Source organism: Theropithecus gelada, chromosome 17 (genome assembly GCF_003255815.1).
Source record: "Theropithecus gelada isolate Dixy chromosome 17, Tgel_1.0, whole genome shotgun sequence".
NCBI lineage: Eukaryota > Metazoa > Chordata > Mammalia > Primates > Cercopithecidae > Theropithecus > Theropithecus gelada.
The window spans coordinates 73,379,952-73,452,040 of NC_037685.1; the positions used below are offsets into that span (position 1 = coordinate 73,379,952).

Sequence of the window (72,089 nt, forward strand, 5' to 3'; positions counted from 1 at the left end):
CCTGGGCTAGGAGGCATTTGGGGGTCTTAAAAGTCCTACCACTTTTCAGCCTAGATTTTTACCCCAGTGTTTAATGACTTTCTGTGCCATATGTAGGTATGTATTAAAAATATTCATGTTTCATATGCATGAGTATTATCTCCTTTAAAGATCTAACCACATAAGGATATTTTTGTTGAATTTCAAGTGAGCTAATGAATAAGGATGCTCTGATCGACATTTTGAATTAATGTTTCATTTTTCAAGCAAAGCAGCTAAGGAACAGGACAGACAGACCCAGGAATAACTTGTTCTAGGATCTGTTTTATCTTGTCATAAAGTTAGGACAATATTCCAAAGGCTGACCTTGTCCTTTAGATATATAATCCAGGGGAAGTCATCTAATATCTGTTTTAAAGCAGTAAGCATGTATGCTATTGGCTCACATGAAGAGGAAGTCTATCTCACTTTTTGCAAAAGACATTTTTTAAAAGTTGTGTATAAATTTTATATGGCAAATTAAACTATTTGTTATTTACTTATGCTAAATGCTTTTGAAATGCTTGATAACATTCATGCTTCTTTGAACTTGTAATGTCTGTAACATAAGCTTTTCATAACAAACCTTGCACTTCTAATTTAACTATAAACCAGTCATTTAAAATCAGGAGAGCAATGATATTTAAAGAAACTCTTTTATCTTATCAAGTAGTTACATTTAGGCATAATTACTTGTTTTTGAACTTCAGACAATTATATATTACATTCTCTTAAAGAATGTACATCTGTTTTTTACATATTAGAAGTACTATAATTCAGTAGTTAGCTATGACTATGATTTAAGTCAGAAGAATCATATTTGAGTATAACATGTAATAGCACTCAGATTGATTTTGCTGTTCAAAATCAAATTGGAGTCGCACTTCTGAATTATCATTTGTACTATATTTACTATATCATTTGTACTATATATATGTACTATATTACTAGTATAGTTAGGATTCTATGATTTTAGAATTGAGCATTTAATGAGTGCCACTGTGTATTAAAATATCACTAGGTATCATTTTAACAGCGGTTAAGATGTGTCTCTATCCTTATAAAGACACTTGCTACAAAAGAATTAGGTAAGTGCTGTGAAATTAAATCATTTAAACTTAAAGCAGTTGGAACTTTACATTATTCTGTGCCTTGAGAAGAACATGGCTCTGCAGCCTGAGTCACATGGTATGCAGCTGCAACATCTGCTCTTTATTTTTCTGTAAATAATTAGTAAGATCAAAAGGCACCAGATATAAGACCCTCTCAGATCACTCCTCCTCACAGAGTAATAAAGTCATCTTCCTTGGAATGTAGCAATCTACAACCAAATTGTTGCAACACACTGTTCTCCTGTGGAAAATGTGATAATCCTGCTAAAATTTCTCTCTCTGAGCCTACGTAAGTGAAACCTTAACTTCTCCACTTTGGAATGCTGACCCCATTCATCTGGAACTGCTGTTCCCAGGTTGTCATCCTCAAGCTTTATGCTCAAATAAACTCTATACTGAATCATATTTTCTGAATCTCATTAAGCTTGACAGTATGTATGTTATAAACTATGTAGTATACTGCGATATAATATACATGCATTCAAACCAAAGGCTTGAAAGAGGTATTTCACCTCTTGAACTTAAAAAGCACCTTTACATATTTAAATGGCTGATGAAACTATAAGTTCCACATTTTCCCCTTTCAGAATGTTTTATTAGTACACTGATTTATTAAGTATTAATAAATTTGGCCAGATGCAGTTTCTCCCGCCTATAATCCCAGCTCTTTGGGAGGCTTGAGCCCAGGAGTTCAAGGCCAGCCTGGGCAACATAGCAAGACTCTGTTTCTACAAAAAATTTAAAAAAATAGCCAGATGCTGTGGCGCACACCTGTAGTCCTAGCTACTCTGGAGGTAAGTGGGGAGGATCACTTGAGCCTAGGAGCTCAAGACTACACTGAGCTATGATCACTGCACTACAGTTTGGGTGACAGAGACTCTGCTTCCAAATGCAAACACAAAATAATAGTAAGTTAAATAATACATGTAAAGCAACCACCAGATAACTGGTCTGCTCCATTGTTTTTTCTTGTATTTTCTAATGTTCTATATAACGTGTGTATTAATTCATAATCATAAAAAACAAAATCCCAAAACTGAACAATGTAGAAAAGAAGGACTTGATATCTCACTTTTACAAGTGAGCCACCAGCTGGGACCATCACTCAGGCAGGAAATATCACTCAGGCAGGAATTCAGCAAGTGGGCCAAAGGGAGACTCAAGTTTTCAAACAGGAAGCGACATGGAATCTGCTCTTGGCTGTCAGAGGCTGCTACTGTAAAGCTCCAAAGCTCTGGGGGAAAGATGAAGCCTGCCTTTGTAGTCAGAAGGTCACCAAGGGTATTAAGCTGAGAGGCTAGCTTTGTGTTATTAGGCTTAGTTTTGTTGAAAGGTAGGACCAGACCGAACTAGCTAATTTTAGTCTGAACTATTCCATTTAGTGCCCCATGTGATCTAGAACAAATCATTCAACCTTGCTGGGTCACAATTCTTTCATGTGCCTATAACCCAAATGTCTTGTTTCTATTACAGTATGTCTAAAAATGAAAGAAATATTTCCATTAACTTACAAAATTACAGTGGAGGAGACACCATCAATTTGCTGGAAATTAGCCCACTAAAATGTCCGTAGGAGACACATGAGTGGTTCCCAGACACCCTCTTGGGTGCCCTTGGACACAGGCTGTGTTTCCCGACTTGTCACCCTGCTGCCCTGACTCCTTTGTACACCACTGGTCTCTCCTCTCCCCACCCTGTTTCTGTGAGGAGCATTAGCAGGGGACACCTGTTTTCCCCCTGCTGCACCATCCCAAGCATGGGACATGCCTTGACATTCATTTCCCTTAATATAGCACAGATTTGGCTTATAACATTTATCAAGATTTTACTGAGGACTCCTGGCAATACAAATTAAAGAGAACAAAGAATAGTCTGGTAAGACAGCCTCCTTCCTCCCTTCCCTTTTTTTGAGTAGTTATTGAGTACCTACTATGTGCCTTAGGAACTCCTAAGCAAAAACAGAAACAGCCCTTGCTCATGGATCCTACAGTTTAGTGGAGGGAGACAGACATTAACCAGGTAACCACACAAATACAAATTGTTATAAGTTGATAAATGCATTGAAGAAAAAGCAGGGAGTCCCACATAAAGGGGAATTTACTTAGTCTGGGGAGTTAGGACAAAAGTTTCTGAGGAAGTGACAGTAGAGTTGAAAGCTGAAGGATTCTTGGACATTCAGACGTTAACAGGGATGGACGGAGAAAGAATACGGGATCCTGAAGAAACAGCCTGTGGAAGGTGATCAGGCAGGCAGGGTCTGGTCCTTTTTTGAGGAACTGAAAAGGGGACAGTCTGAAAGGGAGAATGATATGACAGCAAAGGAGAAAAGCAGATTATGAGGAAAACCATGAGAAGCCACTGAAGGGTTGTAAGCAGGGGAGTGGCATGGTCAGACGCAGAAGAAATGGCGGCCCTCTGGAGACAGAGTGCGCATACTTCAACCAGCAGGCAAAAAAGACAAATCCTGGAAGCAAAGAAACGGTGTTAGGAGGAGAAATATGGACTCTGTAAATGGGATAAATAGAATGTCTTTTATTTTTTAGAGTATTAAAAAGAATCAGCAACATCCACACAAAATTTGTATAGGAATATTCAAAGCAGTATTATTCATAATAGCCAAAAAGTAGAAACAACTGAAATATCTGTCAACTGGTAAGCTGGCCAATAAACTGTGCTGTATACATAGAGTGGAATTGTTATTCAGCAATAAAAGTAAATGAAGTACTGATACATGCTTCAACATGGATGATCCTTTGACACATGCTAAATGAACGAAGTGAGACACAAGAGACCGTGTATTGTATGACTCCATTTATATGAACTGTCCAGGTACATGTGCACAACGTGCAGGTTTGTTACATAGGTATACATGTGCCATGTTGGTTTGCTGCACCCATCAACTTGTCATTTACATGAGGTATTCCTCCTAATGCTATCCCTCCCCCAGTCCCCCAACCCCTAACAGGCCCCGGTGTGTGATGTTCCCCGCCCTGTGTCCATGCATTCTCGTTGTTCAACGCCCACCTATGAGTGAGAACACGCGGTGTTTGGTTTTCTGTCCTTGTGATAGTTTGCTTAGAATGCTAGTTTCCCAGAATACGCAAGTTGTTAGAGACATAAAGTTGACTGGCTGCTACCGAGTACGTGAGTTTCTTTTAGGGAGGAACAAAACTTCTAAAATTAGATTTTGATGATAGTTGCACAACTGTAAATCTACCAGAAGCACTGAATTGTATGGTAAATGGATTACATCTCAGTAAAACTGTTAAAAAAAAAAAAAACAAAAGAAACCCACAGTTTTAAAAAGAATACAGGAACTGGGGACCCAGCAGAACTGGATCTCAATCCTAATTTTTTTCTCACTTTGTATTAATTGTACTGCAAATAACTGTAGCTAGCACAAGAGACCACAATGACTGTCTCGCTAGGGGAAGTTGGGAGGATTTATTTCTGGCTCTGTTAATACATGTTCGATGGGGAGAGTTGGGCCCAGAGTTCATCTAAATTAGCAGTACCAAGCAGCTGTTTCAGTTAATCATTATGAGGGCTGTAAACACTCAAAAAGTACTCCATTAGCATTTTAAAAGAATGATCCTACTTTGTTAAAATAGTACTTTTTCTCTTTTTGGCGTTTTTCCTTTTAAAAAGTAGCCCTATGTATCTTGAAATCTTGCTTTCGTTAAAACTAAGGTGTTAGCTTAACTTTAGGATACTGCCTCAGACCTTTTAGAAAATTTATTTGCTAGTTAGTTCTTAAACTCTGATTAGGAACATATGAATCATTATTTATTTAATGCTACACAGGTTCAAAATAGCTTAAGAGAAATGGAATTCGAGGTTGAGCAGGTGGCAGTGTTTCCGTTTTCACACTCTGAGAAGGCCAAGGTTTCTTAGGGAAGCATTCCTGGTATCCGTATCAACCAGTTCAGAGTTCCTCAGCTGGTGTACGTGTGTGTCTAATTTCATTTGGGTTGAGCCGCTGACTCTGTTAGGTTTTCATAAAAAATCATTTCATTTCCCTTTCCAGCTCCGTCCTACTGGTGTGTGCATGTTAAAGTGTAATTCAGGCTTAACCACTTTAGGTGTAGGCTAGTTAAATTGCTTTGTTTTATGTATGAGGAAGCTGAGACTCAGTGGTGATAAGGAACCTTGATTTGGTTGTATCCCTAATAACAGAGCTTCGTGTTGGAACTCGTCTCCTGATTCATTTCTTTTGGTGAAACATCCTCTTCATTTCCGAGCTTTCAACTTCTATCTTTTCAAATCTTACACTAAAGAATAAGTATCTGCATAGAATTTCATTTTCTGTTCTCTTCTTAGAACTGACTTTAAGAATAGACAGAAGAGGTGGTTGTCAGTGTAGCGTAATGGAGGGAAAAAAATTAAAGATGGGCCCTTCCTTTTCAGCCATTTGTTTTCCCCCAGGTTACAAAAGAAAATTCTCCATTTTATTTTTCCTAGTAATTAGGAGCAATCCACGTGTTTCAACAAAGGCAGAAACAGCATCAGGACTCTGACCTAATGAAGTTTAGAAATGTTAAGATCATTGGAAATTAAATTTCATGACTGTCTCCCACCTGGCCTATAAATCTCCTAATCTTTGCTTCTGCTTTGGCCTCTTTAAGACTCATTATTTTCAAGGAAGAGACTTTTTTTTTTTTTTTTAAAGTAAACTCTGGGTGTCTCTCCCCTATTAAAAACTTTCTAATACCTTCTATTGCATTTAGAATAAACTTTCAATTCCTTTCTTGGCTAACAAAGCCTTACAGGATCTGATCCATGCTAGTTTCTGACTCAGCAAGAGCATCTCCATCTTGGACAAGCACCACCATTTTAAGTTCCCCTTGATTAAAAACTGCCTAAATCCAGCCCCAGAAACATCAGCCTAATGGCTAATGTCAGCATGACCATAAACCACAAATGACACCTCTGATGAGAAATATTCCAACCCTGAGATAAACCCCCCTCTGATCAGAAATATGCCTCCCTTCCAACCAGAGACATTAAACCCCCAGCAATAAAACCCTCCTCCACCCAGAAACATTCCAAGCCTGCAATATGCTCTCCCTCCCTCAACCGCTAAATACCTTTAGTCTGTAAGAGAGAACACTACTGACTGAAATTGGCCAGAAGACCCTCTCAGGTTTATTCTCCAAAATAAACCTGTCTCTGTTAAGCTGCCTTTTCTGTTTCTTTCTTTAACTCTTACAGTTTCCATCTCCAGGCTCAATAAAGTTTACTTTCTCATTTATTCTTCCCTCAAATGCACTAGAACAGGTCCTTACTTAGGGCCTTTGAATTAGTGTTATCCTTTTCCTGGAATGCTGTACGCTCTGATTTTTGCATGTCTGTTATTCAAATCGCTGCTAAAACGTCTCCTCAAAAGGGCAGACCCTTTACTAGCCACTCAATCACCATCATGTCACTTACTGTAACTTCTTTACATACAGCTTAAAACCAACATATATTTTGTTTTCTTTTCATCCTCAGATAAGTTCCCTAGAATCTACACTACTTATCTTCATTATTGTTCAATGGACAATGATGTTCAATGGACAAAGCCTGGAGTAGTGTTTGTTGAATGAAGAAATGAACAAATGAATTGCACCCTTTCTTCCCTGACCCTCTTCTCTCAACAGGGCAAAACTTAACTCATAATGAGGATACACTCAAAAATGTCTTTCTTATTGCCAGGTGTTTCCACTCTTGAGGAACAGATGCCCTTAAGGAGACAGGGCAATACTGGCCCTTCGGATTTTAGGTGAAAATAATCAGCACAACAGCTTTTCATCTCTGGTTAGGATTCCCAGTGACCAAAGCTTTAGTTTCCGATTTCCATACCATGTAAAGACATCAGGGTGAGCACTAGGGCCCTGAGAACCCTGGGTGCTACTTCTTGGCTGGGATAGGGCCGGTTGCCCTGTGCGCTGTGAGTGGTCCTCCCTGGAGATGCTGGGAAAAGGGGTGGAGTCATCAGAAAGGATGAGCCTTCCTTGGGCCTTCGGATCTGGTGGGGCTGCCACTTTGGGAAGGGCCCGGGGCTTCGGAAGAAAGCAAAACTAGCCTTGTGGCGAAGAAGGAGCCCAGCTGGCCCCAGGCTGTAAGACTAAGGGGTCGACGGAAAAGAGGCAGAGCCTGAAACCAAATCTGCGGAGCAAGCCAAGGCCTGGGGACTCGCCAGAGGAAAGGGTTAAGCCGTTTCCAAGGCAACGGACCAGGAAGCACGCAAGACGTCCGCCGCAGGTTCGTAGGTCGCCCTCGAATTTAAAGCTCCCAAGGCTGAGCGGGTCCCGGCCAATGGAGAGGCCCCCTTTAAATCATGTGATCAGCGGGGCTGCTCCGCTAGCTGCTCCGGAGCACGTGGGAAGGCTTTTTTTCCTGTTCCTTCTTTACCTTTTTAAACGCCCACTCACTTTTGCGCGGGCTCGGCCGCGGAGTTCTTCTCGCGAGAGGCGCGCTGCCCTCTCGCGAGAGTGAGTGGGAGGCGTGGAGAGTAGGCGGTGTTGCGGGCCGGAGCTGCGGCGGCGGCGGCGGCGGCGGAAGCCGAGGGGTGGGCAGGGCGGGGGCGGGACGCGGGGCTGGGAGGGGGGAGGGCTGGGGGCCGACGCGGGAGGGGGCCAGCCTGCTCGCCCGGCTCGCTCACGGGTCGTTGCGGCCGGTGACATGTCCATGAGCTGCGGAGGCTGCGGCCCCCAGGTGAGCCGGGCTCCGACGCGTTCGCCGCGGAGGCTGCGGTTAGATGGGGTGGCGGCAGGTATGCGGCCGGCATGGATGGAGCGGCCCGGCTCCGGCGCCCCAGCGCCTCCGCCGGCCCGTGGTCCCTCTTCTGTCTTCGGGGCCGCCCGAGAGCTGCGCCTTCGCATGGCGGAGGGAGGAGGGCGGGAGGAGAGCGGCCGAGGGAGGAAACCCAAGGCACCGGGCCCAGAGTAGAGGGAGGTGCTCGGTCTCGAGACGGGTCTTCCTGGGGTCCCGAGTGTGGCGGTGGAGCTGCCGCCGCTTTTAATGACAGGCTGTTTAAATCCACGGGGTGATCTTTAGAGACGGTCCCCCGGGTACGTGGTGTGCGCACAGGAACATTTGCAGCAGAAGGAGGACGTTGCACTTTGTCCGCGAACAGCATCCTTCACTGTCAGAACCCCGGAGCCCTGGAAGCAGGCGCTGCTCAGATCTTATGACAGAAACGGAAGGCGTCAAGGGGCTCTTCGTAGTATTGATATTTGCATTTGCTGTCAAATACCCTCCTAGGTTGTTAATGGCTTAAGGCTGGCCATAAAGTACTCCGAATGGATTGAGTATACTGCTATTAATCCAGGCATCTAAGCTGCTTTATAAAAAATATGTAGATGTAACCGAAGTATTAAAAAAAAAGTAAATGACAATGACAGTAAAAGCTAACATTTTTTCTCTTCCCCATATTACCAGCTTTCATTTTTTTCTCTGCTTTCTCTGTCTTCTAAAACCGTATAAAGTTGGTTGTGGTTTAGCTTTAGATGTTAAGGAGTTTCATGGTGAGAAAGACTGCTGAGACACACATCTAATAGCTTTAGTACAAACTGGAGTTAATTCCTGTTCTCTTTTCAGCTTTTCAATCGCTTGCAAAATGCTCGTTTTGCTTAGCTGCTTCCCACTGTTTTAGAAATGTCATGTTGATTGTGATTTCGTTATGTCTGAAAATACTCAAAATATGGAGTGCTAAGAAAAAATGGGGTATCAGTAATGCAAAGATAATTTTTTTTAACGTCATGATTTTAGGATGGCAGCCCAGTGCCTGACATGATTGGTGTCAGTTAAAATAGTGCAACTGAATGATTTTTTTTAAACGTTTACTTTTTCAAATGGTACCCTGATTATTCATTTTTTTGTTGTTGTTGTTCCTCCTGACAAAACTGACCCGGGGTGAATAGTGAATGTCACTATTAATTGTAGCTGTAATAGTAATTTATGAAAGGTCAAAGAACGTAAGGGAATCAGGGAAGAAGTGGGTTCCCAAGCTGAACTAGTGACTAGTGTATCTGTCGACGAGATTGATACGGGTCTAGCAGTGGACTCCTAGGCCAGTGATATTTTGCAGTTGTTGAGGATATGGGAAGTTGCCTAAGACATGGAACCATAGTGAGAAAGTCTCTAGCCTTCTCTAGCCCCCTGAACTCCAGGGATAAGTCTAGAAGCTGAAGAAGTCCTCTTTTGCCTTTAGAGGCCGGAAAAAATATGGTACTTTTAATTTTTTTTATTTTTTAATTTTAGGAACTTACTGTCTGGAAAAGGAACTCAAACCAATTTGGACAACATATTAAAGACCGTTTTAAGAGAAATTGTCAGTTATAAATAGGTAGAGGAATTCTCTCTATACTTGACAAAAATGTAACGTAGAAAATATCTCTTTGTGAATGGGCAGAGGAGACCAGTGTTGATTAGAAAAAAATTTCTTCTTACTCCATCTTAGCAAACTAATTTTCAGAAATAGAAAAATAAATTTTTTGGCTGGTCTTCATAACCTTTTGGCAAGGGTTTCAAACTTGTAGGGTGTGTGGTGTTTGGTTTTTCAAAAGTAATTGAAGTAACTTTGGATAGGGTAACTGATTTTTTTTTTTTTTCCTGTCTTGTCTGCATTTTATTAATCAACTACCTGGAAGGATTGAAGAGTGAAAACTGGTCAAGAGAAGATCTAGGTTAAGCCTGGGTGTGAGTTAAGGGTCAATAAGCTGGTAATATGGGTAAGAGAAAGAAAAATGCTTTATCAGTTTAAAAACAGACTGGAAAGATTCAAATGTCTTGATTCTCCCAGTCATCCTTACATATAAAAGTTTATTTAAAATTACTTCTGGGCCAGGCCTGGTGCCTTACGCTTGTAATCTCAGGACTTTATTTAGGAGGCTGAGGCGGGTGGATCACTTGACACCAGGAGTTCGAGACCAGCCTGGCCAACATGGAGAAACCCTGTCTTTGCTAAAAAATACAAAAATTAGCCACGTGTGATGGCACACACCTGTAATGCCAGCTACTCGAGAGGATGAGGCACAAGAATCGCTTGAGCCTGGGAGATGGAGATTGCAGTGAGCCAAGATCTTGCCACTGCACTCCACCCTGGGCGACTGAGCAAGACTCTGCCTCAAAAAACAAACAACAAAAAATTACTGGAGTAAAGGCATTTGAAATTTGTAGATTAGAGACTGGACATGGTAAGAGGAGAAAAGTTATCATTTTTAGAATAGTCTAAGAATGTTTTTTGGGAAAGAAAATAAATGGGGTAGAGGCGTGGAGCAGAGAGGATGTTACTTGAGTGAAAATGAGGTATATTGTAAAGAGTTTGGGTTTGGGAGTCATGTCTGTTAATTAAATGAGCCTCATTTTCTTCATACCCACCTCAAAAAGTTAGTGCGAAGCACATAGTACTTGCTTACTCAGTGTTTTTTTTTTTTTTTTTTTTTTACCTCCTATAATGGTTTGAGGATTCTTTGATTGCAAGGATCAAAAAGCCAATTTAATTAGCCTACTTTAAAAAAAGCATTTGTCATACAGTGCTACTGAAGTCCATTGCATGATTCCAATCCAGCCTTCTGGAAATTGGGAAGTCTTCAGGCAGTCATTCTTCCAGTTTTTCTCTGGAGGCACATGGTGTTACGTCTCTCCTACTCACCGCAGATCTATTCCAGTTTCTTTCAGATTGGCCTTCTCTTTAAAGCTCTTGGTTTCCGCTTCCCCAAAACTTTGGTTTGCATGAGACTTTGGTTTGCCATGATGCTAACACCAGACTCACTAACTGTGCAACATGGTTCTCAACAAACATCTCCAAGTTTCAGTTCTGTTTCTAGAGAGAGAATCCAATTGGTCAGGTTTCTGCTTCTAGTGCAGGTGGCTGGGGAGTGGGGAAAGATGAGAATGGGAAAAATGGATGAGGAAGAGACTTAGATTTGTCTCACAGTTCATAGGGCTGGACATTTGAAACTGGCCATGCCAACATCTTTAACAAAAGGAGAGGGGACAGGGAGGAAGTGATGGATACCTCAGGTGTGCTTTAACATCCTGCAATTTGAGTTCTTCCTCTAGCACTGCACTGGACTTGCTCTCAGCTTGGTAATGTTCTAACCAGATCTAATCAGTAGTCTCTTTACAGGACAGATTCTCCTAGGTGTGGGAGTTCAGGCAAATTACTTAAATGCTTGACTCAGTTTCTCTATGTGTAGAATGGGCATAATAGCACCTTCTGTGGTGAGAATTATGAATTCATGTATGTAGATCAATTAAACAGTGTCTGGCATATGGCAGGCACAGTGCAAGGGTACAGTATTAGTATTTGGCGAGAGCACACCGTGTGGCAGGTACTGTGATAGGGGCTTCTGGTCATGTTCAGAGAGGAAAGAATTTCTGCCCTCAAGAGGTTTGGAAGTCTGATGCTGACCACTCATGCTTAAAACCATTTCCTGACTTCAGTGACACTAAATTCTTCGAAATCTCTATCTCACATACCTTTCTGACTGCCATTTATTTGTGGTTCGTTTTATCCCTCTCTGGAACCCTTTATCATGGTTGTCTCCATAGATGCTCTCTTGAATTTCTGTTCTTTCCCAGTCTCTGAGATCAGCTTTCAAGTTCTCTGTATGTGGATTATTCTTAGAGTAACATCTCCAGCTCTGACTCCAAGTAAATCTCTTAATTTTTGGTGGTTTTTTGTGTAGTATTATTTATATAATTTATATGTTTTGAGACATGGTCTTGCTCTGTCACTTACATAATTTATATATTTTGAGACATGGTCTTGCTCTGTCACCCAGGCTAGAGTGCAGTGGCACAGTCTTGGCTCACTGCAACCTGCCCCTCCCAGGGCTCAAGCGATTCTCCCATCTCAACTGCCTGAGTAGCTGGAACCACAGGTGTGTGCCACCACACCTGGCTAATTTTTATATCTTTTGTAGAGAGGGAGTTTCACCATGTTGGCCAGGCTAGTCTCAAACTCCTGGGCTTAAGCTATCCACTTGCCTTGGCCTCCCAATGTGCTGGGATTACAGGTGTGAGCCCACTGTACCCAGCCTCTTGGATATTATTATGTTGATATAAAATACTGTCTTCCAGTAACCTTCTAATTTGCAAAGCCTTCTAATTTACCTTCTAATTTGCAAAGAAAAAATTTTTCAGTTCCCCAGGCTTGAAACCTTAAAGTTACTTTTCACATTCTTTTTTTATGCTCTAATATACCCTGTTAATAGGTTCTGTGTAGGCCTTTGGGTGCTTCCTATGACTGGCCCATCTGCAAAGTAGGACTGTTCACTTATTTCAGCCACTGGCAGCTTAGGATAGATCCTTATATTTGTAAGAGCTACTTAAATGCCTTTTCAGCAATATACTCTTAGAGTCATGGTGTCATAGATGTCACTGATAAAAAGAAATGTGTTCCTGGGTTAAAATTCTGAACATATTTTCTGTTAGAAATAATCTTGTGGATAGGGCTACGTACAAGATTAAGAACGTTACTTCATTTTCTAGGGAGCATATTCATGTTGAAAGCACAATCTCAAGATTTTAGTTTTTTGTCGTTACATTTTTTTTGTAGGTATTCAGTTACATAGCATTTTAATTATAGCATATCATCCTTATAATATTGCCATACATACAAAGTTTTATTGTAAATCAGTTGAAAATATTTTTGAAAGTCAAATATATTACACCTACACACTCAATAGCGAAACTAAGATAATCAATTGAGGGCATGTATCCTCTACAGTGATTTCTTAGAACTATTCAAATCTAGGTCTAATGAGTTTTTTGTTATGAAAATGTTAACTGTTGTTATCCTCCTGCATTCATCTGATTATTCTAATTAACTTCTAACAATGGACCATTGCATGTTGTTTTTAAAAGTTGTGTTTATTGTTGCTGAATAGGTAGTTTTGAAGTCAATAGCCATTCACACTTAGTACTTTGTCAACTAGACCCATGTTATTCCTTTCAATACCAGTGGCTAGTTGGGCTCAAACATACCTTAGAAGTAGATCTCAATCTGGAATGCAGTTGAAAAATCCGTAATTTTTCTCTGTGACTGTTTGAGAAAACAAAAGTGACAGAACAAATATCCTTGGATTAATTTTGCAAAAAGTCGTTAGGTAAGTGACCCTAACTATTTTCTATTTGGTGATGTTGCTTTTGCCACCAAATGCCTGTCTGCATTCACGTCGTTGATGAAATTTCTATTCACCTTACAGCTTGTTCACTTCAGTAAATGTATGGTTGCTTATTATGAGTAAGGCCTTTGGGGAATGCAGAGATGAGTAAGGCACGGCGATGGAATGAAATTCACTGTCGTATCCCAATCACTGTTACTTAGACGCTTGGTGAATACATGTGTTGAATGTTGTTAGTACTTACAGTCCAAAGCAGGGCGTAGACATGTAGACATTTAACTGTTACATAAAGCACTGTAGTCTAAAGTGCTAAAATAGAGCAAGTGGTGATTTTGCCCCCCAAGGAAATGTTTGGTAATATTTGGAGCCAGTTTTGTTACTGCAAGTGAGTGAGTGCTACTGGTATCTAGTGGGTAGAGGCCAACAAAGCTGCTACCTACCACGCATACACAGCCTCCTACAACAAAGACTGACCCAAAATGTTGATGATGCTGAGGTTGAGAAACCCTGTAGCAGTAAGAACAACATGTATATTGTGAATGCAGGAATGAAGTTGATTGAGGATCAAAAAGGAAAAAGGCAGAAACTATAAAGAAGCAAATATCTTAATAGATATTAATTGACATACTAAAATCACTTTATATAATTGACTGTTGTTTTGAAAAACAAAATAGTATCTGGTAGCTGTAGTATTTTTAGATTTTGTAAGTCTAATAACAGGTCTGTGCCCAAGAAAGGAACTTAGCTTCCTTATTTGGAAAGAGGGGGATAACATCCCTTTTATTCTGCTGTTCACCTGTTAGGTATGATTCTGTTTTATTTTTCTAGTGTATGTGTTAGGGTTTACAAGATAACTTATTACAGTTTTTCTTCAAATAATATCACTTCATGTTTAATGTTAGAAATCTGACAGTGTTTTTTCATCTCCATCTCCCCCGCCACATTTTTTATCCTATTTTGTCATACATTTTATCAATATGTCTGTTTTAAACCCTCTAATTCATTGTTACTCTTTTTAGTTTAAGCAGTTATATTTTAACTGTTTAAAAGGGATTGAAAAATGAAGAATGACTTCTATTAACCTCATATTTACCATTTCAGATGTTCTTTATTCCTTTGTGTAAGATTCAGATTTCCATCTGGTACTGTTTTTCTTTGCCTGAAAAATTTCTTTCCACAGTTACTCTAGTGGTGGTCAACTGGTGGTGAATTTTCACGGCCCTTATTCATCTGAATAAATTTATTTTGCCTTAATTTTTGAAATATATTTTCATTGAAGTATATCTGGGTTGATGCTTTTTTTTTTCCTTCTTAGTCCTTTGAAGATAGTGCTCCATTGTCTTGTTTTCTGGTTCATATAAATGTGAAGTCTGTTGTCCTTGGTTCCTCTGTATATAATGTGTACTTTTTTTCTGGTCAATTAATATTTTTTCTTTATCGCTGGTTTTCAGCCATTTGGTTGTGATTTGCCTTGGCTTTCTTTATGTTTATTCTTAGGGTTTGTTGAGCTTCCTTGGTACTGTCAGTTTATGGTTTTCTTCAAATTTGGGAACCTCTCTGCTATTTTGTCTTCAAATATTTTTTTTCTGCACCTGCTTCCCCAACTTGCACTCTCGCTCACTCTCTCTCTCTCTCTCTGTGTGGAACTCCAGTTGTTCACCTTTTATGGTGCTTAAAAGGTCACACTGTCACACTCTAGGTTTGTTTTTAAGTTTCTTCTCTCCATGTTTCATTTTGGATAGTTTCTATTACATTGTCTACAAGTTCACTGAGCTTTTCTTCTTTAGTTTAATCTGTTAATTGTATCCAGTATGGTTTTTGCTTTCAGTATGGTATATTTAATTTTCATCTCTAAAAGTTCAATTTTGGTATCTTTTGTATCTTCTTCTCTCCTTATCATGATGATGTTTTCCTCTCACTTCTTGAGTATATGGAACATCTTTGTACTATAGTTTTACAATCCTTTTCTGTTCCTGCTATCATCGCTGTCATTTCTACGTCTTCATTTATTGACTTTTTTTCCCTCCTGGTTATGGTTCATATTTTTCTCTTCCTTTGCATGCTTGGTAATTTTTATTGTATACGAGCCATTGAGTTTATACTGTTGCTTGCTTAATTTATTATATTACTTAAGTGTGTTGGATTTAGTTGGGGTGCACAGTTATTTGGAATCTGTTGGATTGTTTCAAGGCTTGCTTTTAGAATTTATTAGTGTGGGTCCAGAATAGTTTTTAGTGTAGTGCTGAATTATTGCCTCTACTAAGGCTACCTCTGCTAAGGCTACCCCTTCTTCTGAGGAGTCTATCATTGCCTGATACATTACAAGGTTTTTCTATTCTGGTGGAATATATTATGGTTTCTCTCTAGGGCTCTCACTCACTTTTAGCTCTCCCTCCAGCATAATACCCTGTAAATTCTAGCCATGTTGGTCTCCCCAAACTGATCTCTGTTTAAAACTCGGCGAAACCACCGGACTGCTTGGCTTTCCTGTCCCTGTGTTGCGACCGGGAAGTAGCTGGCAGCCAGGGTTTCCCTTCTCTCAGGGGTCACAGTCCTGTGTTGCCTGTTGTCTGATGTTTAAAACCAATGTTTCATATATATTCTATCCTGTTTTCTTGTAGTTATATTCAACAGAATGTTAATTTTTAGCACTTGGCCATTTGGCATTTGGTCAAAATGTGTATTTGGAGCACTTACTCTAAATATGATCTCAGATACTATAGAGTAGAAATTAGTGGAAACACAAATGTGTTTTCACAAACTCATTAAATGTAGACATATTCATTTAAATATTTAAAGGCACACTTTGCTCTTTATTCTATTTTATGTTTTTCAGCCTACATCATGCTTTGAACTTCGTTCTTTAAATTATGTTACTTTTTATTTATTAGTTCAGCAGATGTTTGAATGCCTACTATGTAAAAATACAAATACATAAAACACTTTTGTCCTCAGGGAACTTACAACAGGAGGGAAGTATGCAATCAGAGGCACCAGAGGATTAAACTGTAAACCACTTAGGCAGCACTAAGGAGATGGCTACTATTTGGGCAGGGAGGGATAAAGGAGAGATATGAGCCAAGCCTATTTTAGGGAGGGAAGTTCTTGAACTGATGCGTGAGTAGTAAGTAGCAGTTCAGCTAATGGAAGAGAAAGGGAAGATTTGAGAGAAGTTTAGGAGAATGACAGGTCAGGATTTGGCAATTTACTAGATGTGGTCGTCTGTAGGAATAGAGGGGAAGACCAGTTTCCAGCTTGGCCTACTGGTTGGGTTTGGTTTAATGGCTCTTACTGACATAGAGAATACAGGAGGAGATCGTTTAGGGAGAAAGTGTTATTTACCTTTTGAACATACAAATTTTGGAGTAACTGGGATATTTAGTTGGAAGTCTCTAATAGGAAATTAGATATACAGAACTGAAGAATAAATTAGGGGGTTGTTTGCATAGTTAAAACCAGAGGTAAGGATAGAATGCCCTTGAAAAACTAAATAAAATGAGACAAGAGGATACGGATGAAGACTAGGAAATATTAGTATTTGAATAACAAGTTATAAAATACTTTAGGAAAGGAAATTTATGTAGAAAGAGACAAGTTTTTCTCAACCAGAAATTACATGTGGCACTTGTTAAAATTACAGATTCCTGTGTTCCATGTAGACCTATTGAATTTGGATCTTCTGGTGGGGGAGTTGTGTGTGTTAGAAATAAGCTGATGTATATATGTACTGAGGTTTGAGAACTAGTGCAGTAGGAGGAGAGTCAAGATATGGCAATATTATTGATAGGCGTTTCACAGACTCTGGCACGGTTAACTCTCCTGATACAAAAAAGGTCAAGTAATAGGTAATGTCAACTTGAACATTTCTTAGGTCAGAGGAGATAAGGAAAGACTTGGAGAATATATATTTTTTAATTATAAAAGAATTTATGTTCATTCAGAGAAGTACAAAACTCAACATACATAGACACAAAATGAAATACCCACGATTGTATCTACTCAGATAAAACCATTGTCTGTTCCTGTCTAGTGTATGTCTTCTTTTATATTACACGTATAGATACACACATGTAGTTATGCAGATTTTTCACAAAATGGGATAATGCTAATATGACAGAACCTGTCTTATTTTACTTAATGATCTACTGTCTTCTCATATTGTAGATAGATGACATGTTATAAAATGTAAGTCCCACTTGTCGTGGGTGACCACTGGCATCAGTTTAGTGTACCTCCTTCAAGTCATTTCCTATGGATGCACAAATACATATATGTGTCAGAGTTGCGTCTGTATATAATTTTTTCTTTTCTTTTTCTTTCTTTTTTTTTTTTTTTTTTTTTGAGACAGAGTCTTGCTCTGTGGCCCAGGCTGGAGTACAGTGGCACAGTCTTGGCTCACTGCAACCTTCGCCTCCTGGGTTCAAGCAATTCTTGTGCCTCAGCCTCCCGAGTGGCAGGGATTATAGGCTTATACCACCACACCCAGCTAATTTTTGTATTTTTAGTAGAGTTGGGGTTTTGCCATGTTGCCCAGGCTGGTCTTGAACTCCTGGCCTCAAGTGATCCTCCTGCCTTGGCCTCCCAGAGTGCTGGGAGCCACTGTGCTAGGCCAGCTTTTTTTTTTTTTTTAAATTACAAGTGAGAGCATACTATTTACACCATTCTGCAACTTGCTCTTTCACACCAGTATGGCTCACTCTAACTCATTATTTCCAATTGCTGAGTAATAGTCATGTGAATTTATTTGAGTTGATGAACTTGTTGATTATTTTCAGTTTTTTCATTTTATTTCAGTGAGTCGTCTTTCACGTATCTTAGTGAATTTCGTGCAAGTATATGTGTAGGATAAATTTTAAGAAGTGAAATAGCAAGACCAAAGGATATGTGTATTTATTTAAAGAGCCCTATATCTGTGTTCTCTGTATTCTTTATAATTGTTTCTCTCATTGCTTTCATTTGTTTACTTTTGCATTCTGTGATTTTTCTTAAGATCTTCTTGGTTTTCCATTGTTTTTAGCGGTGTCTGTTCTGCTTTTTCGTTATTTCTGAGGGAATTTCTTTTGTTTAGTGGTAGTTTTCTGTATGTTTCCTGAGCTATAGTGTCTCACTTTGTAGTTGTTTGCCTTGTCTGCCTGTTTCTTGTCTCTCATCTGCTTTTTTCCAAGCCATGTAGGTTCAGTTTAATTTCTTTGACTATAAATAACACATTTAGTTATTCTTTGCTTAGGACTCTTGTTTCTTTATCCAGAATAGGGCACAAAGCAGTAAAGCATTAAATGAAAAGTTTAACGTAATACAAATGTATTTTAGGGGAAAATACTGTATTTTTGTTTTTCGTGTGAAATCTGTCAAAAACGATGTGCTCTCTAATTATACAAGATGCTGAAGAAATCCTGCACTAGCTGTTATCCTTTCTTCTCCCATCAATCTTAGCATCATTTCCAAAGATGATTTTTTTTCTTTGCTTTACAAAAGTATGTCATATCATCTCATATTGGATTCACTTTTATGTTGCACAGATATTGTCTAATAGATTTCTTTCTTCCTGAGACAATATTTTACTTACGTTTCAGTGAAAAAGTGGTGGATTAGGGCAGGAAGCTGTTTTCTTCCATGAGTGAAACAGAGTGTAAATAGAGAATTGAACTGTTTCTCTTTCATTAATTTCAAACAATGATTTGAATTCTGAGATAATGCGAGTTGCAGGGGCATGATTATATTTCTCTGGATTTTTTCTTTTTGTGTATATTATGTGTTGTTTGTATTTCTGTGTTTCTTCACAGATCCCATACTGAACTCCATTTGCTTTATTATTCAATCTTGAGTAAGGGTGTTTTATCTGAATCTGCCATGCAGGAAAATTGTGGGTAAAGTGAACTGGGGTAGCCAGCCCTGTCAAATCCCAGGTGTTGTTTCAGAGCGCTCCCCCCTCTCCCTGCCCCACTTTGAAACTGCTTCTTCTACCTTAGGTGCTTGTTGCACCTGAGGGTGAGCAGCTCATTTAGATAGTTGGTCCCATTTATTTGATGGTGAAGTCTCCTGGGAGTTAATGTTTATCTTTGCTCAGTTGACTTTAGTCAGCAGCTGCCAAGGTAATTGTTGTTTCCTGTCTCTTTTCCCTACTTCCCTTTCAGGCAAGGTTAGGAGACGACTCAGAGAAAGTGATGTAAGGCGTGCCATTCCTTTGTCCTGCAGAATTGTTTTTAATGGCTGCCATGGCGTCATTGTGGGAGTGAACTTAAGATCGTTTAATTACTCTTTTGTTTCTGGCATCTAGATTGCTGCTTATTTCTATTGTGAGTTGTAATGAACCAGACTATAAAACCTTTATGCACCGTGGAGGAGTGGTGAAGAGCCCCAGTGCCGGAGTTAGAAAATTTGAACTTGAATCCCACCTCTGCCATTTATTTACTGTGTGGGCCTGGGCAAATTGATAAGCTTCCTCTTGCCTCAGTGTTTCTCATTGTCAAACTGGGGTCCTATTCTGTAGTCTTAAGGACGACATGAGATGTTTACATAAACCTCCTAGCAAAACAGAGCACTTGGTTCCTTATGAGCCCTTGTTAATAAGCTGGATGCTCTAGGATCATTATTTGCTTTGATGCATTCCCAAAAGCAGAAATGCTGTGTCAAAGAAGTATTTCCAGGGTTTTGACACGCATTACAAAACCTCCCTGCAGGTGCCACTTTACTTAGGAGCCGACTTTGCCAGTCTCTGGTTTCTTGGAACCCTTATGCTGGCTTCTGTGTTTTATGTTACATTTGAGAAAAGCCCATTTGCCTCTGAGGTTTTCTGGCAGTTGAGGAGAACACTGTAGAGAAGAAAGGAGAGTGAGGTGGACTGGGACAAATACAAGGATTATCTTTTTGCTTTGGTTACTATACATTTTTATACTTAAGCCTTGTTTTGATAATTTTTGGTCCACTTGATCATTTTGGTCCATAGGTAAATATTTAAGTCTTCTTTTGCCTGTGTTTTGTAGTTTTCAAAGTACCTCCCGTAAATTATTTTTCATTTGGTTCTCACAGTAAACTTGTCTGGTAAATATGGTATCGTAGACATTGAGGAAAAAGTTCCAGAGACATTGCAGTTGACCCGGAGGAAACAAAGCTAATAAGAGGCAGCACAGGAACACGCATGGTCCTCTTCTGGATTCTGGGGTATCACCCTTTCTTTACCTTGTGCTGATGGGAACGCCTTGTGTTAGGCTGAGCCTTTCTCATGATGCTGCTTCAATTTCAGTAATCAGATTTTATTGTTATAGAGACCACTAGGGCTTAATCTTAGTTCATAATAGAATACTATTGTATTTCTTTGTCTAAAAATTAAAATGTAGAAATCTCTAAAGTGTGCGTGTTTGTGCACTCACGCTGTAGTCTTATCTGCATAGCAAAAGAATATGCAATTTGAACTTGACTAAAATTTCGTTTTTTAAAAGTTCTGACGGTGGGGGCTACCTTGAAGTTTGTTTCTGCATATAAATCTCCTCATAGTATAAATTTATGTTAACCAAATGTCTTGGAAACCTCAGCTAAGCAATTCATTTTTTTGTTTTTTATTTTTTTCAGAAACTGGGTCTTAGTATATTGCCTAGACTGGCCTTGAATTCCTGGGCTCAAGCAGTCCTCCCACATCAGCCTCTCACGCGCCACTGTGCCTGGTTTCAACTGGGCAATTCTTGATAAGACCAGATTGATTTTCTGAAAGTACTTGAAACTTAGAATTTCTTAAATCTGTATTTATTTGATTTTTTAAAAAAAGTATTTAGTTCTCCACTTCTACTCTTTACTTTGAAGGATTTGAATGCAGGAGGGCCATATCTATCTTGTTTCTCTTGTGCATCTAGCACAAGTAGATTTTAAATGAATGGACAAGATACTACGGTCAAATGTAGATATCGAGTGGTTAATGCCTGGAGTGGATTTAAGTCCTCAGAGATATTAAAGCATCTTTAAAAAGTTGAGACTTCATTTTGAGTGTTTCACGTGGCAAGTGTGTGTCAAGTACTATTAATCATTTGACTTGGATGTCTGAAATTTTGTCAGTGGTATGCTCTTAAGCTTCCTAAAGAATTTGTTTATCTAATTTGATAATGTGCAGATTTCTCATTTGTGTATTATCAAACCTTTCTCCTCAAGAAATAAGAATGTCAAGAGCATTCACTGTTGCCATAGAGATGAGTGACTTTTGGGAGGCAGGGAAGTTTTAATTCTTTTTGTAATATTCTCTACTTAAGCTTTTATTTTTAAAATATTTTTTTAAAAACTTGTTTTTCAAATCTTTCTCTTTGATGCTTTGCAATAAAAAAGGGCAGTGAGATTGAATAGATAAGGGTGTAGACTATTTTATAATTTTGAACCAAAATATAAGATTTTTAAAATAATTTTCTATCTCATTAAGATACCAATATTCATATATTTTTCAAATATTCTTGCTGGATTACAAGGAAATGGGGGGGGCTGAGATTATTTTTGTTTTCATTTTTATTTTTCTTTTAATGACTGAGTTAAAAGAAATTAATTTAGCACAAAATACTTGCCTGAATTGTTAAGATCAATAAATAAGTTGTTTCAATATGTTTTCTTTAGGTGTTTTGTGGATTAACTCTTCATTGATTATATACGACAAAAAATAGTTATGGCGACTTTCAGAAACAATCACATGAAGACGAAAGCATCTATCAGAAAAGTAAGTTCACTCTATTAGGTTTCTTTTAGGGAAAGTTTTAATTAAAATGTTGATTTTTTTTATGTCCTACAGCTATGATGTTTTGTTTAAATGGATCTTATTATTTGAATTAGTAACATTCAACTACTGCAAAGATTGGCATGTATGAAAATAGCGATACAAAATCATGATTACAGTGATTTTATTTCCTAAAGATCACAGTGCTTTCTCCCCATTTTTTCTCTACACACAGATATCCATCTGCTTTTTTGCAATATAGGCTGTCGGGTGTAAGCTTTCTTATATACCTTTAGCTTTACCATTCATTCATTCATTCAGCAAATATACACTTGAGTTATTTTATGCCAGGCCATATGTTAGATGTTGGGTAATCAGTAGCAAGCAAACAAAATATGATTCTTAATCCTTTCTTCCTTCTAGTCTAAGGAGGAACCCCCTCGCTTCCTCTCTTAAAACAATTTGGTTAACCTTCCATTTCTTGACATTTTTGTCTTTGCTAAAACTTTGGAGGCACTACCCATAAACAAAGAAGGAGGAATGGAGCCTGGAGGATAATTAACAGTCTTTGTTATTTCTTTTTCTGGACTTCATCTTCTGCATTATATGACACCATTGGCCAATCCTTACACATTAAGACAATATTTGACTTTCATTATAGTGTTTTTCTTGCTTTCCTTCTCTTTTATGGTAACTCTTGTCTCCTTTGCTGATCTTTCCAAATTCTAATTATCAGTGTTGCTATGAGTTTCTGGGCCTATCATTCATTTATGTAGAGAGCTAAAAGATGTATAGGTTTGACTACTAACTCTGAGAGGATGGCTTCTAAATCTACAGGATGCCTGCAAAATAGAAAGTAAACTTATCCTTAAACAGTATGTTAATTACTTTTTTTTTTTGAGTTGGAGTCTCACTCTGTTGCCCAGGCTGGAGTGCAGTGGCGCGATCTTGGCTTACTGCAACCTCCATCTCCTGGGATCAAGCGATTCTTCTGCCTCAGCCTCCCAACTAGCTGGGACTACAGGTGCCCACCACCATGGATGGCTAATTTTTTTTGTAGTTTTAGTAGAGACGGGGTTTCACCATATTGGCTAGGGTGGTCTTGAACTCCTGACTTCATGATCCGCCCACCTGGGCCTCCCAAAGTGCTGGGATTACAGGTGTGAGCCACCACGCATGGCCTTTTTTTTTTTTCTTTTTTTTGAGACGGAGTCTCGCTCTGTTGCCCAGGCTGGAGTGCAGTGGCACGGTCTCGGCCAACTGCAAGCTCCGACTCCTGGGTTCACACCATTCTCCTGCCTCAGTCTCCCTAGTAGCTGGGACTACAGGCACCTTCCACCACGCCCGGCTACTTTTTTTGTATTTGTAGTAGAGACAGGGTTTCACCGTGATAGCCAGAATGGTCTCGATCTCCTGACCTCGTGACCTGCCTGCCTCAGCCTCCCAAAGTGCTGGGATTACAGGCGTGAGCCATCGCATCCGGCCAATTACATTTTTAAGTAATATGCTCCATATGTTTTGAGGTAAATTACCTTTACATTTAATAGGTCCACTTTTTCATTTGAAAAAAGTACAATAGAAACTATTTTCTGTTTTTACTCTTTGTAAACTATATGTATTTATTATACTTTTTTTCAGATTAGCAGCTAGACCCATAGCTTTAAATTGATTATACTGCTGGCTTTAAACTAATAATTATAACTAATAATATATACAAAATGTAATAGCAAACTGATACCATGGTCTTCAAGAATGATAGTACCTGACTTGAATATTTATCCCATACATTGCCAGAGATTCAGGGATTAGGCAGCAACTGAAATTTCGTATTATTACCAGGTTAGTGTCTTTTGTTATTCAGTGTATTGTCCATATTAGGCACTCAGTAAAGATTTAAGTTGAATTCAACTTGAATTATTGGAATCCCTTTTAGATAAAAGTGTGTGAATCCAAATATTGCATACTGTTTATGTAAACAGTTATGCACACACATACACCACCTTCTACATCTTGATTCATCTTAATGACAGACACTTCCCTATTGGCTACTGTGGAAATTGAAAGATGTACTTGAATTCTTTAGATTTCACTTTAATTTGCATTAAATATAGAGATACATTAAATATTTATTGGGAAAGTTAAAAGCATAATACACACACAAACCCACATACCTACCACCCATATCCAACAGTAGTTAATAATTTGTCTTGTTTGCTTTGTGTCTGTGTATGTGTGTATTTACTTTTAGGCAGAACCATTTGCAAGTTATGATCGTAATGTTTCTTCACCCTGAACACTTCAGCATGCTTCTCCCAGGAATAACAACATCTTCCCACATAACACTAATACCATGAACACATCAAGAAAAATAAATTCCCGTGTATCTAATACCCAGCCATACTCAGATTTCCTGTGTTACACCCAAAATATCTTTTATAGTTCTCTCCGCCCCTGTTTGGATCCAGTCTAGCCTCTTAGTCTCTTTGTCTCTTAGACTCTTTGTCTCTCTGTCTCTTAGTCTCTTAGCATTTCTTTTGGTTTGAAAGAATTTTTCCTTTTTTTTTTTTCCTCGTTATATTCAATTCTGACATCTTGAATAGGCCACGCTAGTTTTCTTGTACCATGTTCCACATCTGGATTTGTCTGGTTGTTTTCTCATATTACTATTTAATTTGATCCCCTCCGTTGTATATTTCGTGTAAAGTAGAAGTTACGTTTAAAGGTTTAATTGGAGCAGATTAAGCATTTATGGCAAGAATACTTTATAGGGTAATGTGAGGACAGAATTTCAGGTTTTCCCATGATCAGTGATGCTGTGATTGATCAGTTGACTAAGGTGATAACCCTGCTAGAATTGTTCATTGTAAAAGTACATTTTCTGTTTTTTGGTTAGCAGATAATCTATGATGATACTTGGCTGTGTACAAATATCCTTTTTTTCCCAACAAATATTGAGCTAATGTTGTTGGCATCCCTTGATTACCCTTTCCTGAATTCATTATTTCATGGGAGTTGCAAAATGGTGATTTTCCTTATTCTACCATTCCTTTCATGTTTATTAGCTGGTATTCTTAAAGAAAAGCTTCCCTGGCCGGGCGCGGTGGCTCAAGCCTGTAATCCCAGCACTTTGGGAGGCCGAGACGGGCGGATCACGAGGTCAGGAGATCGAGACCATCCTGGCTAACACGGTGAAACCCCGTCTCTACTAAAAAATACAAAAAAAACTTAGCCGGGCGAGGTGGCGGGCGCCTGTAGTCCCAGCTACTCGGGAGGCTGAGGCAGGAGAATGGCGTGAACCCGGGAGGCGGAGCTTGCAGTGAGCTGAGATCCGGCCACTGCACTCCAGCCTGGGTGACAGAGCGAGACTCCGTCTCAAAAAAAAAAAAAAAAAAAAAAAGAAAAGCTTCCCTCATTCACCTTAGATGAACTATGTAATATCTCCTATAGAGGCAGGTCAAATGTCCTTTAAATACCAGTTTTCAGATTAATGTCAGGGCATCGTAGTTAGCACCAATGGTAGCAAGTGAGTTTATTTCCCCACATTCATTCACTAATTTGTTTGTAATGCTCTGAACTCATGGATTTTTGCAGTTCTATATTTTATAACCTTTTATTTCTTTATAGTCATTCATTCATTCATCTATTTAAGTTGCTCAAATTGTTCCAAAATTGATACCTGAGAGCCCCTCCGAGTAGGTGCCTATATCCTTTTGTCTCAGGCTCATAACTTTGATTGCTTTTTCACTTTCTGGTCGTATCCTTTTGGTACAGGACGACCCAATTTCACCTACTTTACCTTCCTCAGACCTGAAATTGGCTTTTTTTTTTTTTTAAAGAACCCTGAATAGTACTTAAAAACCAAGATCTGGATACTAAGAGTTGCCTTTGCACTTACAGTGTCATGAGTTTATATTGACAGTTCACGTTCAGATTTCACATATTTTTTCCTGTTTTGATTTCCTGTTTCTAAATTAGTGTGAAAATCCCCATTCGTTAAGGAAAACAAAATTATTTAAAATATTGAATATTTTCAAGCCCACAGAAAAGTTGGTTAAAAAAACCTAGTAGAATGAACACCTCATACATTCTTCACTCAGATTCACCCTCGGTTAACATTTTGCCATACCCTCTCTCTCTCTGTGTACACACACACACACTCTTTCCCTTTTGCAATTGAATGAGAGTAGACTGCAGACATTATTTTACTTCATCTCTTCGAAAATCGTTAATTCAGTAACATCATCTAGCATGCATTCCAAACACAGATTTCCCTGTGTCTCAGGTAGCCTTGTAATTTTCTCCTTGCTTCTCTTCTAGGATGCAGTCAAGGTTCACACACTGTATTTGGGTATTGTTTTGGGTTTTCCCCATTCTAGACCATTCCAATAGTCTAAATTCTTTTTTCATGCAGCAAATCTTCCGAAGAGTCTAGGCCAGTTGTGTTGTAGAATATTTTCATATTTGGGTTCATATGTTTTTCCCCGTAATTAGGTTCAACAGAACATCTGAAAGGTGATGATGTGTTCATTCCTGTCTATCAGATCTGAAGTCCATATTGTTGATGTTCGGCTTCACTAGGTGGTTAAGATAATAACCACCAGATATCTCCAATATAAATGCACATAATCTCCTTATGATTAATACACTTAATAAACTATAAGGTGATCCTCTGAGACAGTATGAGTGTCCTTTTCCCCAGCTTTTAATACAGTAGATTGAGGATACGTGGATAATCCTTTCCTAAATCAGTAATTGCATTGGGAATTTACAAATGGGGTTTTCTAAATTTGTCATTCTGTCTATACTAGCCAGCATTTTTAGGTAAAGAAGAACTCCTCTGACGTTTTCTCTTTTAATGGACTCACAGATTTTTTTTAATACAGTAGTCATAATTCATTACCATTTTCATTCTTCTTGATTTGAAGTTGTCCCATATTTGGCCGGTGGGAATTCTTTCAAGCTGGCTTCTGTATTTTTTTGAAATGATCCTGTTAGTCTTTGAGCATTTCCTTGCATTCTGGCTCAGTTAGATGTTTCAGGCTCGCTTCATACGTTCTCAGCCTCAGACCTGGAACCAGCTATTTCCCCAGGGAACTCTAGTTCTTTTTATTGGTGATAGATATTTAGAGACCAAAAGCTGGGTGCTGAGTATGCTCATTGCTACTGAAGGTCATTGTTTGTAAGACTTTTCAATGGAAAAAGGTAGTACGTGTATTCAAAGAATTATGAATTTGTAATGACAAGTCAGATTCAAATGTAACAGCACAGCTTTTTATCATAAATTTTTTGAGTACATATTTTTACCTCTTCTCTTAGACTAAAGATTTCCATTTATTTTAATTTGTTAAGATTAGCAGCTGTTTCAGTTCATCTAGTGTCAGGTTCTGAAATATGGGGAAACAAAGTGAGTGAAACACAGTCTGTGACTTCCATAATTTGTTTTAATGGGTAGGAAACAATCTGAGTATAGTAATTATAATATGCTTTTTGTTTTTGAGACGTAATCTCTGTCGCCCAGGCTGGAGTGCAGTGGCACAATCTCACCTAACTGCAACCTCTACCTCCCAGGTTCAAGCAATTCTCCTGCCTCAGCCTTCCTAGTAGCTGGGTTAACAAGCACGTGGCACCATGCCAGGCTAATTTGTGTATTTTTAGAAGAGACCGGCTTTCACTATGTTGGCCAGGCTGGTCTCGAACTCCTGACCTCAAGTGATCCACCCGCGTCAGCTTCCGAAAGTGCTGGGATTACACACATGAGCCACTGTGCCCGGCCAATAATTATAATATGTTTTGGTGTGGATTAAATGATTTTAATGCACAACATACAGCAGGAACTTTGAGAGAGATTTATTAGGGCTGAACAATGAGAAAATCTTCACAGGTCTTGGGATGGGACGACTGGGAAGTAAGGACATTTCTGATAGAAGAGCAGATTGACAAGTCAGTGGAAGGTAGAAGGAAAGGAAATAAGTGTCCTATTTATGCCTGACTATAGTACTCATTATTTTCTTCATATAGCTTTTTCCTCCCTCTGTTCCTTGTACTTGTGACAAACATCTCACCCTGAAATCTGGAATCGCTTCTCATTTTCATCAGACAGCTTCCTTAAGTTCCATGGAAAACCTTATTTTGTTGTTATTATCTTATTTTTCTGTCTCCAACTTTGTTAATGGAGTAATCACTGTTGTTAAGGGAGTAATCACTGTTGTGCACCTTACTACAGCTCCCACATCATCTCATTCAATCATATGAATTGTTGCTTCTGTTCTACCAGTGACTTGGAAATCAGATATGCAGTTTGTTAAGTTTTAGTGTAAGGTAAGAGTAAGTGAACCTGGTGTGAGATTCACATGATCTTCTAGTGAGTTGAATGCCCAGGCTCTAGTATATGTATGTGTTTTGGGCATGTGAAACTCTGCCTTTTCAGCTGAATGGAGCTTCTCAGTGGAATTGAGTTCTGCATCCAGTATCAAAAGGTGCCAGTGAATATTAGTTAGAGAATGAGTGACTATCTAAAACACCTCCAGGATCTCTTACCCTTGTCTTAGAATTAAATGAATTTAAAGTATCTTTGTTTTCTTTCCCCTGCAGAGCTTCAGTGAAGATGTGTTCCAGTCTGTAAAGTCTTTATTGCAGAGTGAGAAGGAACTATGCAGTGTAACAGCAGAGGACTGTTTACAGCAGGATGAACATGCCAATTTAACTGAGGTTTAACATATTACTTTCTAAACCCTTTCCTAATAATGCACAGCGTATTTTCATGCATCTCTGTAGGACTCTAATCTATTTTTAAAATGCCTAAAATCTCTATATGTTGTTACATGTATCAGAAGTACCTGTTATATGGGTGGGAAAGGGGGAAAAAAAAGAAGTACCTGTTTTAAATACTGGCTAAAATAATTTTATTAATTGACAATGAACTCAAACAAACGAGCACATTTAATTCTATGCAAAGTACTAATTGGATGTATAACATTGTATTAGATGATGCCTACTATATTCAGTAACTGGTACTTTAATATGAATTTTTCTACTCTGAAATATAAAACAAATGCATGTTTCTTATGTTGATTTTTTGGGGTATTTTCTTGACTGTTTAAATTCAGTGCTTTGATAAAAATGAAAAAGTAGTGATAAATTTATATTTGAAATTAAGACATTTACTCTATTACTTGAGGATAAGATAATATACCTTGCTCGCCTATTTCTCTGCTACAGTGTTTCAAATCTTTGTTTGAATTTATTGCTATAAAAGGAGTAAGATCCTTTTCTATAATATATCCATACTTCATCATCACATTTGTTACCAAATATGAGATATATTAGGTCATTGCAGCTCACAACTGATGAATATTTGAAGTTAAAACATTTTATTTTGAAATGAGGGTTCTAATAAAATCGTGGTTATGGATAGATGCTTCTGGACTTATGATCGAGTTACATCCTGATAAATCCACTGTTCATCAAAAATATTCTAAGTTGAAAATGCATTTAAGACCTTATAAATCCATTGTAAAGCTGAAAAATCACAAGTCCAACCATCATAAGTTGGGGACTGTATGTATTCTGTTTTAGGTGGATGATTTTCTTTAATACTCCTTGAGAAATTCTCTATTTGATGTCATTTCATAGGAAGATGAGCATATGTTTTAGGCCTGTAGTGTTCTGCTGCCTCATCCTCTTCTTTTTGTGTCAGCTTAATTTCACTATTACTTTCTTTGCTAACCTTTTTCATTTTACTTTAGCAAAACCAAACCACTCTTAATCTAGTTGGTTGTTTCCAAATAAACAGTGACAGAACATAACAGGCCTAATACGTACGCTCATCTTCTATGAAATGATGTCCTGTGTCCTGCTTTCCAGCAGTTTTCTAGCTCAGATAGGTCGCATTGCTTTTCCAAGCCCACATTCCCTGGTGAGGCCTTTTTAGACCAATGGGAAATATAAAACTCCCCTGGCATCTTCAAAACCCTATGCCAGCTTATTTTCTGTTTTGTATTCAGTAAAGGAAACTTGAAAGAATAGGTGGAATTTCTGTCCCACTTTAGGGTGTGCAAATCTCTGAGTATCTTTTCAAATAAAGGAAGGCAGTTAGTTATTTGCCTATCTGTTATTGAGTGCCTGTAATGTGCTAGGTACTTTCCTCTACATTATCTAGTTAACCTCACAACTATGAGAGGGAAGTTATATTGCCTTACGTTTTATAGATAAGGAGACACGCTCCTAGAGGTTAACAGTTTACCTAGATGCCTAGAAATTAACCGTAACTCTTACGTGAAGTAAGAGCCATAATTAATCAGAATAAAGATCTCAGAGTAATTTAAGATTCTGACTTGCTTCTGAATCATCAGAAATAGATCAAAAATATATTCAGTGTTGCTATGTATTCTGACTATACTATTTTCCCCACATTCTTGAGAATTGATTATTAATATTGCTGTCATTTAAGTATTGTATATTTTTTAGCCACAGCGGTTGCTTAGTGGACAGTGTACTACACTGTCTTCAAATGGAAAAAATGTCTTACTGTAATGCCAAATACATAGAGAGTATAAATGTAAAAAATAACACTTTTTCAGGTTCTAAAAGTAGTATGTTTTTTTTCTTTTCTTTTTTTGAGACATAGTCTTGCTCTGTTGCCCAGGTTGGAGTGCAGTGGCGTGATTTTGGCTCATTGCAACCTCCACCTCCAGGGTTCAAGTGATTCTCCTATCTCAGCCTCCCGATTAGCTGGGACTATAGGCATGCACCACCATGCCTGGCTAATTTTTTTGTATTTTTAGTGGAGACGAGGTTTTACCATGTTGGCCAGGCTGGTCTTGAACTCCTGACCTCAAGTGATCCATCCACCTCAGCCTCCCAAAGTGCTGGGATTACAGACATGAGCCACTGCACCTGGCCAGTATGTATTCTTTGTAGAAAAATAAGAAATACTCAAACTAGAACAAAGAAAATGACTATCATTGATCTTACGACGTAGGGAAAAAATGCAGAGGGGAAAAGAGTGGGAAAAAAATAGCTCCATCATCCAGAGTTAATCACTGCTTTTACTCTGGTGTATTACCTTCCAGTATTATTTTCCATGCATATGTTTTTAAAAATAAGGTTGAAATTGTATGCGTGCTGTAAGTAATTTTTCTGTGACTTGTCCTTTTTTAATAATGTGACAGTTCTTCATGCATCAGATATTCTTTAGAAAGTCTGTTTATATAAACTTCTGCAGAGTAATCTCTATGTCAGGATATTGAAGGAAATAAATGGTGGTATCATAGAGTCAATGAAGAAGTAGCCTCAGGGGTCTACCCAGGGAAGGCCTCTCTGAGGAGGTGACACTTGCATCGAAAGTTGAAGAATGAGGAGAAGCCAGGCAGGTAATCATCCAAGGAAGAGAGATCCAGATTGAGGGCACAACCATGAAGTCCTTAGGAATGTACAGGGCGTGTTCCAGACCTAGAAAGGGGGCTCGTGTGTAAGTGAAAATGGTAGAAGGTTGAAGGCATTAGGTAACCCCACTTAGGATTTTGCCCCGGGAAGCATGGAAGAGTTTGGATAGGGAAGTGGCTTGGTAATAGGACCAGGTAGGAGAGGATTGTACTAATGTAGGTGAGAAGGGTGGCCAGGGAATGGAGAGAAGTGGATGTATTTGAAATATGTTTTGGGGTTAGAATTGATTGAACTTGCTACTGAGGGAGATACGGATGAGGTTCAAGAACTGCATTTTGGAGCCCAATCTTTGGTGAAAAATATTTTTGGGTCATCTTTGAAAAAAATCCTTTTCAAGGCAGACAACATTTTAATGCTTTGTCGGTTTTTTCCTGTTTCTCAGCTCTGTCACCAGCCTGAAAGATTTAAAAATTCAAATTAATGGAGGTTTATTTGTTCTTTACTCAGGTCACATTTCTGGGTTTTAATGAAGAGACAGATGCCACTCATGTACAGGTATGGTCAATTTTAGCATTTTTACTGAGTATTCTTGTCATGGAAATCAGCTTTAGGTTTGACCACAAAAGTCATTTATCTGAGAAGGTTGCAAACTGCAGGTTGACTTCTCCATTCTGTGTATAATATAGAATGTATGACTTGTTTGTTTATTTTGATGGTTTTCATAATTTTGACCTTAATAGTAAACATTTTCATTAAGATTGAGTTAAATTTAAAAGGTAAGGTTTGTAAAAATTAGCCAATGCAAAACTGTAGCCTGTTTGATTTAGGCAGTTATTAACAGACGGACTGATGTTCGAGATTGGGATCAGCAAAGGAAAGCTTCACAGTTACATAAACAGTGGTTGAAGTTCCTGTAGATGTGATAGGCATGCTTTTCTTTTTCCCTCATGCTGCTGCTTAAAAATTTGTGATTTCTACGTATTTCCTTTTGTGGCAATAAAGTGTCTCCTCCTAGAGGAGGAAACAACATTTTTTAGTTCTTTCTGAATAATGCATATCAGGTGATTATGGACAAAAACTCTGCTGTATGTTTTGATTGTGGCCTTGCTTGAAGGAAATAATTTGGACAGAAGGAACAAGAGAGGATATATTCCTGAGAACATATATAGCTGGAAAGAGAAATATTCCAAGATATTTCTTTAATGTTCTTCTCCTCCTGTAAGAGTTATTGATATAACCATGTTTATAAAGGAAAGTACTTTACAAAGGGTCAAAGACTTTAATAATTCTTTAGCTGGGTAAAATATTTGTGTATAAAGGGCAAACAGGAAGAAGAAATAAAAGCAATTTTCTTTTCCTTTAATCTTCATTAAAATTATCAGTTAAAGTCTAATACAATACCTTGGAGAGGAAAGACAGAAAAACGGATTATATTGTACAGGGTTAAAAACAAGTTTTTAGAATGTACATTCTCTAGCCAAAAATTTTGTATGAAAAAAATTTCATAAAGTTAAGTAAGACCTATATGTTGACATTACTAAAAACTATTAAATGCTTAATTGCCATGGATGTGTTAAGTACCCTGTAAAATTTTTTATAGCTTGATATCAATACATTTTAAAGGCTACAGGGATAGCCAGTATTTAATAATTTTAGTATGTTTTGGCCGGGTGCGATGGCTCACACCTGTAATCCCAGCACTTTGGGAGGCTGAGGTGGGCGGATCACGAGGTCAGGAGATCGAGACCATCCTGGTTAACACAGTGAAACCCCATCTCTACTAAAAATACAAAAAATTAGCCGGGTGTGGTGGCAGGCGCCTGTAGTCCCAGCTAGTTGGGAGGCTGAGGCAGGAGAATGGCGTGAACCTGGGAGGTGGAGGTTGCAGTGAGCTGAGATCACGCCACTGCACTCCAGCCTGGGAAACAGAGTGAGACTCTGTCTCAAAATAATAATAATAATAATAATAATTTTAGTATATTTTATTTTTGAATTTTTGAAAAATTATCTGTGAATGATAAACTATAGATGTTAACTGTTATGAACCAGGAAATTTCCTAGCCAGTAGACCTTACAATTTTTGGATAGGGTCCACCTTATAGGAACCTTAACAACTGTACAGTGTTACTTACTGTTATTATTTTAAATTAGGATTTAGCTGCAGTTTCTTTGGAACTTCCAGATCTTCTGAATTCACTCCACTTCTGCAGTCTAAATGAAAATGAAATTATTTGTATGAAGAATATAAATAAACCATCAGATATAAGCAGTGATCCTCTAAATCAGGTAACTTTTGTAGATAATTTCTAATGAGATTTTTAGGGCAAATTTTACTATATTTGATAAAGATGATTAAACTTTTAAATGCTTGGATGACATTTATTTTTTTTAAATGGTGTCTCCAGAAAATATGATTCATAAGAAATCTAACTCATGAAGCATTGACATCCCTGAAGGATACAGTAATTTTGATCGTATCTTATATTTTGCAGCTGTGAAGTTCCGTAGATGGTATGCAAGTACATGCTATTTTTTTCTGAAAATTTATTATTTTCGGATTTCTTGAATTACTTATACCTTTGTATAAGCTATAGTGACTTTTCCCTATTATGGCCAATTTCAGATTTATACACGTTATGCTATATGTTTTAGAGAATGTACTTAAGTTCATTTTCTGGTTTAAAAAATTCCATGTAAAGTGGACATCTGATGTGTTCTTTATAAATAAAAATGTTACCATTTCTTATAGGTGGTTAGTTTTATAATATTCAGCATTTAGTTCTTTACCAAGTATGATTTTGTTGATAATGCATCAGAGAAAATGCTTTGCATTCTAAGAGGTAAGACATATACAATTGAACCAGAAAGTTTAAAATTTGGATTACTTACTTTCGTTTTAAAAAAACTGCTGTGTTCTTTATAAGGTCTGCCAATAAAACTAGAACTGCTTGCCTCATTTCCTTAATTATGTTCTTTATTCATATTTACTTTGCTTTATTGGCTAGGTTATAAGAGGTGATAAGCTATTATATTTGATTTCTAGTTTTTTTGAATAAATCATTTCATCAGTATTTACTTGAAAAAATAGTATGAGGGGGAAAAGCTGGTGACTTGTATTTTTAAAGCTATAAACATTGTAAGTTGTAATACTAGGGAAATTTAAATAAAAGGAGTGGACTTTTAAAAATTGTGATAGGAAGGAAGATAGCATCATACTTGAAACTACAGGAAAATGGGATTGAAAATAAAAGAAAATAGAACTTGGTTGCTGCCCCCAAACAGTTTGTAATACAGTTAGTGAGACAGGTGAATGATTCAGGAGAATCACAGGAATGTACAGTAATACAGGAAAACAGAATTGCTCAAAGGAATGGATAGATAGTAAGTTTTATAACATTTCAGGAGACTAGGTAGAATTTGAATACCTGGATAAAAGAAGATGGGAGAAAAGACTGGAAAGTGAAAAATGTAGAAAAAGAATAAAGAAATAAACATAAAACGAAGGAGCTTTTCAGGATGCATGAATTTCTTGTTTGTTTTTCCTCTGAGATTGTCTTATATCTATGCTTTACTTCATGATGTTTTGTATTTGAAATTAAAATTGTTTTTATTATCTTTTATCTTTCCCAAGAGCCATCCTTCTGGAATGCTTTGTGTCATGAGAGTGTCACCTACATCACCAAAACTTAGGATTGATTTTATCTTTAGTCTCCTAAGTAAATATGCTACTGGTATAAGGTACACCTTGGACACATTCTTGCATCAGAAGCACCAACTTGAGACCACTGATGAAGATGATGATGATACTAACCAGTCTGTGTCATCCATAGAGGATGACTTTGTCACTGCTTTTGAGCACTTAGAAGAGGAAGAGACTTCAAAGCCGTATAATGATGGTTTGTTTTTCATTAGACTTTTTCCTAAAATAGGGAATTAAAATTTTTCAGTTCTGAAAATTTTAAGGCAGACTTGTTCAATTGAAATTTATGTTGAGATTTGATTCAATTTAAACCTTTTAACTTTTTTTCTGATTACCTGAGGAAATTCCTTATGATTTTTAAGTTCACTGTAATCTGGTTTTCAGTTGTGCTTATTTCAGGTTTTATTTAGTTGGTGCTGTTCACGCAGTGATTACATCAAGTGTCTGAAACATTCCTAGGTTCAAATTTTGGAAGAGTTAGCTGGGAGAGTCTCCACGGTAATTTTTCTAACATGCGTGACAGCATACAGAACATCCCATAGACCAGGTATCCCTAGACATAGAGTAAACTGAAATTATTTTATAAAAAGTATATTTACTTTCAAATGTTACTTGGGTGAATCTTTGTGTTAAACAACATAGTTTAGAAACACATAAATATTATATGTTTAAAGTCAGTTTATTCCATGGATATAAATTAATTTCCAAAAAGTTTTTTCAAGAATAATGGCACCATTTCATTCTTTTCCTATAGGAATGAACATTACTGCGCTAAGGAACCAGTGTGATGCTGCTTCCCAGACAGTTACTGGTCATCATTTAGAAACCCATGATTTAAAGATTCTCATTAGCTCTGGACAGCAGAAGTCATTGGCTAAACCCTCAACTTCCTCAGTGAATGTCCTGGGACCTAAAGAACTACCTTCTGTGAAAACTTCAGTCACAACATCCATTTCAGAGCCTTGGACCCAAAGGAGTTTCTATAGGTCATCTAATGCTTCAGATAAAGATAGTGATTTACAGAAAACATTTTTTTCGTCTTCTCCTGCCTACTCATCTGAATCAGAATGTTCAAGTCCAAGTCCTGTTATTTTCTTGGATGAAGAGGGATATCAAAAAAGCTTAAAAGCAAAACTTGAGCTGCCTAAAATTCCTGTGATGAAAGATGATATAGAGGATTCAGACTCAGAAGTAAGTGAATTTTTTGATAGTTTTGATCAGTTTGATGAACTAGAACAAACTTTAGAGACTTACCTGTTTAATAAAGATCCTGTCATAGGGAAGTCATCACAGAAGAAAGGGCACAAACATGGAAAATCATGTATGAATCCTCAAAAATTCAAGTTTGATCGTCCAGCTCTCCCAGCTAATGTTAGAAAGCCAACTCCTCGTAAACCGGAATCTCCATATGGTAACCTGTGTGATGCTCCGGATTCTCCTCGCCCAGTGAAGGCCTCGGGGGAAGATAGTGGTTTATTTAGTCCTATTCGATCCTCTGCTTTTAGTCCTCTTGGAGGCTGTACTCCAGCTGAATGTGTTTGCCAAACAGATATTGGTGGAGATAGGATTCACGAAAATCTTGATTCTATTTATTACACCTATGAAGATTATGCAAATAACGTATCATGTGAAGTACTAGGCTCAGTTCTTCGTACTCAGCACACTAATGCCCTATCAAATATTATCAGTATTAAACATGGAGAAAATAAAACTGTAACTTTTAAGCATGGAAACCTTGATCAAAAAAATAAATCTAAAAATAAATCCTTAATGATTAAAGATAGCATTCAAAAATTTGCAGCAGATCTTGTGGAAAAAAGTTTTGGCAGTGCGTTTAAAGACTTACAGAAAGGAGTCTCTTCATGTACCAATGCGTTGTGCCACTTAGCCATCAAATTGACATCATCTGTTTTTCAGATGGCATTTAATGAGCTGAGAAGGCAGCGTGCATTTTCACTAAAAGAACGTGCCATTAGTGGCCTGGCTAACTTTTTGGTGAGTGAAGCTTTATCAAATGCCTTAAAAGATTTACAGTATGTAAAGAAGCAGATATTCACAAACACAGTTGCTAGGTTTGCTGCAGATCTTGCTGAAGAGCTTGTTTTTGAAGGCATCATGGAAGTGTGTCAGTTTTCGTATCCTCAAACGCCTGCATCTCCACGGTGTGGGTCATTTGACTTTGAAGACAAAGTAGTGAAGTCATATGCAAAAGATTTGTCTGAATCTGTAATACAGGAAGCGTTCATTGAGCTATCACAAGTTGATGTGACCTTTACAACAAAGGCAGCAGTTAGTGTCTCTACGGATAATATCAAGTATGTGAGTGCAGAAAGTGTAGTGCCATCAACACAGGCTGTCACGTTTTCCCCTTCTTTTCACAATCAAGCAATTATGGTGACAAAACCAGTGCAGGAATATAAAAAGGAATACACAGTGCAGCAGGCCTTGTTTTGTACTTCTGGAATTGTTACTTCTATACCAGTGCCCTTGGCAGGAAGTGCCCTTCTCCCATATCATATTTCATCTACTGCATGTCAGGCAAAGGCTCATCTGTCATCTGATGATAGTAATTCAAGTGGTGATTCTACCCAAGTGCATATTGCCACAAAAAACAGAGAAGAAAAAGCAGCTTGTCTCAGAAATATTTGTTTACCTTCAGAACACAGTCCAGGTAACCAGAATGATTTTAAACCAACTAATGATCTTGAAATGCAGAGTTCCTCAAAATTACCAAGTGATCCTGCAATTATTAGCAACTTTTCTGCAGCAATGGTGCATACGATAGTAAATGAAACTTTAGAGTCAATGACATCATTGGAAGTTACAAAAATGGTTGATGAACGTACAGATTATTTAACTAAATCAATAAAGGGGAAAACCCCTCCATTTTCCCACTGTGGTCAGGCAGTGCTGCAGTGCAGTGAAGCTAGTAGCAATAAGGACATGTTTGCTGACCAGTTATCTAAATCTATTATTAAACATTCCATAGATAAGAGCAAATCAATGATCCCAAATATAGATAAAAATGCAGTATACAAGGAAAGCTTGCCTGTTTCTGGAGAAGAATCACAGTTGACACCAGAAAAGTCTCCCAAATTTCCTGGCTCTCACAATCACTTAACTCACTGCTCACTTTCAGCTGGAAAGGATTGTGTTCCAGAATGTAAAGTTTCTATGGTTCATGGATCCTCCCTAGAGACACTACCATCTTGTCCAGCTGTGACAGGTCAGAAATCTGACTTGAAGGAACCTGCTAAGGATCAACCACTGAAAAAGCATAACTTGAATAATACGTCACTTGAGTCTTTGTCTTTTGGACAGGAAAACCCCTTTCCTCATTCACATACTTTCTCATCTACAGCACTTACCTGTGTAGATGGTTTGCATGTGGAAGATAAACAGAAAGTCAGAGACGGAAATGTAATACCTGATACTCCTCCATCAACTCCTCTAGTACCATCCCAGGCTAGTTCTGAATGGGATATCAAGAAATTAACAAAAAAGCTCAAAGGAGAATTAGCCAAAGAGTTTGCACCTGCTACACCACCTTCTACTCCACACAACTCATCTGTTGGTAGTTTGTCTGAGAATGAACAAAATACTATAGAAAAAGAAGAGTTCATGTTGAAACTCATGCGATCTCTTTCTGAAGAAGTTGAGAGTAGTGAAAATGGAGAGCTCCCTGAAGTGGATGTGAAGTCAGAGCACTCAGGGAAGAAGGTTCAGTTTGCAGAAGCATTAGCTACACACATCCTTTCTCTTGCAACTGAAATGGCAGCTTCCCATTTAGATAATAAAATAATTCAAGAACCCAAGGTTAAAAGCCCTTGCTTAAATGTGCAAAGTCAAAGAAGTGTGTCACCTACTTTCTTAAACCCCTCAGATGAAAATTTGAAAACATTGTGCAGTTTTGCAGGTGATCTGGCAGCAGAAGTCATTACAGAAGCTGAGAAAATAGCAAAAGTTCGAAGTTGTATGCTTTTCAAGCAAAAGAAGAACAGATGTTATGCTGATGGTGACCAAGATTATAAAGTAGAAGAGAAGTTGGATATAGAGGCTGTAGCGCACCCAAGAGAAGTGGATCCGTTTATTCTTTCATTACCACCAAGTTCTTGTATGTCAGGTCTGACGTATAAGTATCCCAGCTGTGAAAGTGTGACAGATGAATATGCAGGTCACATTATTCAGATACTAAAACAAGAAGGTGGTAATATTGAGTTGATAATGGATCAGTATGCCAATAGACTTGCCTACCGATCTGTTAAATCAGGATTACAGGAAGCAGCTAAGACAACCAAAGTGCAGTGCAATTCAAGAATGTTCCCTGTGCCAAGTTCACAAGTGAAAACAAACGAACTGTTAATGTTTTCAAATAAAGAGCACCACCAAGAAGCAGACAAAAAAAGACAAAGTAAAAGAAATGAAGATTACTTTTGTAAAAATCAAACTTGCGAAAGGACCCTGGATCCATGTAGAAATGAGTGCTCTGAACTGTATAGTTTTTCAGCCTCTTTCGTTCACAGCATAACAAAAGATGCTAAAGAAGAGCTGACAGCCTCTCTAGTTGGCCTACCAAAATCCTCAACAGATTCTTGCTTGTTCGAAAAATCCGGATGTGAAGGAGGTAAAGAGTGTCATGTTAAGCCAGAATTGCCTAAGTCTCTTCAGCCTTCCTCGCCAAGTCACAGATTTTACCACAGCACTGGCAGTTTAAATGGATATGGTTGTGGAGACAATATTGTTCAAGCTGTAGAACAGTATGCCAAAAAAGTAGTGGATGACACTCTAGAGCTAACTCTAGGATCTACAGTGTTACGAGTGTCTGAGACCACAAAATCAGCAGACAGGGCCACTTATGCAGAAAAGTTGTCACCTCTTACAGGTCAAGCTTGCAGATATTGTGACCTTAAAGAACTCCACAATTGCACTGGAAATTCATCTCAGAACTTTTTCAGACAGGGTTCTCTCGCCAGTAGTAAGCCAGCTTCTAATCCAAAATTTAGCAGCCACTATCAGAAATCTAGGATTTTTCATCTCAATGTCCCTCAGATTCATGTTAATCTTGATAAGAAGGCAGCGCTTGCTGAGAAGATAGTTGCTGAAGCCATTGAAAAAGCTGAGCAAGAGGTGAGCAGTGTCAGCCTGGCAGCCGACAGTGGGATCGGACAGGAGGGTGCCAGCTTTGCTGAAAGCCTTGCCACAGAAATCATGACAGCAGCTGTCACAAATGTTGGGCATGTTGTTAGCAGGTAAGTTTCACATTTCCTTTGGTTGTTAATGATAAATGAAAAAGTTAAATGTGATCCTATATGTCTTAGGTCCTGCTCATAAAGGAATGATTATTTTTAACCCTACATAAACAAAAATTTTCCCTATTGCATTTATGTATTGTTTCACATCCTACACATGACTTTTATATATTTTGGTCCCCTGATCCCTTTTGAGGGAAGGTGTTATCCATTTACAGAGCTGGAAAATGAGAGTTGGAGAAAATAATCACCTTATCCAAGTTCATAGAACTATGAAGTAGGTAAAGTTGAATTAAATAAATAGCTAGAGAATTTTATATAGTAGTCCCCCCTTATTCTCAATTTTGCTTTCCTCAGTCTGAAAATATTAAATGGAAAATTCCAGAAATGAACGATTCATAAGTTTTAAGTTGCATGTTCTGAGTAGCATGATGAAATCTCACACCGTCTCGGGATGTGAATGACCCCTTTGTCCAGTTTATCCACACTGCATGTGCTGTTCACCTGTTAGTCACTTAGAAGGTATCTCAGTTATCAGATCCACAAACCTGGTATGTACAGGGCTTGATGCTATCTGCAGTTTCAGACGTCCACTGGGTATCTTAGATCATATCCCCCAGGGATAAGGGGGGACTATCCTATAGTAAATGTAGAATATTACCATATTAATTTACTATTCTGAGACTAAATTTTTGTATACCTTTCTTCATCACAAGGGTAAGTTTTCTTATAAAGACCATGGTTTAATCAAACTGCTCTGAGGAAGAAAGCGAAAATTCTTTACGTACTTACACCATTTCTCTTGATTAGTTCACAATCTAAGGGGACAGTTCTTTCTGGTAGTCCTACAGTGTCCTGTTTTCAGTAGTTATCTCTTGTGCTTAGTGATTCTTTTTTTTTTTTTTTTTTTTTTTTTGAGATGGAGTCTCACACTTGTTGCCCAGGCTGGAGTGTAGTGGCACAATCTCAGCTCACTGCAACCTTTGCCTCCCAGGTTCAAGCGATTCTTGTGCCTCAGCCTCCCTAGTAGCTGAGATTACAGTCACCCACCACCACGCCCAGCTCATTTTTATATTTTTAGTAGAGACAGGGTTTCACCAAGTTGGCCAGGCTGGTCTCAAACTCCTGACCTCAGGTGATCTGCCCACTTCAGCTTCCCAAAGTGCTGGGATCACAGGCGTGAGCCACTGTAGCCAGCCATGCTCAGTGATTCTTTAATAACAACTTAGAGTTTTTCACTTTAAACCTTCTTTGTCCCTGAGAAGGTATCAGGACCAAATTGTGTTATTAGTTGATAGGATGATATTTGTAAGTCCTGCTGGAAAGAGAAAATGCTTTAAGTTGAGGTGGAATTTAATTGAGTCACATGATATTCCAGATTTTTGAGTAGCTTCTGTCAAAGCCATGACATGGTCTGCCTCTTTTCTTATCCATCTTAAAATAGGGAGATCCAGCTTGACCAGGATTCTTGAATCCAGTTGCTTCATAGCATCTACTTGAGATGAGAGATGCTGTAGGTTTCTGGTGAATTAGGAGAGGTCTCTATTTGCCCTAATCAGGCAGCCTTCTTTCTACTAGACCAAGGGTTGGCAAACTACAGTCTGTGGGCCAAATGTGGCCTACTGGTGGTTTTTGTATGGATTGCAAGCTACGAACAGATTTCATGTGTTTTTTTTTTTAATGGTTGAAAAAAAATCAAATGATATTTTGTGACGTGGAAATTATATGAAATTCAAATTTCAGTATTTATAAATAAAGTTTTATTGGGACACAACCATGCTCATTCAATTACATATTTCTGTGGCTGCCTTTGTGCTATAATGGCAGAGTTGAGTAGTTGGGACAGAGGCTGTATGACCAGCAGTACCTATGTACTTCCTGTCTGACCTGTATTAGTTCATTTTCACACTGCTATAAAGATACTCCCTGGGACTGAGTAATTTATAAACAAAGGAGGTTTAATTGACTCACAGTTCTGCATGACTGGGAAAACCTCGGGAGACTTACAGTCATGGCACAAGGCAAAGGGGAAGCAAGTACCTTCTTCACAAGGCAGCAGGAGAGAGAGGGGGATGCTGCCAGACACTTAAAACCATCAGCTCTCATGAGAATTCCCTCACGGTCATGACAGCAGCATGGAGGAGGCTGCCCTCCTGATCCAATCACCTCCCACTAGGTCCATCCCTGGGGGTTACAATTTGAGATGCGATTTGCGTGGGGACACAGAGCCAAACCATATCATGCCCCTTATAGAAAACAGTTGTGAACCTCTGTCCTAGATCCACATTTTCTTGTTCACTACATACCAATTCCTAGTATGATGATAAACATAATAAATGGTTAATAAATATTCTCATGAATAGGTAATAAGGCCTTTTAACAATTGAAAGAATTTTCCTCTTACAGGTTGCTTCAGGCTATTTTACTTTTTACTTCTCAGTCCAGTCCTCTCTGCCCTATGGCCCCATCCCCCTTTCCTCCCAGCCTCACGGGAGGAAAAGAGACTGTCCTCTGAAGTTTTTCAGACATCACTCTCAGGGGCTAGCAAATGCCTTTCTCATTGGTTTTCTCAGTAATTTCCACTTTTCCTTCTTAGAGTTGGGTGAGTAGATAGGCCCGTAAAGTTCTTCCTTGTAAGCTAGTGCTGCCCACTTTCAGCTTTTTATTAAGGCTGGAATAATTCTTTTCCTGCTTCTCTTTTTAATAATTGTGCTAGGGTTCTGTAAGTACTGACTAAGGGAAGTTGACTCTAGTGTGTAGAGTTTACTGTTTAACATTTTTTATTTCTAAAGTTAAATTTGTCTTTCAAGCTTGAAAAGAGATTCACTCAGATGGATTATTCTTTAGGGGTATTATTTGGGCTTTTTCACTTGATGTCCCTTTTTTGTTTGATTCATGAACATGACCATAAATATTTCACAAACTATAATGAACAGAGAAGTGGCGTGTGAATGCAAGTGAGAAATTATGTGATAGTACATTTTTATTTATTTTTGTTTGTTGTTTCGTTGTTTGTAGAGATGAGATCTCACTATGTTGCTCAGGCTGATCTTGAACTCCTGAGCTCAAGCAGTCATCCCGCCCTAGCTTCCCAAAGTGCTGAGTTTACAAGCATGAGCCACGTGCCTGGCTGGTAGTGCATTTTTAGCCAACAAAACGATTATATTCTGAGCTATCATTCCGAGCCAGTATAACCTCATGGTCATTAAAAACTCTTCTCTGGATCTCATCCTTTGGGTCATTTCAGCCAAAAACCATGAGAATGTGGCACATATTAGGAACAGTATTCAAAAAAACCAAAGTAGTAATAATCTATTATGGTTCAGAACTATAATGTGCCTATGCTTGAAACGCTCAGTATCATTCTGTATCTTACAAAATTAGAATATCTGAAAAAATGGGGGGCAATTCAGGGGCTATTCTGGGGATAGCACTGTGATACAGAAGTAAGTAAAATAGGCAAAAATCTGCATTCTCTTGGCGCTTATGTTATAGTGGAATAAGACAATAGGTAAGTAAAATATATAGTATGACACATAGTGATAAGTGCTTTGGGGGAAAAATAAAGCAAGGTAGGGAGTTAGGGATTAGAGAGTGCCGGTGGTGACAGTGGCGGTGGCCGTTAGGGCTGGTTTACAGTTTTGAATAGGTAGCAGGGGAAGCAATACTGGCAAAGTAATATTTGAGCCAAAAACCAAAGGCGAAGTGAGAATAAGTCATGTGGGAGTCACAGAGAACAGATTTCCAGGCATAGGGGTGGGACTGTGCATGTTTGGGAAACAACAGAGAGGCTTGTGTTGCTGAAGTGGGAGGAGTGGACCAGGGAGAACAGTAGGAGTTCAGATGGATGTTATAAGAGGGGACAGGCAGTATGTTTTAAGGATTTGGGCTCTTATTTGTATTGGTGGGAAGCCATTGGAAGGTTTTGATCAGAAGACTGACATTTTTTCTTTTTATGAAAACATCACTTTGGACTACTTTGTTGAACATAAAATGGGGCATAAAGTGGGGCAATTAAAATAGTTGAGCAGTGAATGGACTTTCTTGTGGTGATGGAATAAAAGTATAAATGCCTCTTATTGAGAAAAATGAAAGGGGTCATATATGATCTGTGCTCAAAATCTTGGAGAGATTTGATTAGTTTGAATACAGGTTTGATTGACAATACTAGAATTTCTTGAACTACTTTTTTGTTCTTAAAGCCAGAAAGAGACTCCTTTAATATAAATAAAAGTACTGTTTTACAAAGTAGATGATAAACTTAGGAACTTGTACTCCCCGTAGTATCTCAGTTGAAAAATGAACTGCTTTGAATAGAATTTAGAGAAATAATGCCCTAGGGATAGATCCACCGGAGATTAAGTTATGGCTGTTGGTGGGTACCTCAGTTATCTCTGAAATTAATACTCTATCCTATAGTCTCTTTATTGGCAGACTCAAATAAAGGATTACACGAGCCACTGGTCTGACTCTGAATACCATTTCTTGTTTTTATCATCTTTATCATCAAATTGATAGTCTTGTAAGTTCAGTATCTGGGATGCTTTCAGTTTGATTTTGTTTTCTTTTTTTCCTCTTTTTAGTTCAAAAGAAATAGAAGACTTTCAGTCAGCCGAGTCTGTCGGTAGCCAGCAGATGAACCTCAGTATTGGTGATGACAGCACTGGTAGCTGGTCTAATTTAAGTTTTGAAGATGAACACCAAGATGAAAGCAGCAGTTTTCATCATCTCAGTGAAAGGTAATTACACTTTTGCATATAATTGTGTAATTTCGGTCCTCAGATCTCAGAAGTGAGCTATAAATTTACATTATTATTTTAAAATTCTAAATTTGAAAATATACTATTACTTTCAACATGTATTTTATTATTCACAATGTATTTCTAATTGTTTTTAATACTTATTTAATACAGTAAGTAGCCCAGCTAATTTTATTTGGGTGTGCCAATAGTTGATTTGAAAAAAATATTGCATACATTTACTTTATTCCTTTTAAGCTTCTCCCGAACTTTTTATGAACTTCTGAGGAAAATATTTTTTTCACTTTAAAAAGCGTCCTTTTTTTTCTTTAAAGAACAAGAAAAAAGTTATCTGTAAAAGGCATCAAAATAACCCTATAATTTTCCTGATACTAGTTGAAATAGTATCTTTTTGGTGGGGTGAGAGTCTTTACTTGTCCTGCTGTTAGGAACAAAATGACCTGGAACACTTATACTTGAATGATTGAAAATACGTAAGTCAAAGCCATTATAAAAATACGATTTTGTGTAGCACAAGGCACTTATCTCATATATAACTTTTCTTAGTTAACTTTGTTCATAACAGTGGTGTTTGAAATATTTTGTTAATTATGAGACAGTTGTTTCTTATAGTCTTAACCTCTACCTAAAGGCCTTTCTGACCTATAAAATTCTATAACTCTTTATCCACATTAACTGATAACTAGAAATAATAGATACCATTTGTAGCGGAATCGTGAGGGAGGAAAGGGTTTTCAGCATACTGCTAGTTTCTGACATGTGTGGAAAGGACCTGTGAACCATCAGTTGAACTTAGCCCCTGGAAATGGCAAACAAGGTGTGGGAGGGAAGGCGACTCTTGGAAGAGGGAATGAGGTAGCATAAGGAAAGGAAATGGCTTTTCACCTGATAGAACACTTAATCTCGGAGAGTTTTGTTTGATGCTTGGATGAACCTGGAAATATTAATATTTTGTAAAATATATTTCATAGTTTATTATGGTACTATATATACCATCAATATTTTTTAAAATCTAGGTCCAAAAAGACAGTGTTTAAAACTAGTAGAAACAAGTGGGGGCAATGTCACAAATCACGATTTGGCCATTTTCCATAACTTTATCTAGAAAAGGATACTAATTTAGTTTCTTCTCTCATTTTGAGAAACACAGGCTTCTAGGATTTCAGTGGGGTTGACAGTGTTGACAGGAAATCCTGGCGTTAAAATGGGAGACTGAGGTGTGGGTAGAGGCTAGCAGCATTAAGAGGACTTGTAGTCAGTTGAACAACTCTGTGCTGAATGTTATCTAATTTGATGAGAAAAAAGGAATCATCTTACCAGTTTCTGTCCTTAGTTCTGTCCTCCTTAGCATTATTTATTAATGATGTGGAATACCCATTTGTGGGTGATTCAACACAGGCTGAAAAAAGAATCCCATGAACAGAACAAAGGTTAAAAAGACCAAATCAGGCTGAGGTTAAAATAATTATGTTTAACATGGATAAATGCATTTAAGCTCAGAAAATTAATGATTAATATTTGAACTTAAGTGGGGAGCAAACCTGGCTTAATGGCATTTTGTCAGAAAAAGACCTGTGTTTCCATTGACCACAGTTGTAACGTGACTTAATGTAATGCTGCATGGCATTAAGGTTCTGGCACAGAGAAAAAGATCGCGGGGCTCATCCAGGATTGGTGGTATGCTTGTTGCATATACAGTTTCCAGGGTCTCACCTCTAGAGATGAAGATTTATGAAGTCAGTGGAGGGTCCTGAGAATCTGCATGCTTGATAAGCAGGTACTGGACCACTGCAGTACTTATACCACTGGCTGGAGTACTCCTGTGCTAGACATAGGAAATATGAAAAGACATAAAAGAAAATGATGGAAGCAGGGTAGTGTTTCAAGAGTGAAGCAGGAAAACTCTTAAATTTTTTTAATGTTGGGTTAATACAGGGTGATCATACTTCCCACTTAGGATAGTTTGGCTTACTTCTGCTGTTCTGTTGTAATTATTAATGGTGAGGCCTTTCATTTAAAAAAGTGTCCTGGTTAGATGAAAAATGTATACAGTCATCTAGTTAGAAGTGGCTTTTTATGAAGAATGACTTCAAATACCCATTTGGAGGCACAAAGAGGGAGGGGGATAAGATTAGAGAGAATTTGAATTTTTGGTCTTTACTTCGTTTAGCTGTTTTTGTTTTAATATTTATGTAATAGGTAGGTGATGGATTTTTATTATTAAGTGGAAGAATCGTTATGATGGGTAAAATTTTATATATTTTTTTCTTTGCTATAATCTTTCTATTAATAGAAATAGAGTGTTTGAGATGACTAATTTTCTTTTTCTCCTTGGCTCACAGCTGTCTGTCCATTCTTTATTTGTATATTTTCTTATTTTTAGTTTATCTGACAATGAACTACATGGGTTTGAACAGTTTTATAATAGAGCTATATTTGTTTGAACATATGTTAAAAAGACCCTGCTCAGTTTTAATTTTTACTCTCTAATACATTATGATTTGTGACAGTTTGATCATGTTAGAGTGAATATAACTATGCAAATTATTTGAGATTGCTTGGAAGTTTTTTAGAACTTGAAGTAATCACCTTTTTTTGGTAACCATATCAGCATTTACTGATGTACATGAAATGATTTTATGTTTACTTTTTTAGAACCAAAATTTTGGTTTGTATAAATATTACTTTTTATAATTGCCTAGCCTAATATTGGGAAAAATAGCTGCTTATCACTGCCAACTAATGTGCTTACTAATGTTTAATAATTAGAAATGATTAGAATTTTTAAATTGCATGCTGAGGGTTTTAATCTGAAAATTTGAATTTAATTTTATTTCTGAACATGGTTGCTTTTTTTAAAAATTGCTTTGCTGCAGTTTTAGAAAATAGTTGCTTTCTTCTTCAGTGGATTAGGTAGTATAAGACGTTATCTGTATGTGGTATTTGTGACTGACCAACTAGACAAGTGTAATGCTTGATTTAGTCTTGGCTATTCTAGCTGTATTCTGAAGAAAATGTTTGTTATTTGCCACCTACTTGGAGGTGAATTATACATACTGAATTATACATAATATATGAAACGAAGATCATTGACATAATAGTATTTTAAAATCTGAAACATGTTTTGCCCAAATAGTTAGAAAAGGTCTGTTTGGGACTATGTCTTAGAGCCTTCCGCCTCATCTCCCCCGACATCCCCTCACCCAAACCTGTCACTGCTTTGCACTATCTAAAGACCTGAGAGAATGTTAACCTGTTTTTTTTTAACTTTATCCAAATTGAAAGGTATTGGCATTTCACAAATTAGAGTTCAAGATTGGTCTTAAGACATTAACTTTCCTGTGAAACTTATTAATTCATGCGTTCATTTGCTGTCCTAAAAGCCATTCTGTTAATCTGTAAAATACAAGTTTAGATAATTTTCATGATCTATTGAGAAGAAAGAAAAAACTCCCAAATCTCTGAACTTGTCAGGCCCCGTTTAGAGTAGCAGTGATGGTCTCTCTCCACTCTGGATGCTCCCCTTCATTGTGACAGCTTCAGAACATCTGCAGTTATCAAGGACAGAAGCTGTTCCAAGGAAAACAAAGGTCTTTTCTACTATTCATTTTCTAGTTCAGCTCTGTTCTTTTCTTCCTCTGGCAGTAATGGTAACAGCAGTAGCTGGAGCAGTCTTGGTTTAGAAGGAGATTTGTATGAGGACAATTTATCCTTTCCAACATCAGACAGGTTGGTCCAGTCTAGAAACTTAAAAACTGATGAGTCTGTCACCACTAATGCATGATGTCATTTTCTTCAAAGAATGTGGGTTACAATGCCAGTATATATCAACCTGCTTTTCTCCTGTATTTTGACATGATTCTGCTTGATGAATTCACATCTAATGAAAAAATTCAACTATGCTAAGATATGACTGACATCTAATTGCAAAATGTGTCACTGTTATGCATGTGTTGCTCTGCTTGCTATTTTTCATTCTACCAATTATTTCATTCAAAAGAGCTTGCTTCCTACAGGATTTCTGTTGGGTTTTTTTGTTATGTTTTTTTTTTTGTATGTGATTTTATTTTATGTATAAGAAAAGTATAAGTAAAAAGTGTTTTTACTGTATTAAAAAATATATAAATTGCATCAGCTAAACCATTAACAAATTATTCCTGGCATTTTGTGAGATTCAAATGCTATATTAAATTAGTAGACTATTTCAACTTTAAATGATTTTAAATTGAATAATATTATGAAATTACATGGCACTTATATATATCATGGTAAGGTAGGATTTCTTGGTTTTAATAACTTTAGGGATCATTTGCAATTCAGATTTTAACATGAAATGATGTGAGAAGCAAAGCTTCCTTTTTTAATTGTCATTTCTCCCCTTTCTAAATGTCACATGTCATATTGTAACATTCATTACCACATTTTTTAAGAATTTGTTTTGATACCATTATTAATTAAAGTTTTTTTTGTAACTACTTCTGCTATTTTATTCATAAGTGATGGACCAGATGATAAAGATGAAGAGCATGAGGATGAAGTAGAAGGTAATTTGATTTGTTTTTCAAAGTGTTGGCATGTCTTTTGTGTAAGGTTTCCTAGAAGAGTCTTTATGCATTTTTGTCAGATAGGCTCTAGGTTATTTGTGTAAAACATTATAAATCAGGGTATTTTTGAACTAATTTTGTTTGTCCACTTTTAGATCCTTCGCTGAGTAGTTTTATTTGATTGCTACACTAATGAAATTGTCATTGGTGTAAAGAAATACTGGGCAGGCACAGTGGCTCACGCCTATATTCCCAGCATTTTGGATGGCTGAGGTGGGTGGATTGCTTGAGGCCAGGAGTTCAAGACCGGCCTGGCCAACATGGTGAAACCCCATCTCTACTGAAAATACAAAAATTAGCTGGGCATGGTGGTGGGTGCCTGTCATCCCAGCTATTCGAGAGGCTGAGGCACAGGATTCGCTTGAACCTGGGAGGCAGAGGTTCCAGTGAACTGAGATCATGCCACTGCACTCCAGCCTGGGTGACAGAGCCAGAGACTCTGACTCAAAAAAAAAAAGAAAAAAAGAAAAAAGAAAGGAATACTTCATGAGAATTATTTGATTATTTGAGATAAATTAATTATAATCTCTCCACATAATTATTTTCAAAATATAAAAGCTAAAATTCTTACTCATAAGATAATTTATTTTAACTATGGCATATTATTTTCCTTCCAAACTGGTAACTTGTAGAACTAGGGTTTCATGTTAAACTTAGGTGAGTCAGTAATATTTTTACTTATCTTGTTTAAAAGATATTTCTAAGTTAATTTCTTCCCTCCCCCAGTTCCAGTGCTTCACTCACACATATACATATTTGAAGAAAATATTCAGATCCTTCCTTAATGAACATAGTTCCAAGTATGTCAGTACTAGATATCATTGGCCACAGTTTTGGATCATGGTTTGTAATCCTTAATTCATATGTTAAAATATCTGAGTTTATTCATCTGAGTGAATTTAGAAACTTTACTTTGAAGCTGAGTTTTCATTATATTCAGATGGTTGTTGAATTTTTTTCTAAAAGTCTAATTTTTTCTTAATTTTGAAAATACCAATAATGTCTTCTATAAAGTGGCACTTATAAAAGTATTTGTACTCTTTGAGATACTTGTTTTTGAACTAGTGATGTTTTAAAAATTGCTTCTCTAGAAGCAGGCAAACAGAAAATAGCTAAAAAGAATTTCTCGAAATTTACTTTATGACACCTGAATTTTAAATAAGTTTAACACCTTGTTTAGGGAAGTCACATCCCAATTTTTAAGCTGCAATCTTTAGACTTAAGATTACTATTTTTTTAGTTTTAATGTCTCTGTAAGTCGACATTCTTTATATAGGGCTTCTAGAAGTCAGTTTTTCTCATCAGATACAAAGTCGAGATGGGGCAATATTTTTAGTGTTACTGATATTTGATATTGATATTCCCTACTGCAATATTTGTTTCATTCTTTTTCAATAAAAAAGTGTTGACTTTGTTTATAAAAGTTCTATGCCTTTTCTCAAGTAACACCTGTGAACAGTTATTCTAAAGGCTACACATGGTATAAATGCATGTGGTAAGTATTCTCTAATGAACTAGCAATTGCTTAACTAGCTTTACTGAGGAATGATTAAGAAAAAAGATACAAGTTAATATAAATATGAAATTTATTTTGAAAAAGATTACTTTTGGCACTAACCAGGCTGTTAAGGATTTCTTTTTTTTTTTTTTTGTCGCCGGGGCTGGAGTACAGTGGCCAGATCTCAGCTCACTGCAAGCTCCGCCTCCCGGGTTTATGCCATTCTCCTGCCTCAGCCTCCCAAGTAGCTGGGACTACAGGCGCCCGTCACCTCGCCCGGCTAGTTTTTTGTATTTTTTTAGTAGAGACGGGGTTTCACCGTGTTAGCCAGGATGGTCTCGATCTCCTGACCTCGTGATCCGCCCGTCTCGGCCTCCCAAAGTGCTGGGATTACAGGCTTGAGCCACCGCGCCCGGCCAGGATTTCTTTTGTGAGTAGGTAGAAACAGGAGATTAATTATATGTCGATATGTCATTACTGAGCTTTTGAGATTATAGGTATTTCTCATTGTATAGAAAGTTACAGCCAACTTTAAATTTGTTAGAGATTGGTAAATTAGGAGATAGATTGGTCTGGATTTATAGACCAAAATTATGGAAATCCTAAGGCAACAAACTTCTTTTAAAAAAAAAAAAAATTTGTAGTTGCAGGATGTCAGTCCCTCCCCTTTTCATTAATTGTTAGTGGCTTCTCTAAAGAGAGGGCTGTTTGAAGGTTCTTGTAGGCCAGGCAACCAGGAGTCCTGAACTGAGAAAACACCAGCAGTGCAGAGAAGCAGTGGGTGATTTAGCTTCCAGCCCCCTGAACTCCGCAGGATTGCAAAAAGGCCCAGAGACCATGCCTTGTACCGTGGTGTACCAAACCTATTTTTGATTGAGAGTGTTTGAGAGAGGGGAGGGAAAAGACAATACATTCATTTTTAGAGAGTAATGTGGACCAAATCTTTTAAATTAAAAATTAGGGACCAACACAAATCCTGAAAATAATTAATAGTGGTCTAGAATGGCCTGCAAACTGTAGCAGAGAATCAGAGACATCTGTCAACAGTCTTTCCGTTACTGGTACATATTGGCATGATGTCTGCCAGCATGCCCTGGTGCTCACCTCTTGTGGTGTGTGTTAAGGGGTGGAGGGGTCCTGGTCTCAGCACTCCATATTGCTCAGGTGTCATTAAGCAGCAGGAATGTTAAATGCATGATATTGGCCCACAAGTCATTATTTCCATCAACAGAGATGGATCTCTCTTTGTGATGAAAACAAAAGTACCATAAAAAAAGAAAATAAATTAGAGATAATCTTGATACTTGGAGTATACCAGAAAATTCCCTGATCTGGCTTTGGGTGTAAGTGGTTGCATATGGCATTTCCTCCCAGTTTTGTCTGAAGAATGAGTGATTAAGAGCATGGAGCTAGACTGCCTGTGTAAATGTCCTGGCTCAGCCACTTCCCCACTGGAGGACTCTGGGGCTCTCATTGCCTCAGATCTCTCACCTGTAGGATGGATACGATAATAGTTTCTACGTCATAGAGTGGTTGTGAGGATTAAAGGAGTTTGTACATATAAAGAGCTTAGAACAATACTTAGGATGGAATATGTGCTGCACAAATGTTGCTGCTCTTCTTTATTTGAGATTTTTGTTTTTTGAGACAGTCTTGCTCCGTTGCCCAGGCTGGAGTGCAGTGGTACAGTTTCGGATCACTGCAACCCCTGCCTCCTGGGTTCCAGTGATTCTTGTGCCACAGCCTCCTGATTACCTGGGACTACAGGCATGTGCCACCACACCTGGCTGGATTTTGTATATTTAGTAGTGATGGGGTTTCACCATGTTGGGCAGGCTGGTCTTGAACTCTTGGCTTCAAGTGATCTGCCCACCTCGGCCTCCCAGAGTGCTGGGATTATAGGCCTGAGCCACCATGCCCAGCCTCATTTTAATTTTTATTGTGATGATAGCTTTATAGTTCTATTTTCTCTGTAACCCATTGGTCATAATTTATATCAAATTATGGTATTTATAGAACTTGAATTCATTACGTTAAAATGGTGTTTTACATTTTTGCAATCAATAAATGATCAAAGTTGTTCCTTTGTTTTACATTATTTTGCCCTTTAAAAGTTTTAGTTGAGGTTATGGTGTGGTTAGAAAAAGATGGATGTTTTTTCACCATTCATTAGAATCCTAAGAAAGGGAAAATATTTGTATCTACTTGACAACCAGAGTATTGAGAGTTAAATTGATGAGTTTTACTTTATATTGTTTACATTTAAATATTAGGTTTGGGGCAAGATGGAAAGACACTGCTAATTACGAATATTGACATGGAGCCATGCACGGTAGACCCCCAGCTAAGGATTATTCTTCAATGGCTCATTGCCTCTGAGGCTGAAGTTGCAGAACTTTATTTTCATGACTCTGCAAATAAGGAGTTTATGCTAGTAAGTACCTACCTTATAGAGGGTTAGTATACATTTAACAGTAGATGATGTTCTTGCCATGTGGTTGGTCTAACAAGATGCCTGGTGATGGCAGAGTGGTTAAATGCTTAGGCTGTAGTATCCAACAGTTTGGGTTCAGACATCAGCTCTGCCTCTTTCTAGCAGGGTAACCAGAGGCAGGTTCACCAGTCTGTCTCATTGCCCCTAACTGCGCTATGCAAATGAATATAGAATCTACCTTACAGGGGTTTATGAGGATTAAATATAATGTTAAAAAAATGCTTAGTCTAATGCCTGGCATAACACTAAGCTCTCAAAGGTAGATGCTATTAATAAGCATTGTGTGTGTTCCTATGAAAAAGTTGAATTATTCTCTGTATTTAATTGATTCATAATTGTACCTAATATATCTTTCTCTGATAATCCAGTTTCATTCATATGAGAAGCTGTCATAATTAAAAGTCGATAAAAGTTTAAACAAGATGCTTACTATGTGCCAAATACCTTATTAGTCAAGATTTTCAGTTTACAGTCTTAAGGTTTTTGTTGCATAATTTTCTTTATTGGAAGTTTCCTTTTGGTGTGGTAGAAATATTCTAATTGTGGTGATGGTTGCATTCAACTTGGAGAACATACTAAAAACCATTGACTAAGACACTTTGGGTGAATTGTATGTTATGTGAGTTTTATCTCAATAAAGCTGTTTTTAAAAAGGTTAAGCATATATATGTTAACACAAATTAGTTTTTCAGAATTTAACTTACAGATCTTTCAAAACTTAAGAACTTTTACAGAACTTAGTAGAAGAAGAAGTGAACGAAGGCATGTCATGAGTGGGACAACAGGATTTATTTAAACCTGTATTTATTTATGTATGTATGTATGTATGTTGAAACATTAACATTTTTTAACTTAGAAAGCCATGTCATCATTGAGGCTAGAGTGTGTATTCCAGAAAAATAACATACTATATGTTGTGGAAGGAAAATCCACATCCGTTTATTGAGCTTGACGTTGTCTTTATTATTTTATGTTCTAATTGAGGGTGTGGCAGTTGTATTTAGTTAGGTGAAGAATTTCCTGTAGAAACTCAGTCTCTGCACTCCCACGCAGACTATTTGCTTGGTGAGGTTTGTGGAGCTTTGTCTCCAGCGATCCCAAAGTGTCATTCTCTGGAGGAGATGTGTTTATATAGGGGAAGAAGGGAAAATGTTTAATTTGGGTAAAGGGGTAGCGGTTTAGAGGGGAAGACCTTGTTATAACTAGGAAACTATTTAATTGTAAACAGCAGGATTCTTAGTTTCAGCCAAAAATAAAAGCTTTGTTATAAAATTGTTTTTGGTTAATGTTTGACACATCTTTCTTTCGTTCTTAGCTTTCAAAACAATTACAAGAGAAAGGATGGAAAGTGGGAGACCTCCTGCAGGCTGTGCTTCAGTACTATGAAGTGATGGAAAAAGCTTCCAGTGAGGAGAGATGCAAGTCGCTGTTTGATTGGCTCTTGGAAAATGCATAGAGCAAACCCCAAACCAGTATATTTTAGTATTTGTTTGGGGAGGGGAACAAGCCAATAAAGATGTTTAGGATAAAATTTGAATAGTGAATATTAACATTGTCAGTCAGTTGGGAGGCAAGTAAATATAGCTTTCTAAGCGCTTTGGGTTATCACTCAGTGTATATAGTTCATACTTTTGTAATCTCTGTCAAAATACTAGCTTCATTTATTCTTCTATACATGTGTGTAGTGTGTGAAGACCCTAAGAACATGTATTTGAAGGAAGGTCTAACCATGGGGTTTTCAGGGGCATTGTCTGACCACATTCTTTTTGTATCCAAATAGTGCTGCTAGAAACTGCACTGAAGTGGCTGAGGATAGGTTCCAGTGATAGAGTTATCATTTTGCTCCTTTGCAAACAAATGGCATCTAATTAATAACTAGTCTGACATCAGAAAATAAAATTGAGGCTGATTTTTTTTAATTTCTAGTAGATTTTTGGTCTTTCCTGTTTTTAAAAATCAGTTTCATTTTCATATTTCATAGTTCAGCTGTTGGTAGCTTTTTGATTTCCCCAAACTATTTAATTTCTTAGCAAAAACATTAGTATTTTAGGTTTCTATAAACACTAAGTGATAGTTTGACCCATCCTTTCATCAGATGACATTATTTGCCAATGCTGCCAGTCATTCTGGCATGAAAGTGATGTGTGTGTGTGTGTGTGTGTGTGTGTGTGTGTAAAGGAGTACTTTAACCTTGCCAGTTTGTTCCCTCTTTTATTTTACTGTTTTCTTTTTAGAAACCCACTGTTAAGATTTAAAAAGGTGCTTTAAAATAAAACGCCTATAAAGATTGTGCAGTAAGAATTTTTATTCCTCTTTTTGACGATTTTGGGTTCCCGACTTATCTTACAAGTGAAAAATTATAAAACATGTTGAAATTTTAAAAATTAATATTAATATGGAAATGCATTTAGAGAAGCCAATAGTTTTTATTGTTGGATTTTTGAAAAAAAAACTCTCTACCAAGAATATGATTGAAAAATTGGGATCCCCCCACCCCCTCACCATATCTACACCGTCTTGTCAAGTTCTCTGACATGATCTTTCTGGGCTCTACATTTCCTACTAGTTTGTGTCCAGAAACTGCAAGTTGACATGAATAGAGGACCAAGGTTGTGTTTTGCTTTTGTCTGTCTCTCCCCTCCTCCCGCTCTCTGCCCTCTCCCCCACTCTCTGCCCTCTCCCCCAACTCTCACCTCCCCCACTCCCCCTACTCTCTCACCTCCCCACCACCACTCTCTCTCACCTCCCGCTGTGTCCTGTGTATGTGTGGATGTGTGTGTATTTGGGTGTGTAAATGTTGGTTCTTCCACTACTGGATTTTGTAATCTAGGATAAATCACTTTTTGTGGGGGCTTTGGTTTTGCTCCATTACATTTTCATTTTTTTCTGAGCATTGACTGACCTGAAAGCTGCACAAAATGTAGAAGACATAGCACCTGCCAAGGAATAGGGAATAAGGGCACTTACATTAATGTGAATTAGTAATTGTGGTATAGAAATGTTTTATAGTAAAAGATTCAAATTTGCTTTTTAAGAAAAATGCCAAAAGCTATTTAAATAACTTGAGGTAACATTGTAGGTTTTGATTTTTCTCAATTTAAGATACAGAAATACAGCAAGCCTTAATATAAAGTTTCCTGAAGTTTTTTCAAGTATTTTTTAAGGTGGAGAAATGCAGGAATTGTATAACCAGAATTGTTTCTGCCTTTAGCTTTTCAGAACTTGAGATGTGGCTGCACTGGACTGGGTTTGTAAATGTTAGGACTAGGAATGTTTGCTCTTGTTAATTATGAATTAATTGGTTATTAAGTTTAGAATGCATTTTTACAAGTATGTATCAAATTGTGTTTAGTAACTTGAGTGTATGCACAGGTTTGATCAACAGCAAAATAGAGTTCTGAATTTCTTTCAAAGTGACAATACATTATTTTGTAAAACTTTGTGTTTGAAAATGTTTACTTCTGTTTATGGTGTAATCATTCTGAGGTGAGACTTTTCTTATTCTTATTTCCTTTGCATTTTGCTAGAGCTGTGCTGAGTTCAGCATTTGCTTATTTAACCACTACAAAATGACAGACCAGTTATTAGGTATTAGCATGTGTGGTAATAATAATAGTGGAACTTCACACTTACATCAATTCAGTGCAGGGGCATAGAGTAAAATACTAAATATTGGCAGATGTGAAAAGAAGTGTGAGTTAAAAATATTAAATATTGGCAAGTGCGAAAAGAAGTGTCAAACTTCCTCATATAGAGAAAAGAATTTTGAGTTTAGAGCAGTATCTTTTAATTAAGTATAGTCTAAACTTAACTTTCTTTAAAGGCACTTTGTGGTTTTTCCAAAGATATTCTAGATCTATTTGGTTGCTCTATAGTCAAACAGCTCTTTTGAAGACAACTCTCTTATTTTATTACAAATTGGCTTGATGTATTTCTACTGTAACATTGTAATATTGCTGTGCTGTACATTTTGGCCCTTATGAAATATATCTTTTTCAGAACCGTTAAAGTTTTGATGTACATTGAGCTGAATTCTCCGTTTACCAGTTTCATAACCTTCAAATGATATGTGGAAAAAAGTGAATGAGACCTCTGATAGGGGGTTTTCAGAACCTTGTTCACACCAAAATGTGACAGTTCTTTCATGTTTTCCTAAACCAAGTTAAAATTACATGTATATTTTGGTGTTAAGGTTGATATTTAAAATATTTCTGATTTATACAAAAGGAATGTTTCCTTTATAAATCACAGAAGAAAATAATATCTGTTGGATGTTTGATATAATTTAATGGCATTATAAAACCTTTAAGAGGATTCATGGTGAATATATGTGATAACATCTTTATACTTTGAAAAATGTTCCACTTCCCCTTCAGATATTTGTTGTAAGTTAATTCAAATCTTAATACTTTAATTTTGCTCCAACAAGGGCTTGATGTTGCTGGTAAGAGAATTTACTTATAAATGCACTATGTATAAAGTGAAAGATAGTTTACTTATCTGACTTTGATATTAGAAGGCTGACATTAGTGCACATTCCCCAAATGCAGAGTTTAACCTTGATTCTTCATTTAAATGTCTACTTAATTATTTAGCTGATACTCTTCCACAATTACTATATTCAATTTCCCATCAGTGTATCACTTTAAATGTTATGTTTTTCTAAGGAAACTTTCCACAGAGTTTTAAACAACTGATGCATCCATACTCAGGCTGTAGGGAGAATACTTGGCATTTAAATACCCTGTCCACCTGTCACCAGCACAAGAGAATTAGAGCTTCAGTGAGAATTTAGAAAAATTATACTAAAGTGAGATGAATTTTTTCTCATTTTCAGCAAAACTCCTCTCAGCATTTACTCATTTACTGTATTCCTGCTCTGAAGATGTGGATACAGAATTAGTCACTCTTGTCACTTTATTTATTTATTGGTTTTTTTTTTTAACCATCTGTGTACATTCCTTTCATAGGGTAGAGTTGTAGTTCTACAGGTTCTTATTTTGTTTTTGTTGTAATGTTTGAATACTATTTAATATCCGGTTTTAATATTGCTGGATTTGCTACCTTTGGTTACTTGTGCAGTGTTAAAAGTAATCCACTTTCTTGTTTAATATACCAGATACATAGCAAAAGCAGCTTGGAATAATTATAGCTGTTTATTTGGCTGTGCTCAGTTACTACATTAAGATCTTGTACTGTGTAACAGTAACTCTTTTTTGCTCTTCAGTAATTTAATATGTTCACTTAACAAAACATGAACTTTGAGATGCACTAAAATTTTGTTTTAGCAGTGGCTCAAAAAATTTCAGAAATTACTTTTGTAATTATTTGCAATTAATTGTTTTATCTTACAATTGTTTAAGCCTGTGATCTTTCTTCTCCCAACTAAGAGTTCTTCAATAAATTTAAGAAATACCTGGTCTTGGTTTTCATTCTATAATATCTCATTAACTGCTCTGTAATGAGTGGGACCGCTATGACAGAAGACCACACAAGAGGACCGAAGTGCTAGATCATGGTTTTGAGAACAAGAGAAGTTAGAAATATTTTCAACTGGACACTAGATTCTGCCTACTTATAGATGCCCTGAATGCGGAGACAGTGACTTAAAAGGTTGGTTGCCCAACCTGCTTTGGATTTAATGCAAAATAGAATATTATGGTTGCCTTGAATATGAACATGGCTATGAAATTCTTCTAGCCTGGTTTGAACACTCTTTCCATAGTAAGACCATACCTCTGTTAAACCGTGTACACAGGATACTTAAAAGTTAGCTGCCGTTTTTTTTTTACTAATGGATTTGACTTTGTCTTAAGAATTTTTTTTCCTTTTAAATAGAATATTTTTAGAGCACTTTTAGGCACACAGCAAAATTGAGCAGAAAATATAGAGCTCCCATATACCTTCTTTCCCCAGCCTCCTTCAGTGTCAGCACCCCGCAACAGTGGGACATTTGTTACAATCTATGGACCAACGTTGACACACACACCATTATCATCCAGAGTCCATAGTTGACATTAGAGTTCACTGTTACGCATTTGTGGGTTTGGACAAATGCATAATTATAGGTACCTAACACTGTAATATACAAATAGTTTTCCTGTGCCCTATCTTAATGTAATTTAAGCCCAGAAATTAGGAAATGGTTTTAAAATGTTTTTCACAAATGTTTTAAAATGCTAGGAAATAATAGCAAACAATAAGAATGTTTGGGTGTAAGTGCACCCAGTTACTAAGAAAACCAAAAGTGCTGACAAGAAGGAAGCAAGATTCCGTAGATTATAGTGCCAAAAAGGAAGTATGGCTCAAAAGGAATGGGAAATGTGGCAAAGGACATTTGACAGTTTTACGCAGAGGGATCATATGTGATTCGTATCTTAGCTAGGACAGAGGAAGGTGAGGGACAGGGCTTGAATTACCTCAGATTTGTAAAGTGTGAGATGGAGAGGTCATTTATCTAAGGATAAATGTACTGTTGTTCCTATAATACAAAAAGAGTAAAAATCAGTGTTTTTGCATCGAGTTTACAGCAAGAACAAAAAAGTATATTTTGCACTTCTTTATCCTTTGTAATTTTATAATCGCCTCTCTAACTCTTGGTTAAGGGGGGTAATATTTTAGACTGGAGAGAGTGAAAAACAGTTTCAAGAGGGGGTTGAAGCCCCAGTTTTGACTTTAACTCATCCCTCTGCACCCCTACCCCCTTTTAAACAGACACCTAAATGACTTTGTTAAAGCAAGGGATTAAACCCAGACTTCTGTGTACTGAATTCTGCCCATCTGTATGTTTTGGTCTGGTGTAGAATCTTTTAAAAATAGTTACCAAACTTAAAAATAAGATTTAACATTTAAATAAGTTTTGTATTTTCATCTCCTTGAAACAATTGAAAGCTCTGAAGCAGTGATTGGGCTCTTACGTTGGCAGCAATTTAGCAGGAGCTGAATAGTGATTGCCCCTTTAATCCCAGAGTAAGTTCTCTTTTTGCCTCTGGCATGACTTACTCCAATTCCCTCATTTCTGTTGCCTGCTGGGGCCTTATAGACAGTTGAGATGCACCCACTGACTTAAAGCAGATAAGATAATGTGCTTAGAAAAAAGCAGATAAGATAATGTGCTTAGAAAATCTGAACATTCTAGTGACTCATTCTCTAGGGTTATTGCTCAAAGAGGGGAGGAACATTCTAGAAATTACAAACTTGCTGAATTTATTGCTCCTGAGTAGAAAACAAATAGTAATTATTAAAAGCATAGTTTCATTTGTTTGTTTGTTAGTTTTTTAAGTATGTGGATAAGGGAGAGCCAGCATAGGTTTACCAAGAGCAGAGTCTGTCAGATTTACATTTCATTTTCAGTAGGGTTATTTTGACAGAGGATCAGAGATACAGTATCTAGATTTTAATGAGGCTTTTTATATGGAGAGAAGGAATGAATAACTGTGGCTTCCTAACGTTTTGAGAAATGTGTTCCCAAAGGCTTGTGGTTAATAGATCATTGTCTACCTGGGGGTCAGTGCTGTGTGTCTATATTAGTTCTTGCATTGCTATAAATACCTGAGACTGAGTGGTTTATAAGAAAAGAAGTCTAGTTGGCTCACGGTTCTGCAGGCTCTACAGGAAGCATGGTAGCATCTGCTTCTGGGGAGGCCTTAGGAAGCTTCCAGTCATGGTGGAAGGCAAAGGGGGAGCAGGCACATCACATGGTGGGAGCAGGAGCAAGAGAGGAGGACGTGGGAGGTGCTACACACCTTTAAATGATCAGATCTTGTGAGAACTCACTACTGTGAGGACAATACCAAGAGGATGATACTAAACCATTCATGAGAAACTGTCCCTACGATCCAATCAACTCCTACCAGGCCCTACCTTCAACATTGAGGATTACAATTCAACATGAGATTTGGGTGAGGACACATCCAGATCTGAGGACACATCCAGATCATATCAGTGTCAAAGGCCATTTCATGTATGGCCTTTTTATCCAGCCGTGAAGATTTTGTTGGAGTAAGCTCATGAAGGATGTGGAAAAGCATTCGAGTATTACATAGTAACCATACTGAGGGATAATATTCAAACAGTTGAAATAAACTGGGAGAGCAGATAAGAGACTTTTGAGTCTATTTCTTCCTTTTGTCCTTTGACCAAACGACGGATTTGACATTCTCTTCCAAAGGTGGGGAGGTTCTGTGTTTACATATTGCCTTTTTATAACTAGGGCTTGAATATTTTCCTCCAAATACTGTATTTTTATGGCTCTCTTGATATAAACTTAGTTATTTCCCTGTTACTTAGTAAATTATATGAACCCGAGACTTCTAAATATATGGGAACTGATGCTAAGGAATCCTATAAGCTTAAATCCAATAAGAGCTTAAAATGCTGTGGACTTTCGAAGAGTCACAAGGCTATCAGGAAAAAAAAAGGCCACCAGAACCACTAATATCTACAATTAACGTCTTAACCTCTTTTCTGTTTATAACAGGATGTAGGTGGCTGTGGCAGGGGGATGTGGATTCCAGGAGATCGTGATGTTACAATAGCTTTTCCAACCTATAAATCTTCTTTGAGTCAATTTTAGATGGCTTGTGACAAACGCTGGGAGGTCAGTCAAGCTGCTTAATCTGAAACTCAGTGGACTTCAGTGTCCTTGAACCCTAAGAAGCCATGGCTTCCAGAAGGAGGGGGCCCTTGGTTGAGTGACAAAGTCTGCAGTGATACAGAGCCGGTGAGACATAGTATGTGGGAAGACAGATCCAATTAGGCCTTCATAGACCCAAATGGCTAAGTGCTCTAATAAGGTGGGGTAAATACTAGGTCTTGCGTAAGTACAGAGTGGTTGGAGATGAAAATAGTCCCTGCCTTTATGGAGCTTCTTGTTTAGTGAGGCAGAGTCATTAAATGAGTGATTGTGTACAGTTAAGTCCTCGCTTATGTCATTGAGAGAATCTTAGAAACTGCAACGTTAAGCAAAATGCCATATAATGAAATCATTATTTTCTCATCAACCTTACAATGAAGTGAGGTAAATATTTAATTACGGTTGTTTAAAGGTGTTGGAAGCTAAAGACAGAGGCATCTAGTCAATGCTTCCCTAAAGCCATTCTGAGGCTTAAGCTAGGTTTGAGCTGAGTAGGAACCAACCAGACAAGGGGAGTGGGAGGGTGGAGGTGAGAAGGGCAGGTGGGGAGAAGAGGTTTCCACTAGATAAAAGCCATGCACAAATGCTCGGGAGTACCTGACTTCTTTGGAAACCAAAGACCAGTTTGGCTGGAACATGAAGAGAAGTGACACATCTTGAGAAACACACATCTAGCTGGCTGTCAGCCAGGTGGTCCAAGAAAGTGTGTGTAGTTTGTTACACCACAGTCATTGGTTTTAAGTCCAAGACATGGCTGGTGGTCATCTTCGCTTGACACTGCTTTCCAGACCGTGCCTAGAGTATTGTGTTTAGTTCACGATACCATTTTACGAAGGACAGAGATACATGGAACCATCCACATCCATGACTGTCTAATGAGGCTAAGGAGCTAAAAACGTATTAAATGAGTTTTCAGTGAAAGAAAAAAAAGGCTGTTTGGCCTAAAGAAGGAGAGACGTAGGAGTAACCTCAAAACTGCCTTTAAATATATGAAGCGCTTTTAGTGGAGACATATTGAAACTTGTGACCCTAGTGGAGGGGATAAGATCCCATGGGGAGAAATTAGCAGTGGATTTCAGCTCGTGCTCTAAAACTTGGAGCTTTGCAATATGGGCGAGACCCCCTTAGTGAAAAGGAGCGTTTCTGGCCCTTGGAGAGGTTTCCGCAGTGCTGGCTGATCACTCCTGCAAGTTTTGATAAGAAATCCAAACAGCTTATAACTTTGGATTATGTGACCTTTGTGTTCCAACACGTCCTTTCCCACACACTACTTAATTTTTTCCATTTAGTAAAGCTGTTAAGAACCTGGGCTCTGAGGTCAAAAGAACTTGATTTAAAATCAGTACACTGAAGGTGTACTGATTTAAACAGTAACCCCTCTCTCTCTCCTGTTTTGTTTTTTTTTGTTTTTTTTTTTTTTTAGGTGGAGTTTCCCTCTTGTCGTACAGGCTGGAGTGCAATAGCCTGATCTTGTCTCACTGCAACCTCTGCCTTCCGGGTTCAAGTGATTCTCCTGCCTCAGCCTCCCTAGTAACTGGGATTACATGTGTGCACCATCATGCCCGGCTAATTTTTGTATTTTTAGTAGAGACGGGGTTTCACCATGTTGGTCAGGCTGGTCTCGAACTCCTGACCTCAAGTGATCCTCCTGCCTTGACCTCCCAAAGTGCTGGGATTATAGGCGTGAGCCACTGCACCTGGCCCAAACTTTCAAAAATCAAAACTAAGATAATTGAAATAAAACACTCAACAATTGGGTTTACCAGCAGATTAGACATAGCTGAGAGAGAATTAGTGAATTAGAAAAACTTACCCAGAATGCGGCACAGAAAGACAAAAATGCGATATATGAGAAAAACGTTTAAGTGACCTTGAGGGAAAGGAGATTTAACTCATACCTAAAAAGTATAGAAGGAGAAGAAGGAGGAAATCAGGGCAGAACTAATATTTGAAAAGACAATGGCTGGAAAATTTCCAGAAATGAAAGATGATAATCCACAGATTCAAAAATACCTAACAATTTCCAAGCAAAAACAGAATACATATTAAATTTTTTAGGGAGGGCTATACATGTATTTGTCTATTTTTCTGGACTATTCAAAAAACAAGCTAAAATTCTATGGTAAAAGAGTAGAAATAAATTGTATATAAAATTCAGGATAGTGATTTTCTGATAGTGACAGTGACCTTTAAAGGTGGGGGAAGAGAGGAGGCTGTGACACAGGCTTCTAAGGTACTAGTAATATTCTATTTATGAGTTCTGTGCCCCTGGATTTTAAATTTATGACCTTTCTTCCGATTGCACACATCCTTTATATACTATTTTAAATGTATATTGTATTTCATGGTGGAAAATTAATTTAAAATATATTATTCAACAAGATTTGATCAAAGACGTTGTGGGTGTATTAATAAGGCGGCTTCTGGAATTTTTGCAAAAACGAGAGAAAACTTTGAAGATAAATAATGTTTAGGCTGGGTGTGGTGGCTCACCTATAATCCCAGCACTTTGGGAGGCCGAGTGCTCCAAAGGTGGATGGATCACTTGAGGCCAGGAGTTCAAGACCAGCCTCGTCAACATGGTGAAACTTCGTCTCTACTAAAAAAAAAAAATACAAAAATTATCTGGGCTTGGTGGCACATACCTGTAGTTCCAGCTACTCGGGAGGCTGAGAGGCACGAGAATCACTTGAACCCGGGAGGCAGAGGTTGCAGTGAGCCGAGATCATGCCACTGCACTCCAGCCTGAGCAACAGAGAGACTCTGTCTCAAAAAAAACCAAAAAAACAAAAAAACAAAAAGTACGTATGTTAATATGTTTAGGCACAAGTGAAAGTAATTTATTAAAAAGAAAAAAAAAAAAAAGCCAGAAAACTTTTCTGTGTCCCAAAATGCCTCCTGAAAAGCACACATTACTTGGGTTTTATTTTTCGCCTCTTAAAATTGGGGTGTGTTGGGGTGAGGGGAAGACTGCTCTCCACCAAGGCAGGCAGAGAGAAGCTGCTGCGGTTGCCTGTCTTATGGTCTTGCACCCCCTATTCCCACGTCTGGACCCCTGCCCCGTCTCCTGACACAGAGGCTTGGCTATCCAAATCCCAACCCGAGGCTGTAACTAAGAAGTGCCTGTTGTCCTGCCAAGGGACTGGATTGGAGGAGGAGAGTGCAGGGGTGGGATGAGGGAAGAGATGGAGGAGGGGGCTTTAAGCCAGAGTTTCTAGCAGGAGCAAATACCTGCACAGGGAAGGACACCATTGGCCAGGGTATGCAGAGGAAGGCAAAGCTGCTGAATGGCCACTGTGGTCCTCAGCCGTGAGTAGGGGCGTCTCGTGGCCTCAGAAGCTGCCTTGTGATTGAGTGTGAAGGGACAGGATCTGAGGTGCTTGAGCTCGGGGTAGGCTAAGATGGCCATCTTGGCAGTTTGCCCTAGACAGTGGTGTCCATGCACCTCCCAGCCAGGCTGGGCTGGTCTTGGCGTCACAGGGCTGAGTGGCAGCCGTTGAGTGCACTGCTGTCCTGAAAACAGCTCTGCAGCCTCTCCCGTGGGGTTCACTACAGGGCAGTGTTTGCCACCAATCCAGGGGTGCATAGGGTTTTATCACAGTGAGAAGGAGGCTGTGGCAGAGACCACAGAAGTCCAGCAGCATTGATGACCAACTGCTTTCTTAAAGCTGCAGTGTTACTTGGAGCCTCAAGGTGGTACAGCAGCACAGCCTATGGCTTACAAAAAGCCTGAATTACACTTTCTGTAAAGCTTCCTTGGGCACAATTAGCTTGACGATTTGAACTGTTTCTCAGCTGCTTGCATTCCTTGTTTCAAATAGGCTGGCTCCTAATCTGGCCTGACCTTTGAGGTCCTTTCTTGCTGGCTCATCCACCTCCATCCTCACTCAGAAGCGGGAGGGTTTTCTTAGTTCTTTCGTTACTGAAAAGGAAATCCTTTTTTGCCCAGGTTCCCTCCTCAGATTCAGTCCGAAACTGCTCCCCTGTGGTCGTGGGGCCTGTCCTCATAGGCGCCACCTGGACCTGTGCCAGGCAGACAGCAGAGGTGAGTTCCAGGGGGTTCCTCAGAGGTCATACCTGCTTAGGTGCATGGAGGCTCAGGTGAGCACACTGCGGACTGCCACCATCAGCCTCCCTTCTCTGCTTAAATCACCTCCTTCCTTATTTCACTGATTCCCACTGGCCTCCCCTTCATATACATCCTCACTATCCTTTTTGGAATTTTCTATTAACATTTCATGATAGCCGTGATGTTTAGAATTAGCTTCTATTCTAAGCGTACTCTAAATTTTACTCCAAATTTACTCTCTGCTCAAATGTCACCTTATCCATATGGTATTCCCTGACCACCTGTGAACAGCGGTGACCTTCCATCACTGGTGAGCCCCTTATGTTGCTTTATGTTCCTTCTTAGCCCTTTCACCACCTGGCGTAAGTATATAATTGTTATCTCTTCACCCCCAAGGGCAGAAGGCCCCCAGTTTTGTTCTCTGCTGCATCCCTAGCCCTGGAACAGCGTCTGCATGTGGTGGGCACTCAGTAAATGCTGGTTGGATGGATGGATGGATGGATGGATGGATGGATGGATGGATGGATGGATGAGTGACTAGGGAGAATTTCACCCCTTCCCAACAGGTCAAAAGCAATGTCCTGACAGTTTGTAGTTTAGGGTCTGGCTTTGGCTGGGCCACTGGTTACTTATAAGACTTTGAGCAAGTCACTTGGTGTCCCCGATGGCCCATTTCCAAACCTGCACAATGAGTGGACTGGACTGCATAGTCTACGGTTCCTTCCTTCCCCAACAGTTTTTGATTTTATGATTATCCTCCAAAAGGGGCTAAAGCCATAAGCCAGGTGACAGACAATTTGCATTATCGGCAGGACACTTGTAAGTAATAAGCTAGCATTAAAAGATGCATTGATATATGTAGATAAACATACTTCACAATTTTTAAGTCTTTAAAAATTATGTCCCTAAGAAAGTCTCAAATCTATTGGCCTTATGTTTCTGTTTTGGTCTCTGGCTCCATGTGTTCATGACTCTGATATTTTTCTGACAAATAAAAGGTTTTAAAAATTGCTATTGCTTATTTGGGTTCTTCCTAGGTTATTTCCTCTCTTTAGTAACATTATTTGGGGAAAGATGTCATGCTCTTAGTGTGCATCCAACATGAAAAAATATTTCAAAATAAAACAATAGTAATTTTAAAAAACCCTCTGACCTTTGAAAAGAACCATCACCTTATGCCATAATCTTCCTCTTGCTATTTGTTTGTGGTTATTTTTTTAGGATTGGTATATGTCTGGCATCTAGAAGATATTAAAATATTTTTAATGAAGAGTCAGTGGCATCTGGGAGGAAAATATTCATATCCTGGGATATGGGTAGAACTTCATGAAAGTGATTGTCTTTCTTATCCAAGGGAAGAAATTTTTGTTCTTTCTGAATGAACTTGAGGGAAAAAGGCAATCAATGTTTTTCCAGTGTAACCTGATAGATTCTCCAAGTCCACAAGTTCAAATATTTATAATTTTGTCTTTATAATGAAAACAAAACCAAACTTGTAGTGGGCATACTCATGATCTCCCAAACATGTGCACGTCCCTTTCCCTGGAAACTGCACATGTGTTGCTTTACATGGCAAAAGTGACTTTGCAGATGGGATAAAAGGAAGGATCTTGAGATGGAGAGATTAGCTTGGATTATCCAGGTGGATCCAATCTAATCTCCTTAAACTGAGCAAACATTTCCCAGCTATGGTCAGAGGACAACGCGATCAGAGGGAGACTCTGAGATGCATCGTTGCTGACTTTGAAGAGGGAGGAAGGGGGTCAAGGGCCAATGAGTACAGGTGGATTCTAGAAGCTGGAAAAGGCAAGACATAGAGTCTTCCTCAGCCTCCAGAAGGAAAAATAGTCCTGATGACACTTTTATTTTAGCCCAGTGAGACCTATGTCAGATAGAACTCCAGAACTGTACAATAATAAAATGTGTACGGTAAGGCACTAAGTTTGTGGAATTTGTTACAGCAGCAATAGGAATACGTTACCTTCTTATTTGAGCAGAGGCTTTGAGCTCCCCAGTGTAAAAGAAAAGAAGCCAGTCTAGGGTCTAGAGTTGTGCCCTTCAATTTGGTAGCTGCCGGCTGCATGTGGCTACCAGAGCCCTTGAAATGAGTGTTGAGATGTAGTGTAGAATAGATGTAGATTTCACAAAGATTTAGTGTGAAAAGGAAAATATCTCGTTAATTTAATAATTGATTTGTGTCGATTACATGTGGAAATGACATTACTTTGGATATGTTAGTTTAAGTGAAATATACTATTAACATTTATTTCCCATGTTTTTTGAACTTTTGTTTTTAATGTGACTACTAGAAAATGTAAATCATTTGTGGTCCGTGTTATACTTCTATTGGGCAGGGCTGTTCTAGAGAATCCCTAAAGGTAGGAGGTGGTCATTTCAACAGTAGGCAGTTCTCCAACCAAGTGGTGAGTGATGAAAAAGTCCAGGCACAGAATTCCAGGAGGAGAGGCCAGTCTTTCTTACATCTTCCTGTACTGGACCCTAAGAGAAGGTGTTGTATGTGCCTTTATAGCCTCAGGGCCTGGCACATTCTCAGAAATTGTTTGCGGAACATCCATTTGATGTTGCTGACCCTAGCAAGTTCTTTGACAAGACACCAAAGGGTGGAAAATTAGTCTTGAACAATGGCCCTGAAGGAACTTGAAACTGTGGTCTAACAGAAAACAGAATGCAACAACTGGGTCTTTTCCCGTTTGCCCAGTATTTGTTGCCCCACCTTACACCTCCTGGACACGGGCATTTACCATTTCCAGGAAAGAAAGATCTCAAAAAGAATTAGAAACCAAAAGGCAGCCTTGGGTATCAGAGTCCAAATACCAAGAAGTATTCATGTAATGATTTTTGTTTGGTTTGGCCTCTTTCTTATCTCGGTGCTAGTTTCTCAGCAATGCAGAGAAAAATGACTTGAGCTCAGAATTAGGAGATGAACTTTCCATTTGAAATGTGGGTTCTCCTCTGATTTGCTCCATGAGCAAGTTAGCTTCCCTGCAGTCCCCTTCATCATGCCTGCTAAGAGGCAAATGTTTATATTTATCAGGACTGAGCACTGCATGGTGAGGATTAATTAGTGACCCTACTTAGAATTATTTTTAAAATATCAGGAATAATTTGCTTCCATAACAAATTATTCTGGCTTGGGATTCTGGGACAGGATTTGGGATTCTGATCAGTTGCTTCACTAACAGCCCAACACTGACATTTGCAGAATCTGTTGTGGTTTAACAGGTATTATAAGTTCAAGTATCATATTTCAGAGTGTCCGCTATGGTTGTAGGTAACTAAAGGTTACAGTTTTCCCCCCATATGATGTCATTTGCTTAACTCAAATGAACTTTGTGCCATTAAAAACGGGGAAACAATTTATTTCAATGCCATTTGAGTCTGTTTTGAGGTATTGCGGACGGAAATATCCTGGTTACTGGCTTTGGATGATTCATGTAGCAGAGCAGTCTGAGGAATAAACTTTATCTTGTCCTCATCTTTATTTTTGTTTTCTATATGGAAACTAATCATTTGAGGTTGGCAACATGGATTTGGGCTAAATTTCTTCAATGAATTTTTTTCTACGTTTCCCTACTTCAGACCAAAAATCTTCAACCCTAGGCTGTTTTCCAAAAGCAAACCTGCTCATGAGCTCTCTGAAAGAGTGCAAGCCTGTCGAAAATTACAGTAAGTCTCCCTCTGAGGTTGGTTAAGCTGAGAACTCATTGTATTTTGGTTAAAAACAGAGAGTGTTACAATTTGATCCTGGAAGCTAGAAAGAATTAGTAATGAAAACATTGTTGGTGGAGACGGTTGCCTGGTACACAGCCTGAACTCATTTGTCTGGCCCCCATGCTGCACCATGGTATGGGTGGCCAATGAGAAAACACACACACACACGCACACCATCAGTTACGTTTTTCCTGATGCTTCAGGAAAGTCTGCAAATTAAGACAAATGATACTATCTGGGAGTAACTGACCATCTTGTCACTATAAAAATGTCATATTCATGGGAAATGAATAACATGCCTGCCAAAAATCAGGTCGCCTAAATGAAGGGATCAAGGGATAAATACCCATGGAGAAAATAACAGAGACACAATCCAACTGTTTTATACTAGTTGATAGCAACCTATTCTAATGATATGATTAAGATTTGTAATGGCCATATAGGTTTACCTTCTCCAACCAAACTATTTTAATAATCCCACAAGTCTCCTGTTTAATATTGAAGAGCATTTCCTTAGCTAAAATTATGCTTTAATTGACCATATATAAATATCTGAGGGTTCTGGAGAATACCATTAGACCATGCACAACCAAGCACAGTTGGATGGAACCTTGAAGATGTGCATGGTGCCTCTCGCCTGTGCTCTTCGTAGTGAATGAGTAGCTTTGGTCTCTGCACTAATCTGTTCAGTTTGAGGGCTGCTGGAAGCACTCTCTTTTATTCTCTTTTCATTTTCTTTACTTCACTAGCTCACAGAGCTGGAGGCCACAGGACTGTTTGTTACATCATCACTGCTTTAAAAGCTTATTTTTGTGAATGTGATTGTACTTGAGGGTTGTCAAAACTTGTGGAAATGTGGCCTTTGGTGACTGGCCATGGCATAATATGACAACATTTCTGGAGCAGTCCAGCACTGGGAATGGTACCCGTGGGCCAGGCAAGTAGCAGGCAGTCATTTTCATCTCTGGAGCTGCTGGCACTCAAGCATAGAGGAGGTAGACATTTCAACGGCCAGTTGCTTTTGTATTTAAACAAATAGATCCTGGATTGTAGCTTTTTAGAAGACTGCAGACGCAACCTGCAACAGAATCACCTGGTTAGCTTACTCCCCTACCAGCTGACGAGTCTTAGATCAGAGATGTTGAAGCACAGCCTCTGGGGATGGGGCACTCAGGAACCCAAATTTCTTCAAATAAACTTTACATTTTAGAATAGTTTCAGATTTGCAAAAAAGTTGTAAAAATAGTACAAAGAGTTCCCATATACCTCATACCCAGTTTTCCTTATTAATATCTTACATTAGGATACAGATAATGTACATTTGTACAAACGTGCAATGTAAGTAATATACAATGTACATTTGTACAACATACATTATGTGTATCCTAATATAATGTACAATGTAAATCCTAATGAAGGATACAGATAATGTACCTTTGTAGTATACAAATAATATCTTACATTAGGATACAGATAATGTACATCTCCCCCACTTGTTTCTTTATTTGGTCATTTATTTATGTCAGTATGGACTCATGAATACCAAGTAATACTTCAGTACCACATTACAAATGTACACTATCTGTATCCCAATGTAAGATATTAATAAGGAAAACTGGGTATGAGGTATATGGGAATGCTTTGTACTCGTTTTAAATTTTTTTTTGCAAATCTGAATGGACGAATGTACATTGGGGCATTTGTCACAATCTCATGATTAACCAAAGTCCATACTCTATGACCTGATGTCCTTTTTCTGCATGATTCCATCCGGGATGCCACGTTACATTTAATTGTTATGTCTCCATAGGCTCCTTTTGGCTGAGACAGTTTCTCAGCCTTTCTTTTTTTTCAGTGACCTTTGATAGTTTTGAAGGGTCCTGGAGAGTATTTTGTAGAATGTTCCTTAGTTGAATTGTTTGATGTTTTTCTCAGGGTTCAACGGAGGTTATGGGTTTCTGGAAGAAAGATCACAGAGGTAAAGTTCCCTTCTCGTCATGTTACATGAGTAGTACCATCAACACAACTCACA

At 38.1% G+C, this 72,089-nt stretch overlaps 1 protein-coding gene across 1 annotated transcript; it reads left to right on the forward strand.

Annotated features, from left to right (window-relative positions):
* The first annotated feature begins 7,085 nt into the window (after window positions 1-7,085).
* On the forward strand, window positions 7,086-59,041 carry AKAP11 (A-kinase anchoring protein 11). The gene is made up of 12 exons (XM_025364560.1): window positions 7,086-7,373; window positions 21,836-21,935; window positions 28,524-28,640; window positions 31,824-31,871; window positions 33,468-33,602; window positions 34,948-35,212; window positions 35,771-40,265; window positions 44,849-45,004; window positions 48,671-48,754; window positions 49,523-49,569; window positions 53,401-53,561; window positions 54,937-59,041. The coding sequence occupies exons 2-12, from the start codon at window positions 21,885-21,887 to the stop codon at window positions 55,075-55,077; spliced, it is 5,700 nt and encodes a 1,899-aa protein (XP_025220345.1). The 5' UTR covers window positions 7,086-7,373; window positions 21,836-21,884; the 3' UTR covers window positions 55,078-59,041.
* Window positions 59,042-72,089: the final 13,048 nt, after the last annotated feature.

What these genes read in the sequence shown, in the direction of transcription:
- AKAP11 (XM_025364560.1), top strand. Translation starts at nt 21,885, where the DNA reads ATGGCGACTTTCAGAAACAATCACATGAAGACGAAAGCATCTATCAGA. An exon ending in CAGATGCCACTCATGTACAG is followed by an intron (nt 31,872 to 33,467) that starts GTATGGTCAATT and finishes ATTTTAAATTAG; the next exon opens with GATTTAGCTGCAGTTTCTTT. An exon ending in GCAGTGATCCTCTAAATCAG is followed by an intron (nt 33,603 to 34,947) that starts GTAACTTTTGTA and finishes ATCTTTCCCAAG; the next exon opens with AGCCATCCTTCTGGAATGCT.